General features: G+C 42.1%; 1 long non-coding RNA gene across 4 annotated transcripts; it reads left to right on the top strand.

Moving 5' to 3' along the window:
* Window positions 1-21,710: 21,710 nt before the first annotated feature.
* Window positions 21,711-52,925, top strand: LOC310767262. Of its 4 annotated transcripts, XR_014550811.1 has the most exons (4): window positions 21,711-21,850; window positions 36,148-36,266; window positions 50,675-50,782; window positions 52,521-52,925. It is a non-coding gene; the product is annotated as an uncharacterized lncRNA (long non-coding RNA). The 4 variants fall into 4 exon arrangements; XR_014550812.1 differs by lacking the exon at window positions 50,675-50,782 and having other exon boundaries at window positions 52,512-52,925; XR_014550813.1 differs by lacking the exons at window positions 50,675-50,782; window positions 52,521-52,925 and adding an exon at window positions 36,720-39,946.
* The last annotated feature ends 19,164 nt before the right edge of the window (window positions 52,926-72,089 follow it).

Raw genomic sequence — 72,089 nt, forward strand, 5'->3', positions numbered from 1 at the left:
AGGAGAGGAAGAGTTGGAAGTTGGACAAAGCATTGCCAGGCAACCAGCAGATAAGCCAGAATTGGAGGATGTGTCTTCTGCAGTCCCAGGACAAGGAGGTTAGAGAAGCTCAGAGAGCAATGGAAGGGAAGGAGAAGAAAGGTGGGGTTTTGGCGTCCTTCCTGTTGGGGGAGGGACGGTGAGTCAGGCTGAGATCATTATAACATGCTTTTCATGGAGAAGTCCCACATTCTTTCCCTGGTATTTCCAGTTAAAAGATGCAAGTTTTGAGAAAGCTTGCTGCCTGAGATTCTAAAGTGTAACTGCCAGTCAGAAAAAGAAAAAAGAAAACAATACTGGACTATATCAGGAATGGAGAGCCCATGGTCTTCCATATGTTGTTGACTACAATTCTCATTATCCCTGAACACTGGCTACGAAGACTAAGAGTGTTAGGACTTGGAGTTCAGCAACTTCTGGAGGCCATGAGAGTTCATCCCTTGGCTTGATGGACAAATAGTTTGACTTGGTGTGAAACAGCTACATAATTTCTCATAGCCTTAAAGAGAACTGTGAAGTGATTGATTATGGAGCAAATGGATAGGGAGCACTCCATGTATTGAGTGTCTTGGGTCATCATTCCACTTACTGATATAAAAGGAAATAACTGAGAGCAGATATCTGTATGTCATATTCTATCTGTCCGGGTATGAAGAGTAATGATACGGAAGATGATAATGTTCAAGTTATAGCCCTAAATTTAATCTCTAAGGTACCATTGAAGTAATGGAAAAACAAGGCCCAGTGTAACTGGTAGGGATGAAGGAATCTGATAATTTCAGTTTCTCTTTTTTGCCTCCTAAACTTACATTTCTACTTCAGTTTGTGATTTTTGCCCCCACAAGAAAATGTCGTCAGCAGCATTTTAGTGCACAGGGCACACACTTCTATATACAATTGTGCCTAACATGCACACTTTTGCAAAGCAATTTATATAATTTAATGCACTTTTGTAAGTTATTTTCATTAATACATGCATTTGCATGCCCAGGTAATGCGACGTGCTGTTGTCATAACGCAAGCAAACAAATAATGAAAAACCACAGACAAGAATTATTGGATTTGAATTAGGCCACAACTTTATTGATTACAGATGTGAGATTTGACTTGGCATTGGGTATCACCCATACTAACCCAGACCCTCCAAGTGTCCCTATTTTCCAGGGGCATCCCTGATTTAGAGAAGCTGTCCTGGTTTCTGATTTGATCCTGGAATGTCCCACTTTTCCTTAGGATGTCATTATTTTCTTTGGATAAATGTTGGAGGGTATGGAGTTATCTATCCCCAGAGCCGTCTGAAGGCAATCCTGTATAGGGAAGTTTTTTTTAATGTTTTATTGTGTTTTTATATGTCGGAAGCTGCCCAGAGCGCCTGTGGCAAGCCAGTCAGATGGGAGGGTATAAGTAGTAAAATTATCATTATGGAATGGGACGTCCCTATTTTGATCAGAGAAATGTTGGGGAGTATGCTATCCAGCCCACATGTTGGACATTTACCAGTGATCAAACCTGTTGAGGGAGATGGGGATGAGAAGCAGAGACAAATGAAAGGATGCAACCTTGAGTTGAGAGAGGGAAGGAGATCCAAAAGGTGACTGCGGTGCCAGGTGAGGGGGCAGGCCAGCTTATATGGCTGAGGAGAGGACCTGAGTGAAGCCTCCCTCAGGAGTCCCAGTCAACTCCACCCCAGAAGCTGCACCTATGATTGGCTAATTTTGTAGGAAGGCCAACTTGAATTCCCCTGGCTATCGGGAGAGGTTATAATGTATCCCATTGGTCAGAAAATGGTGGAGGGGCTGTGCTGAATGAGTGGGTATTTGTATTTACACTTTACCCAAGCTTATGCATTTTTGTAGCACATTACTTGACTGAATAATGGTATTGTGAAATTCAAATTCAAGTTCAAGTTCAAATTTTGAAGGATGGCTCTCTTTTCGTCTATTACTTCAGAAAGTGTGAATTTGGTAGGTTCACCTTCACATACAAACTGCATTAAATTGCCCCCCCCAACTATTGCTAGTGCCTCTATTCTTGGACGTGAGTGGTCTTGCCATGGGTATGGTGGGTGTTGCAATGCTGTGCTGGTTCATATCCACATATAAGACCAGGAAAAGGCCCGTCATTGTTTCTTGCTGCTTTTGTTTTACTGCTGTGATTCTTTTCCCTGCGACTTTCTCTTATAAGAGATCTATGAGTTCTGCAGCATTGTCATTTACCATATTTACATATTTAATACTGTGGTCAAAACGTCCTATGGCAACTGATTGGATTATGCAAATAAGGGGTAGAACTGTTCCAGAACTCTGCCGCTTCATAATTAGGGTGGGAGGTTGCAGGAGTGAATGTTTCTTTATATTAAAAACTCATAGTGGGCTTTCAACAAATCAGTTTTGCGGGGACACGTATCCCTTGTGAAAGTGGTGGATGGTGGGGAGGTGAGATGCAATGACTTGGAAGGAGGCAAATTTCAATATTGTTTGTTTCCTGTCTTTAAATATTTTTTTAAAAAATGAAAAATGAAAATGAAATGAAAAATAAAAGCTGTGCTGATGCTTGAAGGAATGGCTCAGATGGGAGTGGCACTGTATCATGATGTCGTGTTGCTCCCGGTATGATCTTGGGTAAAAATCATTTTTTAAAAAAGATTATTGTTCACATAATGTTTTCATTCATCCTTAGAAATTTGGCTGGGCTGCATCCAGCGCTGTTAAAAAAAAAACAACAAATCTCACACATAAGCAACTAGATACAGTGGTACCTCAGGTTAAGTACTTAATTCGTTCCGGAGGTCCGTTCTTAACCTGAAACTGTTCTTAACCTGAAGCACCACTTTAGCTAATGGGGCCTCCTGCTGCCGCCGCGCTGCCGGAGCACAATTTCTGTTCTCATCCTGAAGCAAAGTTCTTTACCTGAAGCACTGTTTCTGGGTTAGCAGAGTCTGTAACCTGAAGCCTATGTAACCTGAAGCGTATGTAACCTGAGGTACCACTGTATAGGAGAGATATATAGCTTGGACTTTTTTCCTGAAATGCTAACTCTATTTGCATCGTGAAGCCCTCTTCTTTCTCCCTCCCATATCCCCACATAATGCCTGAAGGCTGCACTGTTCAGGAGCCGACCTACCACTTCTATTATTGTGCAAACTAGGCCAAAGTTGCTTTCATAGCAGCTAATTAGGACTTGCAGCTACGCGAATATCACTCTACCTGGGAGTGAATGAAAAGGAAATCATTGCTGAGCAGTTTTTGCAAGCTTTGCAGATGCACTTTGAGAATCCCCATTGGTTGAGTAACTCTGTTTATTTGTATGTTGACGCTTGTGTGTCAACATACTATTTTTCTAGAAAAAGAGATGCCGGAACTCACACTGAACGCCTCTGTTGTTCTCTTTTAATGGCAGCAGCACACACCTGAGAGAGGCCAGAACTGAGTTCTGGTGAGTTCCAGCTGAAAAAAAAGCCAACAAACACACACATATTTCTAGAATCTATTTGTTTAGATTGCATTCTGTAAAAGAATCAATTTTAGAGATGCTTAGGTGGGGCGTAGGGATGCGGGTGGCATTGTGGGTTAAACCACAGAGCCTAGGACTTGCCGATCAGAAGGTCGGCGGTTCGAATCCCCATGACGGGGTGAGCTCCCATTGCTCAGTCCCAGCTCCTGCCAACCTAGCAGTTCGAAAGCACGTCAAAGTGCAAGTAGATAAATAGGTATCGCTCCAGCAGGAAGGTAAATGGTGTTTCCATGCGCTGCTCTGGTTCGCCAGAAGCAGCTTAGTCATGCTGGCCACATGACCCAGAAGCTGTACGCCGGCTCCCTTGGCCAATAAAGCGAGATGAGCACCACAACCCCAGAGTTGGTCACGACTGGACCTAATGGTCAGGGGTCCCTTTACCTTTTTAGATAGGGCATGGCCAAATAAATGTTGGGAACCACTAGTCTAAAACATCTGGAGAGCACCAGGGGGAAGGTTGTTGCAGTGGCACTGGCACCCCATAGCATAACTGCCAGGTGGCTGAAAGACCACTGAAACCCAATGCAATTCTCTGAAACTGACCCAGGAGACAGGATCGGAACCATTGTAAAACAGTGTCTCCAAAACCAGCATTGAAGAGTTGGTTAAGGAGGATGGTCAATGGTATCAAAAGCCACTGAGAGATCAAGTAAGAATAACAGTCATGCTTCCCCGTCCTTCTCTTGATAAAGGCAATCAATCTGTGCCACCAAGGCCAATTGAGTCCCATCAACAGGCCTGAACGCCAATTGGAATTGGACAGGATATTTGGTTTCATCCCAGAGTACTTGCTACTGCTGCAGCATGACCCTCTCAATCCTTTTTCCCAGAATGGTGTTATTTGTGACCAGGAGGCAATTGTCACAAATCAATGGATCTCAGGTGGGATTTTTAAAGAATTGTTGCTTCTTTAAAGCCAGTTAGAACCACTCCCTCCTGCAAGGATGCATAGACCACATCCTGAATGATGATGATAATAATAATAATAATAATAATAATAATAATAATAATAATAATAATAATAATATAATAATAATAATAATAATAATAATAATAATAATAATAATAATAATATGGAAGTGAAAGCTAGACCATAAAGAAGGCTGATCGCCAAAGAATAGATGCTTTTGAATTATGGTGCTGGAGGAGACTCTTGAGAGTCCCATGGACTGCAAGAAGATCAAACCTCTCCATTCTTAAGGAAATCAGCCCTTAGTGCTCACTGGAAGGACAGATCGTGAAGCTGAGACTCCAATACTTTGGCCACCTCATGAGAAGAGAAGACTCCCTGGAAAAGACCCTGATGTTGGGAAAGATGGAGGGCACAAGGAACAGGGGACGACAGAGGACGAGATGGTTGGATAGTATTCACGAAGCTACCAGCATGAGTTTGACCAAACTTCGGGAGGCAGTGGAGGACAGAAGTGCCTGGCGTGCTCTGGTCCATGTGGTCACGAAGAGTCGGACACGACTAAACGACTAAACAACAACAACAACAACAACAACAACAACAACAACAATAACAACAACAAGCCTAAAATATTTAAAAATAACTAAATCCCAACAACAGGTGCAAACAGCTGCTGATATAAAATGTAGCAGAAGGACACTCAAGGTACCTGCCATTAAAAACTTTTTTTCAAATTCATCCTTGGTAATATGGCACCAGACTAGACAAAGGATAGTTGTCAAGTCTCTCTGGATAGTCTGGGAAACTACCATTCTCATTAGTTTCAAAGATGGGAACACCTGCAGCAGGGACTCATATGGTCTTGATAATAAGCAGGCAGGCTCAGATGCAAGAAGCCAGACCTTCAGATACCCCTGCTCTAGGCATCATCAATGACACCAGCAAGAATGTGATGGGACCCAATGTGGAACAGGATGAATCTCAAATGTGTGTGTGTGTGTTAAAATAAATAAATAACTAAATAAATAAATAAGCATATTTTGAGCTCACTGCAAGTGGAGTCAAAGGGAGTTGGTCCATTATAGCCATAGGGGTGAGAAACCTGTTTTGTTTTTTTAAAGTAGTTTACATTCTCAGGAAGCTGATTTTTTTCAGACAGGAAGAATTTGTTCCCTTGCTCTGTACTGTTCCAGAATAAATACCTGTTTAATTGTCTTCTCATGCTATTCCTCCATCACAAAAAAGGTATTGAAACACAACAATTATGGTGGAACTTGGGAAACTTTTCTTAGTCCTCTTGCATCTTAGAAAGGAGGCTGGGGTGAGGGAGTGCATAATGAGATCCACTGTGGGGAAGTCAAGGAACAATTTGCAAGCTGGAGCTGTGTTACTGCCTATCCTTCAGAAATCATGAAGTCTATAGAATTAAATCAGTTGCATGACCCAGTTACAAAACTCACCCCGTGAAGACTCTGCAAAGTGTTTGTTTGTTTGTTTTTTCATTTCTTGCTAGGAGCGCCAACTCAAGTGCGTACACAAAGCTGGACTTAACTGAGACAATATCCCTACAGAAGATGAACTTCTCTAGCAGAGTCTGGTGATCGCAGCCTACCCAAGTCAGATGAGAAAAGCTGGATGTCAGAAAAGTCACAATGTATGGATGGACAAGGCCTGGGGCTCCCCAAACAAGGTTGTTAAGGACCTGGTAGGGCACAATACATGGGAAAGCTGTGTTTGGCTTGATGGGTCACTGGAGCACCGTGTCTAGTTATGGGCACTGCAATCTAAGAAGGATATTGTCAAGCTGGAACATGTGCAGAGGAGGGTAAACAAGATGAGTGTGGAAACCAAGCCTTACGAGGACAGTTGAGGGAGTTGGTATGTTTAGCCTGGAAGAGAAAAGACTGAGAGGAGATAATGATGTTGTTGTTTAGTCGTTTAGTTGTGTCCCACTCTTCGTGACCCCATGGAAGGGGCTTGAATAACTCAGAGAAGCTATGAGCTATGCCGTGCAGGGCCACCCAAGATGGACAGGTCATAGTGGAGAGTTTTGACCAAAAGTAATCCACCTGGAGCAGGAACCGGCAAGCCACTCCAGTATCCCTGCCAAGAAAACTCCATGGACAAAGAGGAGATATAATAGCCACCTTCAAGTATCTAAGGGGCTGTCACATGGAAGATGGAGCAAGCTTGTTTTCTCCTGGTCTGGAGGCTAGGACCCAAACCAATGGCTTTAAGTTAAAAGAAAGGCAATTCCCACTAAACATCAGGAATACTTTCCTGACAGTAAGATAGCTGTTCAATAGTGCAATGGACTCCCTTGGAGATTTTTTAGCTGATTTTGGATGGCCTTCTGTTGTGGATGCTTTAATTTAGATTCCAGTGATGCAAGAAGTTGGACTAGTTGGTTCTATTATTGCTACCCCTGATCTCCTCCCAAACTGGTGGGTCAAGCTGGCTGGGACTGATAGCAGTTGCAATCCGAAACTTCTGGAGGGCATCAGATTGGGGGAGGGCTGGTGTGTTTCTGTGTGTGTTACTATGAAGCCCCTGAAGTGCCTTATAGTAAGCTATGATAAGCTTTTTACTTACATGTTGGACATGGGACTACATGGATTAAAAGTCACAATTAATAGGCACAAAGTTTAAGGTATTGAGACTGCAATCCTACCTGGGAGAAAGACCCAATGAATTCACTGGAGCTTGATGGATAAAACTTTATTCGCATTAGCCAATGGCCATAACAACAGTAAAACATTACAGTATACGCAGAAAAGGAAATTTGATATAAGAGCACAATTTAAAGTCCTGAATCAGCCGTCAGTTAGTGGCCCTTATTCTGATTGCCCCTGCTATGAACCTAGCAACCTTGACTGTTATCCCCTCATTTTGATCTGATAGAAGAAAGGACATTGTGGCAGTGGTTGAGCACCCTGGGATAGTTAGTACGAGTGGGGTGATGATCTCGTTCATCAGGTCTTTGTAGAGAGTACAAGACAGGAGGACGTGTGCCGCTGTTTCGGTGCTACTATCTCCACAGGGACAAAGGCATTTCTCAGGCAGGATCTTTTGGAATCAACCCTCAAGTACCGCAGTTGGCAAAACATCCAGTCTTGCAAGTATAAAAGCACGTCTGTATTTTGGGATAATAAGTTTGTGCAGATATGGAGCCAGAGAATCAAAATGGAGAGGTGGAAAATGAACATACCAAGGGCAGAATTTCCTTATAGTGGCCAGGTTGTTCTGATGCTCGATATCTTTTAGATGTTGACCAGTTAGGCTGTTTGCTTTAGTAGGGCCCATAGTGAGTAGGTGTTGTGGGGATAGGCCACAAGAGTGAAGTTTTTGATAGACGGTTTTAAGCCAGGTACTTTTATGGAAGTCTTGAAGTACTAGGGATAGTAAACTGGGGGGATTTGAGGATTTGGAGTTTACTTCAGAGCAGACATGCTTAGTGTTGAACTTAAATCTATTTCTATTCCCTGCTGTAACAACAAAACAAAGAAAGATGAGGACACTTTAAGAAAACCTCTCCCAGAAAGAAGCAATCCCTCCTCTCTTCCTCCAACTCATAACCTATCCGATCCTATTATGGACACTTCCTTAATAGTCCTGACAAAGTTTCCATCCCTTCATGGGGAGATGGGCTGATTGCTCTCAATACCACATATTTTTCCAGACTTCAAGATAGGTTGGAAATACTTCAAAGGGAGCATGCCTTTCTGCATCTACCAAGCTCAAGATGATGTAATCTTGGTGAAAGCAAGCCTGCAGATTTTCAGTGAGAGATCGACTAAGAAATCAAGACAGCTGAAAGTAAGCTCTGGGAGCATGGTGGTAAATAGCTGGCACTATCCTAATCACTGGTGAGACAGTGGATTTGGCTACCCATTGAAGTGTTTATGTTGTGTCTCCACCTATGTTCAACCTGTAAATTTGTAAATAAATTCAAGAAACGCAATAAGTTGCTGGTGATCTATTGGGACCAGGGGAGACCAAACCTGGGTAAGCTCCATTTCTTTGTTGCTTTTTCACAACTCAAAGAAGTGGGGGAAATTTAATACCCTCTCTGCCTATAGCATGAGTCTGTGGCCTTCTAGATATTGTTAGACTCTCCCATCAGCCCCAACCAGCATGGAGAGTAGTCGGCTGTGATAGGAACTGCCACCATGAATTGCTGGCCAACCCAAGCTACAGTCAGTGGGTTGGGTGACAAAAGAGGGTTAGAATCAGGGCTTTTTTTCCAGCTGGAACTTATCAGAACTTAGTTCCAGCATCTCTCAGGTGGTCGCCATTGCCATTATAAGAGAACAAGGGAGGTGTTCATGGTGAGTTCTGGCACCTCTTTTTCTAGAAAAATAGCACTGGTTAGAAACCTTATAGGTTAATGAAAGCAGATCTTACTCATCGTTTTGTTATGTTGAAAATGATACCAGAACACATTCGGCATATATTCTGAGTCAAATGTGGTAGGAGGAATTGCAACCCTTTCACTGGCATTTGATACCATCAAAGAGCAGCATTTCTTTGTATGCATGTTGTCCTGTCAAATCCAGTGTTTATGAAACAACCAAGGAATCAGTGCTGTTTTCTCCCTGTCTCTCCCTCAACCTCACAAAAATAGTGGTAATTGAATATATATGAGCAGGGCTTTTTGCATTCTGCACTGAAATAACTGGAATTTGTTTGTATTTATACATTAGGCAAATGATACATACGTAATTATTTTGAATAATTCCTTCTGAGTCTGTTAGCCATGAAACCCTACTCCAGTTTTAAAATGATGTCCAGTGCTCCCTATCATCTTTGTCCCTTTCCAAACTGTTGTTGTTACCCCCTCCAAATTATGTTTGTTTGTTTGTTTGTTTGTTTCTACACCACCCATCTGCCTGGGTTGCTGCAGCCACTCTGGGGGGCTACCACCCAAAAAATAATAAAATAATGAAAACACAAAACACAATAGATTTAAATCTGTCTTTGCAAGCTGAGAAACTAGAAACATTCTGCATCAATGAAAGGTAGGGTTCTCTGACTCTTCAGTCCTAGTTAGAATGTGTGCAATGCAATTCTGGAACTGTACAATATATGCATTGGAATATGCTTTTTAAAAATAAAATAAAATTAGGCAGCAGTGTGTGGCTGTAAAAAGGTGCAGCACAATCCTATGCAAGTTTATAGTAAGTTTTGTTTTATTTAATGGGGCTTCTTTACCTGTTAGCAGGCAAAGAAGTGCAGTCATACATATTCATTTCCCTCACTGAAAGCAGGGGATAGGAGATCATAACCCAATACTGATGCAGAAAAATTAACAGTTTAAGTGGGAATATCTTTCCTTTCTGAACTCCCCTCTAGAAAAATCAGTCATAGGCAACACATTCCTACAGTTGGTCTTGTATTTTTTTAAAAATAATAATAATAATTGGCTGCTCTTTGTGTTCCCAATTAAGGGTTTATTAATTTTAAGGCAAAGGCAGATGCTGGTAAGCATTATTAAATCTAATTTTAAAAGATACAGTTCAGCTTTCTGTTGACACTAGAGCATGCACATTTGCTTTGAAGTTCAAATTGGCTGGAGTTTCTAGTTTCCTTTCCAAATTCTCTCAATCTTCACACATGAATATGGTGATGGCAGAAGGGCAATTATGTATTTATTTTTGAATGAGGAAGAAACACAGCCTCCTAAAAGTCTCTGCACTATATGTGGGTAAGGACGAAGGAGAAATTTGTACAGTTCATACTGTAATCTGAACACACAACATTCACACAGATCCTCATTTTACGATGCAGTTCTCCAACTAAAAACCACTTTTTAAAAGTGTGTGTATTGGGGAAATATACCTATATTAAATAAAAACAATTGTATAAAAAGATTGTAGTGGCCAAACTGGAGTGGTGGTTTGACACGTATTCTCTCAGGGAGAAGGAGAAGATTTCAATAATTGAGGAGGGGAGGGGAAAGTATTCTCAGGAAATTCTGAGAAATGTTTTTCAGTTAATACTAAATGAAACCACATTTTTAGTTCATACTGGAAAAATAAAGGCAGTAATGGGCTCAGAAGGGAGGACTGTAAGGAGAAGTGAAGTCTGTTGTTTTGTTTTTCATTGAAATGAAAATAATATTGAACAATAATACAACTGGATCCACTGATCACCAAAAATTATCCATAGGCAGTGAAATTTGGGTTTAAAGGAAAGTTCTAGTATTGTTCTTTTAAATTAACTAGTTAATAATTAACTATTAATTAGTTAACAGGTAATTAACTAGTTTTCATCAAATAGTAATCCAACAAAAGGAAAGCCAAGGGAAACAAAAGCAGTTCTAACCAGATCCGGTGACAGGCAAGAGAGGAGCACTCTCCAGCCATGTCATGGTTTAAATTCGTATGGCCACACCCCCAACCAGTGCTGATTGGACAGCGGGGCCACCCCTGGATGGCACCCCACCCAGTGCCAGTGATGTGGCTGGGACAGCACGAGGGGGGCTTCAATCTCCACCCCCCACCGGATCACTGCTGGGGCCCGGATGCCCAGCCACAACTCCTCCCACCAGAAAAGGTGGGCGGACTTGTGGTGGTACAACTGCCTGGGGGAGAATTGGGCTTCAATTCTAGACCCATTAAACTCCCAGTGCCTGTCTACTACTACTACTACTACTACTACTACTACTACTACTACTAATTTATTTATATCCTGCCCTCCCCAGCCAAAGCCAGGCTCAGAGTGGCTAACAACAGTAAAAATAGTACAGTTTACATAAAATCACAGTCAATTAATTGAATTACATTCTAAAATCAATTCAGAATCAAATTAATGGCAACCATTGGGCTAGAGTTTTATGAGAATTACAGAAGGAGGGAGGAGGTCAGACTGTGTCTTGGCCAAAGGCCTGGTGGAACAGCTCTGTCTTGCAGGCCCTGTGGAAAGAATAAAGTTCTGTGGGACTTGCAACCAACTACGTGTGCACAAAACTGCAGGCAAAAGTGGGGCAATTGGTTGTGATTTAAGTTCTGCTGTGGCAGCTGACAGGGAGATCTGTCAGGAGGATGGTACTCACGTTTAGAGAAAACACATGCTTCCTCCATGGATGCCTGCAGACCACTCAGCAGATGAAGATGTTGCACCCGAGAGGTTACAAATCCACTTTGAGCCTCTCTGATAAAAGAATTCCAGAGTTGAGACGCACTGCAACCTCTCTCCTCACCCCCCCCCCACTTCTGGCAGTGAAAGTATACCCAGCTAATCTTAAACCTTGTTGTGGTACACATGAAGGCAAGTTCATAAATATACCGGGTTTGTATACCTCACCATAATCTTGCATTGACTATGTAGACACATTAATTCAAGAGTTATAATCATTGCCACCATTTGCATGGGATGCACTGGCTTTTTATCTTAAGCAAAATTAAACTGACTCTTGCCAGCATTAAGAATTTGAGGAGTGGGAGGCGGGAGAGAAATTGAGCCTTGAGGATATTTAACATGAATCCTATACATCAAGCTAAAATGTTCAAGTAAACCTGCTAATCCCAGAGACATGACAACCGTGCATTATTGCTAAAGCTCTTATTCATGCCATAATGACTTGAGAACATTTATTTTTAAACAAGATACAGCCTGCGTGTCATGTTGTCCTATCTCCCCCCCCCCCCCGAAGGCTAGTAGTTATTTGGATTAGCTGTGCAAGCACATATCGCTATGTCTTTTGTGATGTGCTTAGCTGTAGACATCCTTTACCTTGGGTTCCTTCCAGGCAGTTCTTCTGGAGACAGCTGACTGCAACAAGGTGGCCCCCATCCCCCACTGTATTCCACAGATATATTCAAGGAGGACATTCTGCAGAGAGGAAACAAAATGCCTGAATTACTATTACATTTTAGTTTTGCATTGATTCTTGTACAAAGAAATTAATGATAGATTTAAATGAGATAGCTTTAAAACTACACAAATTCAAGTTAGCAATCCTTGAAGAAAGCAAAGCTTTCTTTTCAAAAATCACACACGCAAAATAATGCAAGAGACATAAGAGGAACCACTCAAGTATGAGAGAGTCAAGGGTCAAAGTTTTCTCTTTAGAAAGCCAGGAAAGAATCAGAATCTGTCCCAGAATAGCAAACAAGGTGGCAACCTTTGTCAGTTTTGGTTCCCAAACCCCATTAGTGATGTTGCGGGAGCTTGCCTGAACCTGGCTCAGAAGCAAAGCCCAAGCTTTTGAAGATCTCCATTAAACAGGAAGTGAGCATCCTACCTCCTGAAGTTTATTTTCTGACTCAGATCAAAATCCCACTTCCAATACCTGCCTCCAGCATTCCCTGCCTCTTCCACCCCAGCTACTCACAAACACTCCTTCCCTTCTCCTTACCTGGTTGACTGGCAGGGTACAGGTGCGGTGGGAGCAACAGAAGAAGGGAGAAAGAGAGAGATTTTTCTTCCCCACCCCTCCATCCTTCCATTGTTCCACATAAAGGAGACTGGATGCAGGAGAGGTTAGTGGAAAGTAGTTCCCGCGGCAGATCCTCCAAATGTTCCTATTTTCCAGGGACAGCACCAGATTTACAGAAGCCATCCTGGTTTCTGACTTGATCGCAGAATGTCCCACTACACAACTAATAGAACATTCAACAATTTAAAAGCTCCCCAATACAGGGCTGCCCTCAGATGTCTTCTGAAGGTTGTATAGTTGTGTGTCAAGACCCCGTAACCACCCCCTCATTGAAATGAAACACACAGGACACAAATATTATGTTAATGTTATTGGGCAAATCTTGGCCACAACTTTCTAGATAACAAAATGTGAGCGGTATTGGCTTAGGCATTGAATGCCTGTTGTGCAGGGAGTCCAGTAAGGGTAAACCACCAGAAGGGGGAGCCCCATTGATACAGACAAACTTGAGCTCCCCCAGGTGTTCCTGTCGGGGTCGTGTCGTAGCCCTAGCCCTGGCCCGGGCTTCGGACAATCCGCACGCCCAGATTCCTTTAACAGAATACCCTTAAGCTTGGAGGGGCAGGTTATGGCCACCTCTTCTCCCCCATCAAAAGGTCAAATAATGCCTAGAGGCGAGCCAAGAGGAAGCCTTCCAGCTCCCGCCTTGGCTTAAATTGTCCTGGCCACACCCTCACCAGCCAGCGGATTGGATGGCTGGTTGCTGTTGCGGCTGGGATCCCCCGGGCAATGCGGGACTTCGTCCCCACCCCCAGGGGAGAGTGGGTGGCCACACAGTCCACCGCAACTCCTCTCCACAGTGAGGTGGAGCGGATTTACTGTTTCTCCTTGACTCGGAGGGGTCGTGTAACTCCGTAACCCCCAACATTTTCTGTATATCTGGGACTGTCCCTGGAAAATAGGGACACTTAAAGGGTCTGCAGTTGGGGTGAGAACATAGCCCTGTGTGGTGTTTGCCCTCCTAGGTGGGTCATAAGGAAAGGGTTAAATGAGTGTGAAGTGATTGCCCAGTGGGAACCCAAGGGGAGGAGTCAGAGTTAGAGTTGGAGTTGTTTGGAAGTCAGTTGGGAGTTGGAGAAGGAAGAGGGAGGATAAGTCTGTGGGTTGGTCGAGTTTTGATGTGAGAGAGTGAGAGAAACTGATAGGAGGAGTCAGATAGACAGTTGGGATATTCAGTTAGCAGTTATTATTAATAATAATAATAACTTTTATTTATACCCCGCCCTCCCCAGCTGAGGCCGGGCTCAGAGCGGCTTACAAGCAATAATAAAAACAAGTTGAATGATTACAACTTAAAAACAAAATTAAAATACAACATTAAAATATTGAAACATTGAAATATTAATTATTAGGAAGGTATAGGCCGGTATAGAAACTAAGGATAAGAAACTGACAAGAAAAATTAACTGAAACCATAAACTTGTTCATGCTTATAAAATAAACTTAATTATTTGTTTTAATGTTAACAACTGTCTGGACTCAGTGTGTACCCGAGAGAAACGGGTTGGTGGCAGCGGGGAAGTGATCATAGTGGTGGCACAGGGATCAATAGACCGTCAAACGTCCGGGGACCCTGTGTGATCGCCACACCCTGTTTCACACACTCCTTATAGGGAAGGCATCCAAGGATGAATTGTTATACTGGATGGTGTGGAAGGACACAACCATCTCATGGAACTTAGGTGGGCATCCTATCTTGTGAAGAGTCCTTTTCGGCAGTAGTATTTGTTGGTGTAATGTCTTATATCTTGAGTCAGCACATTCCCCACATCTGGATGTTGAGAGATAAGAGAGCAGGTGCACTGGGTAATCTGGGAAATAGGGACACTTGGAGGTTCTATATATGTTCAGGGCCCTTTCTCATGAATGCCCAATCCAAGTCTGCAGGGGAAGATGGGTGGTCTGACCAGTGGGCATGATGAGGTCAGGAGGTGTGGCCAGCAGGTGACTTCCTCCTCATATATGTAGTGAATTAATGAGGGGTAGTCAAGAAGGCAGTTTCTGCATGTGCTGTAGAGGGAAGTGAGGGGCAGATGGAGCTCGTCAACTTGGGAAGGTAGCCCATCTAGGAGAAGGAAAACTCTGATCCTAAACCTCCATTGCCTTCTGGAACAACTTCAGGAGAAGAAGAGGCTAAGGAGCAAACCTGACACAAATCCAGAGTGGAGTCCCTAAGATGGTTGGATGGTGGCTTGTAAGCCTCCTTCCAACAAATTATGCAGCCAAGCTAGTGCTAGACGTATTGCTCTGCTTTCCTTTGGACCGCATCAGCCAGACAGAGAGTCAGGTCTTGTTATCTGGGCAGTCCAAGACCTCCAAACACGCTGACCAAGCTTGCACCCGGTGGAGGTCACTTAGGTGCTGCTTCACCCTTAGAGGCACCCTGTACTGTCTTTTGAGATAGATGGATGTGTCAACAGTGTTTGAATACACTTTTTAAATTCTCTATATAAATAGTTTTAACTTTCGTAGTCATCCATACAAAGTACCCTTCTTTTTGTTTTATCTACCAACAGTATTAGAAGAGAAGCAAGAAGTAGATATCCTTCACTAATTGAGAAGATGTGCCATCTAGTGTAAAGGGAGAGGGAGAAACTGGCCATTTATTTCCTCTCCCCTCCTTCTCTTTTAGTTGCAAAAGCAACTGATTAGTCTTATCTGCACATATATCCTTCTCATTTTTATCTAAGAAATGATGGTTATGAAGTTTACATGGGGAATATCTAAATTCCTTCTGCCAATTATTTTTGTCAAACTCCAGTAGGAACAAAAACTTGTTCCAATTCAGGCACAATTTGCAAATTGAATTTTTTTTTTTTTTTTTTGGTAAATTGGTGCTTTCATTCTGCTTCAACAGTGATGTATCTAAATTACCTTCTGGATAAATCGGAGGACTGAAAAATCCATTTTTACCTTCCCTGCAGAAATGCATGTTTGTACCATAAGCGAATAATTTATTTTTTTATCATTGTCTCATAAAACTGGGATTTAATTCCAGGCTCTGACAAGTTTATGAATCCTCATAAATATTAGGAAAGAATTGGAGATGCATGCGGTGTTTAAGGAGAATGATAGAGTTGCAAGGTTAATTTGCATTGCAGACTGAAACAGAATCTCCGGGTGACAACAGATTATTTGTGTGTTGTTTAAATCCAAATGGCTAATACCTATACTTTAGCATCCTGTTCTTCCCATCTTGCAGAATGAGTGGGTGATTCTTTATCTAGATTATTTATTTTTTAGCTTGATAGCTGGAAATAATTGCGAAGGTAAGGACTGAAGAGAAAGTTTGGAAGCTGCAATGTACAAAGGTGACATATACATGCCATTTACATTACATTTTGCCTCCCACACTTCTCAACACTGGTATGTGGCCCTTGTAGTTTTCCTGCATGATTGGGTATGTTTATCCCTTGCTACATTTGGGTAACAGTCAGGGCTGTCTTAAGCATATCTGGTGCCATGGTGCAAAGATCCCTCAGGCGCTCCCCTCCTGTTTCCCAGAGTTGTCGACCTTTTCCCAAGCCTCTGCAGGGATCGCTCTCCTTCTGTGGAGACTTGGGAAGGAAGCTGCATGCCCGCCAGCCATATGGTTGATGGGGCACAGCTGGCGGGTGTGTAGGAAAAGGGGAGGCTGGCGGCAAGGCCGCACAGCTTCCCCACTCGCTGGGGCACCCCTGAGAGGCCGGCGCCCTGGCGTAACGTGCCAGTAAGCCCAATAGGAAAGACGGCTCTGGTAACAGCAAGACTGCAAACCTTTAAAGCATGCCAATGCACTTCAAGGAATTCAGTGAGAAATCCAAATGTTCAAACCTGCAAATAATAAGCAATAAATATTTTCAAAATAAGTTAACAGCTATTTGGTAAATTCAGTGTGTGAGTGTGTTTGTGCGTAACCATTATTCCATGGGGGGGGGTGGGGAATGCATGTTTCCATGGGCTATCAAATCTACCCCTTGAAGAAAGAGGGTTGTATACAATGACAGTAAATTAATATTCAGTTGATAGAGGTCAGACATTTTCATTTAATAAGAATTTGTTACAGGAGTCTGTAACTATTCATTTGCATCCTAATAGGAGCCTAAAAGCCAGCTCCCATCACTGTTGAATTTAGCTTGTGCAGAACAGAAACATCAGAATATTTCCTGGACTGACTTGAATAATGGCATAAAGTTTCCGTTACTCTATTCTTTCATGTTTCCTAGTTTTCTTAATAATGAGAGGGTGTGAAGAAAGCACAAAAGTCTTCTGTTGCCTTTTGTAATAAACTTTATTATTAATAAATATTAGGGAAGGATGGTTCTGTCTGTCTATTTTGGCTCTCTGCTTTTCTCATTTTCTCAATTTTAAATTCAGTTCTCTACATTTCTGCGGCAATTTGCAAAATAAAATAGAATAAAAGTCATGAAATTTCACCAGAATTTTAGTGTTAATTTCTCTTATCAAATTCCCCCTTTTTTGCAATTTTACATAATATACATGTACTTCAACATCAATCTCCCCTAATATAGGGGAAATGTATGTTATTTTCACTAATAGATGCACTTATCTGCACAGTTTACGCTAGTGTTTTTGTACATGTTAGTTAACTAGAGAATTGTATTGCAAAATTCAGAGGTGCGTGAGTTTCAGATGATGGCTGTGTTTCGGTTTGCATATTGCTTCAGAGAAAAAAAATATACATGTTGAGCAGGGAGGAGAAGGAAGTTTGGAAACAACCTCTGTCCTTCCAAGTCAACAATGCACCATTAGCTCCCCAAGAACGCTTTTTAACAACCAGCTGCAAAACTCAAATTTCTGTCTCTGCATGGATTTTGCAGATAGAGGATAGCTAGGAGCTACTCCAAGGCAAATAGCGTGTGTGACACAAATCCAGTAACTTGAAGTAACAACCAGCTATCAAGCTGTACTAAAGCCTAGAGGGAGTGGCCCATTTTGTATTTCTAAAGAACATGTTTTGGTCTTTATAATACTATGGACAGATTCAAATACATACCCATGCTTACCCACTATGAATTGTGCAATGAATAATGAGTGCATGTCATATTGAGTGTGACATGTCCATATTCACAAAGGCCCAGTGCACACAATACTTTTCTCAAAAATAGGAGGGAGAAATGCTTCATTCAGCCCTCTGTCCATACTAGTTTAGCGGGACACGGATGGTGCTGTGGTCTAAACCACTGAGCCTCTTGGGCTTGCCGATCAGAAGGTTGGCATTCAAATCCACACAATGGGGCAAGCTCCTGTTGCTCTGTCCCAGCTTCTGTCAGCCTGGTAGTTTGAAAGCACACCAGTGCAAGTAGATAAATAGGTATTGTGGGGACAGAAAGGGAAACAGCATTTCTGTGTGCTCTGACTTCCATTAAAGTGTTCCGTTGCACCAGAAGTGGGTTAGTCAGTGTGGTGTAGTGGTTAAGAGCGGTAGTCTCGTAATCTGGGGAACCGGGTTCGTGTCTCGGCTCCTCCACATGCAGCTGCTGGGTGACCTTGGGCCAGTCACACTTCTTTGAAGTCTCTCAGCCCCACTCACCTCACAGAGTGTTTGTTATGGGGGAGGAAGGGAAAGGAGAATGTTAGCCGCTTTGAGACTCCTTAAGGGGAGTGAAAGGCGGGATATCAAATCCAAACTCTTCTTCTTCTTCTTCTTCTTCTTCTTCTTCTCCTTCTTAGTCATGCTGGCCACATGAACCAAAGAGCTATCTGCAGACAAACACCAGCTCCCTTCACCTGAAAGTAGAGATGAGCACCCCAACCCCATAGTCACCTTTGACTGGACTTAACCATCCAAGGGTCCTTTACCTTACTAGTTTAGCGATGAGTGAACATGCCCAAATTCACCTCAGATCAATATGGAAATAATCTGATATCCCCCCCCCCAATTCTTAAAAAAAACAGGCCTCAGACCAAGCCAAGCCAATCTGAGGGGGTCATAAAAATGCCTCGCATCTCAATCAGTTCTCATGGTTCCCCATTTCCTCAATCCCCCTTCACTTCATTTCTGTTTCACATTTCACTAGTCATGAGCTCAGTTCTCCACATTTCCACATCATTTTGCAATTTGTTTCAAAGTCCTTGTGAAAATTCACCACCGCTTTAGTGTGAACACACGTAACATGTCATGTTGCTTAATATGCACATTTTTGCAAAAGAAATCCTCCTAAAATATGTGTATTTGTGTGCCACCCCCAATATATCTATTTTTATGTACACTTTAGAACAAGGTTTCCCAAACTACAGTAGGATTCCCATAATCCGTGGCCACTGGCTCCGATAACTAGGGATGATGGGAGTTGTAGTCCTACAGCAGCTGGAGACACAATTTTGGGAAACCCTGCTTTAGAATACTAGATACAGTTTTGTATGCACATACCTGGTTGGAGAACTGTGTTGCAAAATTCAAAAAAAGTGTGAATTTTAAAGAATGGCTATATTGTTTCAGAAAAAGCAAATTAGGAATGGAATTGTGTTTCTCCCCCATTCCTATGTCAGGAGATGGCTAAAGGGAGGTTTTCCTTTTCTCTCCTTCCTTCTGTGTCACCCTGATTTATTTATTTTTTGAAGTAGCATCAGGATTCACTAAACTCAAGGGATCCTCAGAGATGTTCTCCTAAGGGCTCCTGCAATTGCAAAATCTCCTTTCAGTTCTCTGTCCATGCATTGCTGTTCCAGCTGACTGATAGGAGAGGAATGAGAAGGTGTGTTTCAGGAGTTGGAGAGGGGATGGGAAGGGGGTTTTGGGGGGGCACAAAGGTTGGCAAGGATGGTCAGAGAGGAGAATCAGGAATGGAAGGCCTGCATTACATGATGCGAGCATGCTGTGGCGTGGTTTGCCCATTCATTCAGCTACCAAAGGTATAATGTCCGTATCCCAGGTTAAAAGCAGAACTGGGTTTGTGTTTCTTCAGCAGAAATGAGCATCATGTAATGCAGCAGTTTCGATGAGTTCCATCTTCAGCATTCACTTTTTTAGACTGCTGCATTTTCCACAGACAAAAATAAGAAACTGTGCAGCCCCCAATAGTAGTTAAACACACTTCTAATGACAAATTCCTATGCAATCCATGTATTATCCTTCATCAGCACAATTTAATGACAACTCCGCAATGAAAACATTTCCCTTCTGCTTTATAATGATGTCATTACACTACAGAACCATGAGAGTAAATGCTTTTAATCTTGGGGTTTGAAGAGAGACTGTAAATCAGGAAAGAATAAAGTATGTAATTTTGAGAGATTAGCTATGATTAATATTCAGTCATGGAAGACACTAAATGTCGACACATTTAGAAGTACATTCTTCTAAAAGGAATTTTTGCTCACTGAACTTGTCAGCCATTAAGGTGCTCTGAAATGGACCACTGGCTGCACAGTGATATCGAGAAAAAGATGATGTGATTTTTGCCCATCCGTTGCATTCTAATTTATTGTGCTAAACGTGCTTATCTCGCTGAAAATAAACACACAAAGATGTTTTCTGCCCCCACCTTTAAAAAAGGTTTCAAATAAAATAAAATAAAATCCAGGGACAATTTAATAGGTTGTTTAATCTTACTGACATAATATTGAAGATTGCCATTTCTGTTAATAAGAGATCAGAGACGAGCACAGAAATTACACATAGATTTGGAAAGTTGTGATGGCACTTCCAAAGGCATCTATAGCTTTACAGTGATACTTTGGTTCTCAAACTTAATCCATTTTGGGAGTCCGTTCAACTCCTGAAACTGTTCAAAAACCAAGGCACGGCTTCCGATTGGCTGCAGGAGCTTCCTGCACTCAGTTGGAAGCCACATAAGCCACGTCGGACATTCGGCTTCCTAAAAACATTCACAAACCAGAACACTTACTTCCGCATTTGCAGAATTCGGAAGCTGATTTGTTCAACAGCTAAGCTGTTAAGGAACCAAGGTACCACAGTATTTATTTTGCCAGCCATGGTTTATTCTACCTATATTGCAAAGCCCTGCCCTTGCGTCCCCATCTTCTCCATGCCATGCCAAACCAAACCAATGGGTAGGCCAGCCCCACTGACCTCACATGGAGAGCATTGACCCAGTGAAGTAACAGCCTAGGCAGATATACCCAGACGACTTAGCTTCAGGATGCCACTGAGAAGAACTGGCAGCTGAACACCAAGTAAATTGTCAGGATGCTGTCACAGGCTCCTGGCTGGTTGCCCAGGAGTGTATAAAGACAAGGAAAAGTTTCCGACCATCCTTTTTTATTATAAACTTTACAGAGAGAGGCTATAGATCCCAGCCTCTTGGATAATGGTGTTGTGCCAAGTGAATCTCCAATTGTCTCCCACTTCCTCATTCACCATCATCATCACCTCCTCTATGGGTGCCACTAAGTGCCCTCTGTCTTTGAGCTCTTTGCTCTCCTACTTTTAAGGCTTGCCAGGTTCTGGGAGATGGAGGGTCTGGAAAGCTTAATAAGGAAAACATGTCAGTCAGGTGTTGGTCTGACTCTCCCATGATTTCTGAACTTTCCCCCTCATCTGCCTCTGAGCTGCTATCTCCCTCAAACCCCTGTTGTAAAACTATGCTGTCTTCCTCTTCCTCCTCCCTGGAAGAGTCAGGATGGGGAGACGGTCTCCACCATTCCTCCTCTGCCCAGTCTCTGAAAATTAATTTTCTTTAACAGTGGAAGCCAGTTTTCAGATTATACAAAGCTCTTCTTCAGGCTTTGATTATGAGAGCAAAAAATAAACATCCAATAGTCTAGATAGCAACAAAATGGGTAGTCAGGCTGATGGTTACCTGGTTGCAGACATTTACTGGCCATTGCTGTTGGCATGGAGATAGTCTAGGTTGAATGCAAACAGGCCATTCTGATGTCATGTGTGATGTCACAAAGAGGATATGCTTTAAGTCTTGGCAAAGCCAGAAACAGTTAACAGTCAGACTGCATCTCAGCCCTGTCAAGATGGATCTCCATAACAGGTGATGAATAGTTTTATTTGGGGATATATTAACTTTTACAATTGGGGGGAAAGTTTTAGATTGGTTTGCCAGTTGGCAACCCATCAAGTTGAGGCCAATAGATATACATTCATAACCCTGTACCCATCAAATAATCAACTTTATGTGTGACTTTGGGACTGATTCATACAACCACATTTCCTTTCTCAACTCTATAGCAGCTTTTTCTCTGTATTTGAAAAAAAGTAACAAAGGAGAAGATAAGGAACCAGGAATAAGATTTGGATGAGTATGGTGAGGATCTAAGCTTTAAAAGTGAGGGGGCTAGGAAGATAGCTTTGTGGTCCAGCATAGGAATGATGGGTGCTTCATATTATTGAATTCCTGTACCACAAAGAAGAAGACTTTGAGCTCTTTGCTCCTCTACTTTTAGGGCCCGCCAGGTTCTGGGAGATGGTGGGTCTGGAATGCTTTCTAATGATGATGTGTCAGCCAGCTGCTGCTCCGGCTCTGTCTGCTCCTCCTATCCCATGATTTCCCATGATTTCCCCTCCCTCAACCCCCTGTTGTAAATCTATATTGTCTTCCTCTTCCTCCTCCCTGGAAGGGTCAAGATGGGGATCTCCTCCACTGCTCAGTCCCTGACATAAGGGAATGCAAAGGAAGGCAGTGGAGGATTTAAACTCATTCTGCTGGCTTCCTAAAGGAGCAGAAAGTTGGGAAGCAGATGATGATGGAGCCAGCAGGAGCTAGAGGGAGGATAGAGAGCCAAGTGGCTTGAAAACTACAGATGTTGCAGCATTCCCCACCCTTACAGAACAGAACAGCCCTGAAGGAAGGTGCTGAATGATGCTTTCACAGTAAGCGGAGGTTTCCTATTTGTCATGGCTTTTTGTTGCCTGTGTTTCTTTGTGGCCATCTACTCTTCACCCAAAGAGAGCGAGTGCATTCACATGAAATTTGCAATTTTATATATGGATGCACATTTAGAAATAACTACCATAATTGAAACAGAAATTCAATATATCTCACCCCAGTAAGAAAGACTGTGACCAGGTGACATGTATGCCTGTTCTAGGTTGATCTAAAAATCAATGGGCAACTTCTTTCTTATCATTCTTTATTTTAAACTCAACTTGAATTTATCCGAAATTTGTATCTGCTGTAAGTTTACACCAGTTTATGCCAGATTGCTTTATGATGGCTTCTTGTGTATAGGATTGCTCCCTTAGTGAATCTGTGGTTGTTGTGAGACTTGATCTTGGGATTTCTGGGACTACATCTTATACTGTTTGCTGCTATGTTCTCTCCTGTTAAATTTGGGGTGGAAAGCACGCACGATTACATATTAAACTTATTTACGGAAATGGTAACATACATTTTATGTAATCAAGCAAGAAGCATTGATATTGGAAAGAAATAAAAAAGGGTGATAAAATTTAGCTTCACGAAATGTTGCTAGTACAGTTAGTAATAGGACAATTAAATTGTGTTGTAAAAATGTGTTTAGAGGTAAATGCTGAGCAATCCTTATCTACATGCAGATGGAATAAAAGGGAATACTTCATTGTCTTCTAAAGTCCTGGGAAAGTGAAATGTACCAATAAAACTATAGAATCCACCATAGGGATATCCAATATCCTTGAATATGTGAAATTTGAAATTTCAGTACACCTGTGTTTATTTCCTTTAACTGTTACTGCTTTTAAAAATTATAAGATTTAATCGGTTTTGGGAATTGCAGTGCAATCCTAACCGTATATAGTCCAACTGAATTCAATGGATCTTAGGTAAGTGGGATTAGGATTTCATCATTAGTGGTGGCTGCATCAGGAAATAAAATCTGGGAGTGCATAAAAGGGGCAGCATTTATTTCTAGGTGTTCCACATGTGAAGATCGCTGAAAGAAAAATAAAATATGTCAGATAGGAATCCAGCATGTGAGTTCCTTGTTTGCTGTGAGGGACTGGCAGGGCTCTGATGAGTGAGTAGCAGAGGTGGGGAGCAAGGCAGAGGCTGACTCAAGGGAAGGGATCAGTAATTTATTGGGTTTTGTGCCTCTTGCAAGGCAGGAGCCATGGCTGGAGGAAGAGGAAGAGTCAAAGCAGTTGGAGACTGGGGAGAAGGTGCAGGATGCTCTAGGAGCAGAGGAAGACAAGCCAACTGAGAGGGGTGGGGTGGTAGAATCCCCTCCATCCCATCCCAGGCTGTCTTTCAGGACCAGGAAGGGCTTGAAGGGGCAGAAACAGAGGCGACTTCTGCATAGGAGAAGTCACAGCTTGTTTGTGAATGCCCTATCAGGCAGGAGTACTTCAGTTTCAGTGGAGGCATGGTCACGCGGTTGTGCCAACAGTCCGGCTTGTAAGTGTGTGCTTTATCAATGACGAAATAAACTACTTACTCCCTTGGGGACTGAGGGTGCTCTGGAGAGATTGCAGCAACCCCAAATCTCTTCCAGCCATTGATTATGCAAGACACAGGGAGGAGATGCAGAATGTGGGGCATGAGCTAGGGCTAGAGGAAGAGGTGCAGGACACACTAGGAATGGAGGAAGAAAGGGTTCCCGAGAGGGGCAGACTGGTAGAATTCCATCTGCCCCCTTCTTCGTCAATAAACAATTAAACTACTGGCTGTTTATCCTCCTTGGGGTGGGTGCTCTCAGGGCACTTTGGAGGTGCTTGCCTGATGCTCTCCCATGGCACCACCCGTGGTAAAAAAAGGTGAGGTAAAGGATCCCTGGACGGTTAAATCCAGTCAAAAGCAACTATGGGATTGTGGCACTCATCTCGCTTTTAGGCCAAGGGAGTGTGGCGCTGTGGTCTAAACCACTGAGCATCTTGAGCTTGCCAATCAGAAGGTCAGCAGTTCAAATACCCACAAGGGGGTGAGCTCCCATTTCTCTGTCCCAGCTTCTGCCAACCCAGCAGTTCAAAAGCATGCCAGCGCAAGGAGACAAATAGATATCATTCCAGCAGGAAGGTAAACAGTGTTTCCGTGTGCTCTGGTTTCCATCACGGTGTTCTGTTGCATCAGAAGTGTTTTAGTCATGCTGGCCACATGACCCGGAAACCTGCCTGCAGACCACCCATGAGCCTTAATTAATTAAAGTTTAGTTGATAATGAGTGGTATCTTTTATTTGTTAAATGTGCCACGATGCAAATTGGTACTTAATTTCATTTAATTGATTTAATCTGTTTTTTATTTTTTAAAAAAAACACATGATTAATCAATTAAAATACTTTGAATGGTAGATGGTTCTGACAATCTTAATTGTATTTTTAATGAGTTTGGTTTAATCAAAGGCAAATTTGTGAACCTCCATTTCCATAGTAACCAAAATCCATTCTACTTCCCTAATCAACCACTGTTTAGATACTGGAAGACCAGCTGAGCAAGATGAATAATTTTAGTCCAGACTAAGAGGGTGAGAATTCGGAGCACTGGGATCTCTATCTACAGATCTTATAACATCGCCTTTCCCCTACCCTGTAGTGGAATTCCTTTATTAACATTGTTAATGACCAGTTTTTAAATGTCTTTGAGATATTTTGCACTTTACCAATGCACACATATTTAACCTACTTCAGAACCAACAGCTGCTTGTCACTTTCTGAAAAGCAGAAATGAGAACCTGCATTCTACTTGAAATGGAAAAGGCAAGCACAGAAAAGAATGAGAGATTTATAGATCAGTTGTAAGGATTATTATTATTATTATTATTATTATTATTATTATTATTATTATTATTATTAATACCCCGCCCCATCTGGCTGGGTCTCCCCAACCACTCTGGGTGGTTTCCAACAAAATATTAAAATACAATAAAACATCAGACATTAAAAACTTCCCTAAACAGGGCTGTCTTCAAGTGTCTTCTAAAAGTCAGATAGTTGTTTATTTCCTTGACATCTGATGGGAGGGCATTCCACAGGGTGGGCACCACAACCGAGAAGGCCCTCTGCCTGGTTCCCTGTAACTTCGCTTCTCACAGTGAGTGAACCACCAAAGGCCCTCGGAGCTGAATGATGGAGGTGGAGACAGAAATGGAGAACTTGTGGCCCACCCATGGCCATCTCAAGACAGTTTCTTGCCAGAAATGGACTATCAAATGGTACCATCACCACCTCAAAGTCAAAGTGCATGGTCCTCAGGGCTGATTAAATTATGTTGGCACATTTGGCAGAAAAATTGCCCAAGCAATTCTCTCGCTCCCAGGTAGTGAAAATAAAATAATTTAAAAATAGCCACTTGCTACCTTTTCATGGCAGCTCAAATAAGCTGCCAGAAGGAGTCACATTACTCCTTAATAGTGTGACCAGATATATGCCCTCCTGATGTTTTGCACTACAATGTGTGTGTTTAAAGCAAATGTGGATATTTTCACATTGGCAGGGAGAATGTGAATCCCCCTCCCCCGAAATTTGTTCTGACAGGATTTATAAAGTAGCCCATAAATGAGATACTTGGGCTACGCCGTCTAACGTTTTGTGCTTCTGCATGCATCCGGGTTCACTTAAGCAGATTGATATCTCCCTCATTTGTTTCTGGGCAGCCCTGTTTGGGCTCTAATTTTGTCGGCACTCAATCATTTTTCCACTGATATCTGTGGTCAGGTTACTATTGGAGGCAGTGCTAATTAGAAAGGAAACTTTTCTTCTCCCCAGGACTGATTATCAGCCACAGATAGGGGCATGCTTGTGTTGGCAAATAGATCAGATGCAAAATTAGGTACCAGAATAAATTTGGAGCCTTTTCTCAACCCAGACACAGGATGTTCACCAGACACTAAAGAGAGAGGAAAGATAAAGGAGGGAAATCTGTTTGAGAATGCCAGAGTCAAGAGGTGCATTTTTATTTTTTATTTTTCTACATTGATTTTAAATATTGCATCCATTCACCACAAAAAGAAAAAAAGGAAACACATCCAATACAAAGAAAATTTGACATATAGAATAAAGTTCTTCCATGCATTAAGACTTCCATCTTCCTCAGCATGGGTCCTTCATTTCCTTGGTAAAGGCATAACGTATGACATTTAACTTATCATAAATTATCTATAATCTTTATAGCATATGGTATTGCAGAAGTTAATCAAAGCATGTCAAAGATTTCATATGGGAACAATGTTCTTTTAAATATAATCTGTCTATATCCCATTCTTTCTTGAACTTTTGGTCTCTCTGGTTCCTAATTTTTCCTGTCATCTTTGCCAATTCTACATAATCAAATAATTTCTCCTGCCATTCCAATTTAGTTGGTATTTTATCTCCTTTCCACCATTTGGCTATCAGCATTCTCGCGGCAGTGGTTGCATACATAAAAACCCTCCTCCATTCCTTCAGAATGTCTGCAGCCATAATACCTAAAAGGAAGGCTTCTGGTTTTTTTTTTGGTTTTTTTTTTTTTGGATGAAAGTTAATTTAAACTTCTTCTTTTAGCTCATTATAAATCATTCCCCAAAAGTTCTTTATCTTTTTACATTCCCACCACATGTGGCACATTGTCCCCTCAGATTCTTTACATCTCCAGCAAAGGTTTGAATTAGTTTTTCTAAAGATACTTATATCCAGTTTAGGGTCAGCTGAAATGCCCCTTGACGGCTTTCCTGTCAGTATGGGGTTTTAGTCTTCCAGAAGTTGTTGGCCCTCTGGTCAGTGCCTGGGACCAAGTTTGTCTTCCATATTTCTTCTGCTCCCACAGAGTTGCTGAACCTCTTATCTCCCTATGAGGGAAGGCGAAGCAAGCTCATTATATCTGGTGGTCCGCCTAGCTGGAGTAGGCTGGTCTTCTTTATGCTGGTAGGAGTTATGGGTACAACCTTCCATGATATTTTGGGCCTCTGGCCAGTGATCACATAGTTGTCATTAATCTTCCAAGATCAAAGGATCTGGGTTAAGACATTTTACTCATACTTAAGGACTACGATCCTTTCTAGTATTCAATGGCATGTATTCTCTGCATATAAAACAAATGGGTGAAATGAAACATGAAGAAGAAATTGTCGCATTGATAATGACAATAATAATTCAGCCAAAAGATTGCATCTGATATCCTTCCACTAAGATTTCCCAAGAAAAATCTGATTCATTTGTGCAAATTGAGTAGAAACATAGAAGTCAGAAGATGTGAAAACACTCATTATTTTCCATAAATATTTATGGGATGTAATATTTATGCAACAAAGACATGGGGCAGTTTCATCACTCTATGGGAAATAATCTGAAATTGATTTTATCCTCTTAATGTAATGCGCCAGTTTTCACGTTTAGTTGTTCTTGGGTGGAACTAACAATTTGAAGGCAGCTTGAGAACTTGTAATAAAAAAGGCAAGGCTTACTTAAGATAAATATGGATATTAATTCTGCCACATCCAGAGTCTCAATAAATGCATTTACTTTTTACATGATCTAATTTTATAAAACATTTGGAGAGACTACAGAAGGAGAGATGGCTCTAAGCAACAAATATGATTTTTTTTATATAACTGCTATCATGTAGCTATGCCTCTCTCTATAACTTCTTTTGGAATGGGTTTCATATTACTTTTTGCCAGCCGTTTGACTGAGCAGGATTGATGGTGTAATCAAAAGGAAGACTGCCACAGATGGAAGCCAGAAGCAGTTCTTTTAATCTGCTTTGTTTCTCAAATGTAGACCTGGCTGGTAAGTATCGAGGATGCGCTAAGGGGAAGCTCTGTTTCTTTTAGAATTATGTTTGTACAAGACCGACAATTTTATTTTAATATTCACAGTGCCTTGGGAATTGGCAAATGAGAGCGATGCAGGCAAGTTGCAAGAACCCGATGGAGGAAGTCAGCTTATTTTTGGAATGTAAAAACAAAACAAAAAAGAGCCTAGGATGACCAACTTTTCATATCAAAATTTCGGAGACTTGGATGGGGCTGTGAACTTGCCAAGAAGTGCCTGTCACAGTAGAGCCATTGGTAAGCTCTGCTGAGGCTGTCTGATGTAATGGCTGCCCCCAAACCAGAGTTGAGGGGAGAGGAGGCCTCACAGAGGAGCCAATGGAATGATATATTGATGATATAAGGCACATCATGGGTGGCTTGACTATTTTACTTGAGTTGTTTGCTCTGTATATATGGCATTTTCATACTCTCCAGTGGATGGCATAGATTCTATTGATCTGTAGTTGCTGAATGTCATGTATGGTGGGGGACTTGCATGGAAGTAACAGCCTGGATAGGATGGGATGGGAAAGGAGAAGCTTGTGTGTGAAAGAAAGAGAGGAGTCTGGGATATTTAAGGCGGTTGGATGGTGTCTTGTAACACCTCCTTGCAACCCCTGCAGACAAGCTGGAAGCAAATATATCACTCTGCTTTCTTTTGGACCACATCAGTGAGGTCATCATCTGGGCAACCTAGGACTTCCATATTCGCTGCCGAGGCTTACGCCCCACAGAGGTCACTTTGGTGCTGCTAATGTAGCAAAAACCATGCAAGAGTTGTGAGTTACAGTCTCTGCAGCAACAGCAGGCACTTGTCATGGGCCAGGAGTTGGCTTCACCTGCTGAGCAGCAGCCTGAAGGAGCAGAAGGCAAAGTGACTCCACCTACTGCTGATTAGCCTTCTTACTCCTGATGTGAACCAGATGACTTCAGCTTTCTTCAGCAGGGTTTCCAGCCTCAGTCAGTTGCTGGAAACAACATTTGTAGTTCCTGGCCAGACCTTGCTGCTTCTTGTGACCTTGGACCCTCGACTTTCTTGACCCCTGGATCATCTGACTACGTGTACTGAGATACTCCTGACCTCAGGACTGGACTCAACCTTTCATATGGACTCTGCCTCCAAGCACGTTCCCCCCTGAGACTTGGCTGGTTGGCCATTGCTGGGAGCACAGGACTACAACAGTGCTGTGATTCACCAATGGTTTGACTTCTTTCCCAGAGGCACAGTCAATTGTCTCTTGAGACAGATGGATGTCAACAACAGCTATAAGTAGCAATTCTTGCCAATATATTATGGGTGGAGAAAAGGGTTTAATCCCTATCCATTGTCCTATATCCAGGAATTTGTGTGTGTGTGTGTGTGTGTGTGTGTGTGTGTGTGTTGCCTGCATTGATCTCTGGATTTAGAATCCCTGGCGAAACATTTTGTCCATTTTCATCACTGCCACATTTAAGAACTCAATGTGCTTGATAATAACTGCTGTCAAATAAGAACTCTAAGGTCAGGTATATTTTCCCCTTTTTAAAGAAGCCAGGTGAACTGACAAATTGACAACATTTCCCACGAGTCACACAGACAGCAATTTAACGCCAATATAAGTTCTGTATAACTCAGTGAAATTGAATTCCACAATCAACATTTTGTGACATTTTAATTTTAAAATTTGCATGGAACACTGTTTTCTAGCACTCTACCCATTCCTTAAAACCGTCAAAAGTTACCCTGATGATAGACACATTTATACTTATTTCCTCCAAATATCCTTAATATCACTTTGTGGTAATGAGCTTTCGTATAAAGAGTGTACTTGATTTACATAATGCATGCTCTTCTGCTGTATTCTTTTTCATTTGCTCCAAAATAAAAATAAGTGACGCCTGAAATTGCAATTTTTGCTCTTTCATCCACTACAGTTTAAACTGTATATTCTGGCCTTTTGGGGGAATAGAAATAAATATATTTCTATAAAAGTTTGTACGTGCAGGCACATGTGTTTTTCCATTTCCAGATAGATCACAATTACCTTATATTGCCTGCAAAGTCTTTTGGTCCCCCAAATTGACCAAAATCAACCAGACATTCATGCTTGTCTTTTTACTGTTGCCATCCATCAACAGCCAAATATTATCTAGGCTTGTTCTCATTTGAATAGAATCTAAGTTACTCTCTGCTATGAGTATATTTCTAAACTGTTTAGGGACTATGTGATTGTTCTCCTCGTTTCAGACATAGCACAATGTCTATGTATTTGACACTCCAATTTCCCTTATATAGATACAAAGTGATTTACTTGTCAAATTTACATCAAAACCTATGTACCTCAGCGAGATCCAAAATGATTTTGCTATTTCCTCTGCATACATTTGCTTCCTGTGAAGGCTTGCTGTCTTTTTCTCTCTCGTTTGAGAGTCTGGATTTGAATACAAAGACTTGGCCATTTCGACAGCTCTCGGAAAGGTTTCCTTGCAAAGAGAGATGGATTGCAGACTCAGACTGTAAAAAGGGGGGTTAAGTGGACTTATTGGGGTTGCAAGAAATGAGATTAGTACAATTGTTTAATTCTGTAACTGAATTTCGTTTCACCTTGGTTGTTCCAGGCCAGCAGCTGGGATCAATGTAAGTATTGATGCCCGTAGTTGTCTTTTCTTTAAACTATTTTCCTCACTTTCTACAGGGGTATCCCATAGTCTAGATTGCTTGGCTTCTTTTTTATTTCATAGCAACTGCTCCTGTTTTGTTGGGTCTGTATATCAGTAATTCTCAAAGTTCCTCTTGATACCAAACTTAACCCCTCTAAAACATTATAGCTGCCCCTAGTTTTCAGTTTCCCAATACATTTCCCTGGTAGCATCTAGTGAAACAAAGAAACAATGTAGTGTCACCATAATTGCAATCCACCCACTCCAATTCATTAGCTGTGGGGTGTGAAGAAATTGACTGAAATGCTGTCACATCAGAACTATATCTTATGAGCTATTAACAGGGAAATATGTGGGTCTAATGTAAGCATGCATCCTCTGTAGCTGCAGACCCTTAATCTCCGCACACTCCAGCAAGGTCTCTGGAACATTCCTGCACACTCACACAAACAAATTAAAAGTCTCTCTTCAACCCCTTTCCCCTGCCCCACAGCTGTGCAATAATCAGATCTAAAATAAGGACTTTTTTGGGGGGGGTGTCTTGACTTAAACCTATTGACAAACCATTTATGGTGCAGAATTCAGCGGCCGGGTTGCTCACCGGAGCAAGACGGTTTGAGCATATTATACCAATCCTGGTCTGACTGCACTGGCTACCAATTAGTTTCCGGACCCAATTCAAAGTGCTAGTTTTGACCTATAAAGCCTTAAAGGGCTCAGGACTGCAATACCCCAAGGACCGTCTCTTTCCATATGAACTTACCTGGACCCTGAGATCATCTTCTGAGGCCCCCCTTTGTGTTCCCCCTCCTCGAGAGGTCCAGAGGGTGGTAACATGAGAAAGGGCCTTCTCTGCAGTGGCTCCCCGTCTGTAAAATGCTCTCCCCAGGGACGTTCATCTGGTGCCTTCATTATACACCTTTAGGCGCCAGGCAAAAACGTTCCTCTTTAACCAGGCCTTTGGTTGATCTGATTTGTAGCCTATGCCCTCTTAAAATGTATTGGGGGGGGGCTATTGGGTTGTTGTTTTTATCTTTATTGGGTATTTTGTGGTTTTATATCTTGATTTTATTCTGTGAACCCACCTGAGACCCCCGGGTATAGGGCGGTATATTAATCCAATAAGAATAATAATTTCTAGAACCCCCAAAAGTTTGAGCTAAAGGATTCATCTCCCAGGTTCAGGTTTGTCTGCCCAAAGTTCTGGACATCTCTTCTGTGATTAACGTCTCCATGTCCTGTTACACAGAATTCCTAAGCGGTTTTCATTTGGCCCAGTATTCATGAATCAGGCCCTCTTAAAGCTTTGCTATGTTCTGACCTTGCTGCAAGCCTGCTTTATTTCTCAGCAAAACTCTCTTCAATTACGAAGTCAGTCCTAAAAACGATCTGTTTGTTACAGCCATTCCTGGAGCTTCTGAAATCTTTTCAACAAGTCATTGGGCCCAGTAATGGAATACTTTTCATGTTAACAGAGGGTGCTCCTTATTTGTATGGCATTTGAGACTCATCAAATGGAATGCTTCTAGACCATTGTATCCATTTGCTGCTGCAATCCAGCAACCATTTGAGCTCTTGTGTGTACTAAAAAGTTTGTTTTTTTATCGCAGGTGCAGTTTTTCAGCTTTAAAATGGGAAATGGGAGTCTAAAATTCCAGATTGAGTGATAATATTCTTTATGCCATTATTCATAAAAGATTCCCCCTCTTACATAAAATTTCAGTGGCATTTAATTTGGCCATGCATTTCAAATAGCATATAAACTAATAGTGTAGAACAAAAAGAATGTAATGAGCTGGTGTTCATTGCTGGGATGCATTTACGATTGTATGGAACTTACAATTGCCACTATCTTTTTTTTAAAAAAAAAGAAAAAAAGATAAAAAAAGATAAAAGATAAAGATTTGTTTATTTGGAAGGATTTTTGACATCCCACCCCCTTAAAATATAGTGCAATCCTGGACATTTGTTTAGTCGTTTATACGTGTCTGACTCTTCGTGACCCCATGGACCAGAGCGTGCCAGGTCCTCCTGTCTTCCACTGCCTCCAGCAGTTTGGTCAAACTCATGTTGGTAGCTTCAAGAACACTGTCCAACCATCTTGTCCTCCGTCGTCCCCTTCTCCTTGTGCCCTCAATCTTTCCCAGCATCAGGGTCTTTTCCAGGGAGTCTTCTCTTCTCATGAGGTGGCCAAAATATTGGAGCCTCAGCTTCAGGATCTGTCCTTCCAGTGAGCACTCAGGGCTGATCCTGGACATTAAGCAAGCTGAATTCAATGTGAATTCCAGATAAGGCAGTACCATATATGGCAATGGTTTTCAACCAGTGTGCTGTGGCAATTCTTGCTAATATATTACAGGTGGAGAGAAGAGTTTAATCCCTATCCATTTTCCTAAATCCAGGGTGCCTTGAATGGTAGCCGGGTGCTGCAGGCAACACTGGCCTCTGTCCCTCTTTCCTTCCCTCCCTCCTCTGATGCCCTCTCCCATCTCTGCCTCCCAGTGGCTTGCACAGCTGTTTGTTTCAGCAGTCCTGGCTACAAGCTCTGCAGGCAAATGGTGCCTCTGGGGATGGTCACAGGGTACTGGTTGCCAGAAGCTGAGGAGGCCTCAAAGTAAGCAAGCAAGCGGGTGGGGGAGCCCAACCAGCCAGTTCGCCAGCCCCTTGATTTTGGGAATGGACGAACATGTTCCAGGCCCCTGTAGGGCAGTGTGAGGAGGCACCTCTCTTTGTGGCAGAGGGGCAGCTCAGAAACCAGGGGCGACAGCAGCAGCTGCCCAGAGGACTCCGAAGAAGAAGAAGAAGAAGAAGAAGAAGAAGAAGAAGAAGAAGAAGAAGAAGAAGAAGAAGAATTTGGATTTGATATCCCACTTTATCACTACCTGAAGAAGTCTCAAAGTGGCTAACATTCTCCTTTCGCTTCCTCCCCCACAACAAACACTCTGTGAGGTGAGTGGGGCCGAGAGACTTCAGAGAAGTGTGACTAGCCCAAGGGCACCCAGCAGCTGCATGTGGAGGAGCGGGGAATCGAACCCGGAGAAAGGAGAGGAACCCAAGGACAAGTGAGAGGAGAAGAGGCTGAGGGAGCACTCCACAAGGGAGGGTGTTTGAAAAGGGGTGAGAGGTTGCCAGCTCTGCAAGCAAGGGGTGACATAACTGGGCTCCTGAACCCTACAGGGGTGCCCCAAAAAGAATGTAGTTGGTCAAGGGAGCCACGGACCCCCCAAAAGGTTGAAAACCTCTGGGACATGGAATGCCTCTGCATGAGAGCTATGTTTGCTTCTCTTCCACAAGATTCATGACTGAGGGCTTATACACACACCTGCCAATTGCTTGGTTCTTTCCAGACACAAGTCCATGCTTTAAAGCGGGAATTGAACTCGTTCATCCCACTGGCTGCACTGTTTCCTTTCAGAGTGTGACATCACACTTAAGACTTAATGACTACGTTCTTCAAAATAAGCTAAAAAAAGGTAAAAGACCCCTGGGCAGTTAAACCCAGTCAAACGTGACTATGGGGTCCAGAACTCATCTCACTTCAGACCGAGGGAGCCGGCGTTTGTCCACAGACAGCTTTCCAGGTCATGTGGCTAGCATGACTAAACTGCTTCTGGTGCACGGAGGACTGTGATAAGTGCCAGAGCACACGGAAATGCCGTTTTACTTTCCCACCACAGCGGTACCTATTTATCTACTTGCACTGGAGTGCTTTCAAACTGCTCGGTTGGCAGGAGCTGGGACAGAGCAACGGGAGCTCACCCCATCACAGGGATTCGAACCGCCAACCTTCTGATCGACAAGCCCAAGAGGCCCAGTGGTTTAGATCACAGTGCCACCCGCTCCCTAAAAAAAAAAGCAAAAAAAAGCTAACATTTATTTAGCGCATATTAATCTGTTTAATCTAAATTAAATGCATTGTTAAGTGTGTTTGGGACACGTCATTTAGAGTGTTAACCTTTGAACAAAAGAGCTAACTAGTTTCACATGAAATGCAAATGCCTACAGCTAATTATCAAGTGTAATTGCATATGCTGGCGAAGCTGTGCTGATCTTTTCCCTGAGATATCATTTCCAGCAAACACACAGATAGACATCTATTTGCTGGTAATGAATTTCTGGATGTCGCACTTCCATGGCTAATGAACCAAGATAAAGATAAAAGGAGAAAATGAGGACAGGAGGGCAGAAACCTTGCAGAGCAGGCTTGATCCACAACTGAAAACAACCACTTTTGGAGGGTGATTTTTTTAATTATTATTTTTTGCAAATGTTAATGTTGAGCACCTAAATAAGATGATCTCTTGGCCAGACTATGCCAAGCACACAAATTACACGTGGGTGTTTATTTTTTTGGGGGGGTATTAGGTTGTTGTTTTTATTTTGATTATGTATTTTGTGCTTTTATATTTTGATTTTATTCTGTGAACCTCCCTGAGGCCTGCAGGTATAGGGCAGTATATGAATTCAATAAATGAATAAATAAAAGTTTTAAATACCACTGCTTTCTGTGGTGTGTGCATTCGTGTGTTCAGTGTTTTGAAAGAAAAACCACAACAACTGGAGGTTTAATTTCTACAAACCAAGGAAATTGGAAAGTCAGGTTGATAGGGTTCCCATATTTCAAAAAGTCCGGACACAAAAGTTGTTGAACTTTTTTTTTTCTTTTGCATAGTTATTGAGCTTCTTCTGCAAATTCTCAAAAAAAAAAATAATGAAGTTTTTGACCTATTTTTATTGAAATTCGCCAAAATCTACACCTCCGACATGGGTTGCCGTATGTCCAGATTTCCCCATACATTTCAGCGATTTCCACCCAGTGGAATGACCAACTCCTGGCTATGTCTGGGAAATTCCAGATGTATAGCAACCCTAAAAGCTGATGTCTTAGCAGACATGCCCAATGATCAGCAGGGATGTTGTGCAGTGCCACAAAATGTGCTTGCTTGCCACTTGCCCTTCATGCACCCACACTTTGCCTTGGTCTTTCAGGCTCAAATCCAGATGGAGAGGAGGGAGTGCCAAGAATGCCTCAGATTGTTAAACAGAGGATACTTCAACCGTCTGGTGCTTGCTCCTGGAGGAGAAATCCCATTTGGCATAAACTAAAGGTAAAGGTAAAGGGAGCCCCTGACCATTAGGTCCAGTCGTGACCAACTCTGGGGTTGTGGTGCTCATCTCGCTTTATTGGCTGAGGGAGCCGGCATACAGCTTCCAGGTCATGTGGCCAGCATGACTAAGCCGCTTCTGGCGAACCAGAGCAGTGCACGGAAAGCCGTTTACCTTCCCGCCGGAGTGGTACCTATTTATCTACTTGCACTTTGACATGCTCTCAAACTGCTAGGTTGGCAGGAGCAGGGACTGAGCAACGGGAGCTCACCCCATTGCAGGGATTCAAACTGCCGACCTTCTGATCAGCAAATCCTAGGCTCTGTGGTTTAATCCACAGTGCTACCCGCATCCCTATAAACTGCAGAGACGTGTTCAAATGAAGCAGAGGTTATTCACATACCCTGCAAGTGTCCCTATTTTCCAGGCACAACCCTGGAATTATTTGATCCCAGAAAATCCCTATTTGCTCTGCCGGTGTCGCTGCTGCTGAGCTCAGGGAGGAGGATGAACTGTTGGTGGTGCCAGCAGTGATTATTGACACAATAGCTCCTGAACATCTTCAGATGCAGAAGTGAGTAGAAGTGCTCAGTATTAGTTCTTAGTTAAAAAGGTAAAGGTAAAGGACCCCTGGACGGTTAAGTCCAGTCAAAGGTGACTATGGGGTTGTGGCGCTCATCTCACTTTCAGGCTGAGGGAGCTGGTGTTTGTCCACAGACAGCTTTCCGGGTCATGTGGCCAGCATGACTAAGCCACCTCTGGCTCAATGGAACACCATGACGGAAAACAGAGTGCACAGAAACACCATTTACCTTCCCGCTGCTGTGGTACCTATTTATCTACTTGCACTGGCATGCTTTTGAACTGCGAGGTTGGAAGAAGCTGGGACAGAGCAACGGAAGCTCACTCCACAGGGATTCAAACTGCCAACCTTCCGGTCAGCAAGCCCAAGAGGCTCAGTGGTTTAGACCACAGCATGACCCGTGTCCCATTATGTTCTATGCGTAGCAGTAAGTATAATGCTTCTAGATTGGCTAGACCTAGTATAAAAAAAATCAGGATCCTGACCTTCTGCACTTGACTGGGATCTCAGTTGTGGCTATTCCATATCCCTTTGCAAAACTAAAGCAACCCTTCCAACAGAGAGTTAAACAGCACTTTTATTCAAGTATTCTGCAACGATATATTGTGAAATAGTGCTACCGATACAGCTGCCTGTGATAATTTCTTCTTTGTAGACAGAGGAAGCAATCCTGCTTTCCTGTAAAACTGCCAAGGAGGGAGATCTATTTGATACAGGGAAAAGCGTTAAAAGGAGATTCTCTAAATTAAAGAAATGGCATATCTGAAGCTGAAAGTGTGAGATGTGGAGAAATGTGTGCAATCTTTTATAATGGCATCCATAGTCCTGGCATTCTCTAAGTTCAGCTCTTACATTCATTGTTCTAAGGTCAGTTTTATTGCTGTTGCTAAAAGGTAGGAAACACCCCTGGAGCAGCAATTGTTAATGGTCAGTGACTCTTACTTTTCTTGATCATACGTCAAGGTCTTTTTGTTCCGGTCCAATACATTTTCCAGCCAAGTGAGGAAGAAATATAATGGCATAGTCCTCTGCCAGAGCATGTCTTCCACACTTTACTTCAATATGTGCTCCTTCAATAATCCTTGGGAAGATCGCAAGTGCTGCAGAGCCCACCACTTAATGTCCATGATTCAGGGCAATTGCTCAAGCTTTTAACCATATGCTGTCTCTCTGTCTCAAAATTGATAAGCATGGTGTGGGGAGCAGTAGTGAGCTTTAACCCTCCTTTCCCAGAAACATGAACACGACTTGCTCCATTATCAGCCTTGTAGAGCTAAGGAGATCTTAGTTGTCAAGAGATTTCATATGCTGCATTTGCTTAGAACTGCGGTGTGACTTCTTGTTATCCTCCGAGCGTGTGTGTATAACATTATTTTGCTGAGTGATATAGCAGACATTCTGACTGCAATTCCCCTATCCGTCCAAGCTGTCACAAGGAGGAGAAATAAAGACTCGCTTCCACATATATTTCCTTTGAAAGATAACATGAAGAGTAGAAGTGTCCCCTGTGAATTGCATTACTCTCGCCACAACCCCCCCCCCCCCGGCTATTCTACTTGTTGCCAGTCACACACAACTGTGTTTTGTGTGATACAGGGAACCATCAGTGCTGCTGTTTCTGTCAACCTGTTGATGCTATTGTGAGTGTGGTATTGCCTAGAAGGCTCAGAGTGAGCCGTTGAAAACCAACAAAGAAACTTCAGACATCCAGCGGGTGTTCACTTAATTAATCAAATTGACAATTTTGGACAATATTGATTAGAAATTGCTGCTCAAACTTTTCAGGAACCATATGCCGTTCTTATTTTGATGCCATTTCAATTGTTCTGATTTTGTGTTTGCATTCATACTTTATGATTGGAATATTTCTTCTTCTGCATACTACATAGAGAACTCAATTTTTTGTTATTGCTGTTAATATGTAAATAAATTCACAACTGTATGAGATTTGTACTTGAGAGACAGCACACAAGACTCAGGAAGAAATGAGCAAACTTTGTGAAGAAGAAGAAGAAGAAGAAGAAGAAGAAGAAGAAGAAGAAGAAGAAGAAGCTGCTAATAAACTTTAATCTAATATTCTAATAAACTTTTCTATGTCTTTGTGGACTTGAGACAAACACTTTGAGCCATGATAGAAGAATTTATATTTGACCATACAAATGAAATGTTCAGTTTCACAACAGGGGAAAGAAAGGAGCCAGTAGATTTGTGCCATCATACCCACATAGAATAGGACACTTAACTGGAAAGCTTGATATTATGATTGTTCATTCACTAGGTAATGTAATTGAATTGATTGCCTGTTGTGCTTCATAAATATACTGTAACTCAGCTTTAAGCCAAAGCAGCCCATCTCCTCTCTCTACAAAAGCTGGTGCGTCAGCCTCAAGGATGAGATAGGATTAAGGCTAAGAACAAAATAGAGCATATTGCATTTATTTAATTGGACAACTGCCAAATTTATCGTGTGAAATCTTGTTTGACCTCCCCACCTCTGGTCAAGAAGGACACTTGCATCGGTCTTTTGTGTATGCAGATCTACACAGGCCCAATTCACCAGTATGTGCATATATTTCAATGACCTGTGTAAACTTGCCTCCATTGAGAGAAAGGAAAAAAAACCTGTCAGAATGTAAGAAAGCTCAGCACCTAATATCTGAAGTTTCCCAGGTGACATTTTTCTGAGACAATGTCAGAAATTATTCTTTTTTTCTTCATGCACCGTTAAAAAAATAAGGCCCCATTGCATAATTTTCTCCAAATATGGTTTTTTTGTTTGTTTTGTTTTTATTTAGCAGCTGCCATCCTGAACATGTACCCCCCAATTCCTCAGAATGAAGCTAGGTTTAGGTAAAAGGTAAAGTTAAAAGACTCCTGGATGGTTAAGTACAGCTGAATTCGACCATGGGGTACGGCGCTCATCTCACTTCAGGCCAAGGGACCCAGCGTTTGCCTGCAGACAGCTTTCCAGGTCATGTGGCCAGCATGGCTAAACCACTTCTGGTGCAACAGGACACCATGATGGAAGCCAGAGCACAAGGAAACACCATTTACCTTCCTGCCACAGTGCTACATATTTATCTATTTGTGCTGGTGTGCTTTCAAACTGCTAGGTTGGCAGGAGCTGGAACAGAGCAACCGAAGGACCAGGTGCGCAGCCTGGGAGTCATTTTGTACTCACAGCTCTCCATGGAGGCGCAGGTTAATTCTGTGTCCAGGGCAGCTGTCTACCAGCTCCACCTGGTACGCAGGCTAAGACCCTACCTGCCCACGGACTGTCTCGCCAGAGTGGTGCATGCTCTAGTTGTCTCCCGCTTGGACTACTGCAACACGCTCTACGTAGGGCTACCTTTGAAGGTGACCCGGAAACTGCAATTAATCCAGAATGCGGCAGCTAGACTGGTGACTGGGAGTGGCCGCCAGGACCACATAACATCAGTTCTGAGAGATCTGCATTGGCTCCCAGTACATTTCCGAGCACAATTCAAAGTGTTGGTGCTGACCTTTAAAGCCCTAAACGGCCTCGGTCCTGTATACCTGAAGGAGCGTCTCCACCCCCATTGTTCTGCCCGGACACTGAGATCCAGCGCCGAGGGCCTTCTGGCGGTTCCCTCATTGCGAGAAGTGAGGTTACAGGGAACCAGACAGAGGGCCTGCTTGGTAGTGGCGCCCACCCTGTGGAACACCCTCCCTTCAGATGTGAAGGAAATAAGCAGCTATCTTCTCTTTAAAAGACATCTGAAGGCAGCCCTGTTCAGGGAAGTTGTTAATATTTAACGCTGTACTGTTTTTAACACTTGATTGGGAGCCACCCAGAGTGGCTGGGGAAACTCAGCTAGATGGGCGGGGTATAAGGAATAAATTATTATTATTATTATTATTATTATTATTATTATTATTATTAACCAGGAGCTCACTCCGTCGCGGGGATTCTAACCGCCGACCTTCTGATCAGCAAGCCCAAGAGGCTCAGTGGTTTAGACCACAGCGCCACCCCTTTCAGTTCTGTTTTGTACTGATGTGTTTCGCGGCAGACCTTTCCTAGATCTAGGACATTTTGGACAATGCAAAATGGTGGCAAGGCAGGGAAACACAGTTGTTGCAGTTACCACTTGCAAAGGCAGGAACATAAACCAGAACACCTTGCAGTGCGGAGAGAATCTGTTGTACTGCCTCTGCTAACTGTGAATCCCACTTCCAAGAAACTGTCAGGAAATTTCTCTTCCTCCTGGAGAATTCTAGCTGCCCTCACACCAATGCCTTGAACTACAAATAGGATGGATATTTTTAAAAGGTCGTGTGTATGTAGCTCTAAAATACAACTCTCATACTTGCACATCACTTTGATGCTTGCATAAACTCACCCTTAGAAAGAAAATATGTGCAGCTATGGGAAAAATAGAGGCATTCACCTATTCAAGTTTGATACTTAAAATATGCTTAATTTAGGTCCATGGTTCTGAAACACCCCCCCCCCCAAAAAAAAAAAATGGTTGAGGACCTTAGCAGACCACTTAAATTATTTTTCTGTCTGCTGTAATAATTGTACTGTGCTGTGCTAGATGCTGTAATATTGGCGTTTGAAATTTTTATTTCTTCTTTTATTTTTCATATATTGCATTTTATTTTATTGTAATACAGTAAAATACAATATAAAAAGAAACAATAAGAATGCAATTAAAAATCGATATCACTAATGCTTCTCCTGTCTTCAACCCCAAACATGTAGATGTACCAGTGGACCACCTGAATGAAACTGATGGATGACTTGTGGTCCATGGACCACAGTTGTATTGTTTTAACTGATTTTTACTTTTTATATTGTATGCATAGCTGTCAATCTTCCCTTTTTTTGCGGGAAATTCCCTTATTCCAGCGCCATTTCCCGCTGCTTCCCGCTGCTATCACGGATTGTTAGATATCCTGTAGACTGTCCCCGGGACAGGTGAGGCTGCTGATCCCTTATTTTCGAGGCTGCTGATCCCTTGTTTTCAAATCTGAAAGTTGACAGCTATGGTTGTATGCTTGTGAACCGCTTGTAGAGTATTGCATTTAAGTGATAAATGAATTGGTTTTAAATAAATAAATAAGTAAGTAAACCCTGGCTTGTATTGCTTATGCGAACAATCAGAAACTTTGAAAGCGTTCAAGCTGAACACTCAAAATAATTACCGTATTTTTTGCTCTATAAGATTCACTTTTTCCCTCCTAAAAAGTAAGGGGAAATGTGTGTGCATCTTATGGAGCGAATGCAGGCTGCACAGCTATCCCAGAAGCCAGAACAGCAAGAGGGATTGCTGCTTTCACTGCACAGTGATCCCTCTTGCTGTTCTGGCTTCTGAGATTCAGAATATTTTTTTCCTTGTTTTCCTCCTCCAAAAACTAGGTGCGTCTTGTGGTCTGGTGCGTCTTATAGAGCGAAAAATATGGTACTTTGTCCCAAAAATTTAATTTAAATAGAAATGTAAGAATGGTATTAATCAATCTGTTGTTTCATAACATTGGATTTTTTAAAAAGAAACAAACAAACCCTGTTTCAGTGGGATTAGGAAGGTGAAAATACAGGTTTTTTTGAAGAATCTTTCAAACAAGACTAAAGCAGCCATAGCAACCCATAAAAAGGGGAAACTGTCTATGGAAAGAAGCACAGTTTTGCTTTGAAATGTATCTATTGGTTCTGCTTAAGAGTCCAAACTTCAAAGGGAACTGTCCTGCTTGAATTCCCAAGACCAATTGCTGTTTATCAGAACGATGAGAGCTGCCTATGTAATTCTACAAAGGATGCAATTTCCATAGCAGTCTGTGAAAATGAGCTCGTGGCGAAACTTATTTGGCGTACCTTTCGAGCCCAGGGTCCATGGGGTCGTGAATTGGAATGTGTTTATTGAATCTGAGAGAAAAGCGCCACACTTGAACAGCCTGACCTGAGTATAAGGTGAAAGTTTGCAAATGAGAAAGCAAAATGCCAAACACCCATATTTGGGATAGCATGATTCTGCGAAAGATTGTGACCTTGACTTTTCCCATACTACTGCAAGCTTCTGTTATCTTATGGAATCTCCAATATCTTGGAGTGCATTAGAGGCACGACAATGGAGCATCTTTTCTGAGATGAATTCTATTGTTCTTTGGACATATTGGAACCATTGGATTTTTTATTATCTTTTTAAAGGAGATTTGGAGGTTGCTCATTTGGACAGTATTTTCACATTACCGTATTGGCCTGAATATAAGCTGCACCTGAATATAAACCGTACCTTTAACATTGGAGGGTGGGGGGGGGAGAAAAAAAATACAAAAAATACATGAATATAAGTGCTCCATTCCTTACAGCTCCTGGCTGCATACTGGGGTGGGGCAGCAATCTTTCCCCTTCCTCGCTCTCTCCCTTCCCAGCCTTGGCAGAGAGGATGGGGGACTACACATGTGGCCGGCGCTGCTTTGCCGCACTCCTGGCACTGTTTGCCATGCATTCCTGGTTCATACCGTAAGGTCACAAATATAAGCCGCAGTTTAACTTTTCATGGTTGAAATTTGAGGGGAAAAGTGAGGCTTATATTCAGGCCAATACGGTACAGCCATACCTCGGGATAAATACGCTTCAGATTGAGTGCTTTCAGCTTGTGCTCTGCTGCGACCCGGACGTAACAGAGCATGTTACTTCTGGGTTTTGCCGCTCATGCATGCGCAGATGGTCAAAATGATGTCACGCACATGTGCGGAAGCGACGAAACGCGACCCGCGCACGCGCAGGTGTGCTGTCGCATCTTCCGTTCTGTTCGGGATGTGAACGGGGCTCCAGAACAGATCCCATTCGCATCCCGAGGTATCATTGTATTACAATCAAGCTGGAATATCAATCAGAATCATACAGATAGCTCAGCTGGTACAGCATGAGACCCCTTAATCTCAGGGTCATGGGTTAGAGCCCCACGTTTGGTGAAATACTCTTACCTTGCAAGGGGTTGGACTAGATGGCACTTGTGGCCCCTTCCAGCTCTGCCATTCTGTGATTCCATTGTTACCCTTTGGCACATACAGAAACTATACTGTGGAATTGCTTCTGTCTCAGGTGCCTGTTTGTCACAGATCACATGGGAACCTAGCTCTAACAACCATTCATTTAAATAAGCCATTCCCCTTTGCTTGCCATTGCCTGTGGCCCTCATCCCAGATCATTGGCCAAGCCATAGCTGTCAACGTTTCCCTTTTTTAAAGGGAAATTCCCTTATTCTGAATAGGATTCCTCACAAGAAAAGTTGACAGCTATGGGCCAAGCTGTGGGGGGCTGATGAAAGCTGGGGGGGGGCAACATCTCAAGAACCACTGGTTCCCCATCCGAGTTCTAGAAAGAGTCCGGAGAGGCAGAAGGACTGAACTAAGGAGGAACAGACCATTCAGGGACCTGAGAAAGCATACATAGACAGATGCATACATAATTGTATTTGTAGCCCACCTTTCCACAGTTCAAACCATGCTCAAGACAGCATGTAATTGGAATGGGGGGGGGGGATAACTACAATATAACAAAAGTAGTCGTAAATAATAAATGAAACATTTAAAAGTACACAACCAAATGGAGCAATTTCTGCATAAATCACAAGAATAAAGATACCAAAGAGAGAGAGAGAGAGAGAGAGAGAGAGAGAGAGAGAGAGAGAGAGAGAGAAAACCAGCAACACATAGCTCAGTTGGTTAGAGTATGGTGCTGATAATGCCAAGGTTACAGGTTTGATCCCAATATGGGGAAACTGCATATTCCTGCATTGCAGGGGGTTGGACTAGATGATAGTGTCATGAACACACCAGCTCCCAGTGTAATCTCACAGCCAGCTGCAGAATGCAGGCAGGAACAGGGAGGCTGGGCTTTCACGCTGGCACAGGAGAGCCCACAGCTGCCAGTGTCGACTCCCCCTGACCTTGGATGGCCGGCTGATAAGGGAGGAATGGAGAGCAGGCTTGTTAAATGTTCAGAAAAAGTCAGAAGCCCAAGGCAGTATAAGTTCCTCAACTAAGTTTATTCAACATTTGTCAGTGACAGCAGCTCACTCATAGGAACACAAGAACCAAACTGACTGGACAACACGATAATAATCCCAAGCAAGAACTGACCATTGACAGTTGACAGTTGAAAGAGCGTGTGCTTACTTGCCATTAGAACGTTCGTCTACCAACGCTTCTACGATTGGTTAGAATGTGCCTTGTAACATAAAATGTGTTAAACCCAATATATAACAAGGCTGGAACACAGCCTAAGCTCCCCAGAAGCCCAAACAGGCGTGGAATGCTGCAGAGACAGCTTTTCGGAACAGAAAGGGGCAGCAGCTGACCAAATAAGTCCAAAACGTAGGGGTATAGGAAGGCTGCTAGGCAGGAAGCAAAATAAGAAACATAAAGTTCGAAGGTTCCATCTCTTCTGTTGACACAGGAAAAACTCCCCATAAGGGTCAACTGAGTGATGGGGGCCGGAGGCTTGCTAGAGGGGTCCGGAAATAATTGCTTGGTTTTTTTTCTTTGTTTTTTTTGCAATAAATTCTCCTTTTTAATTATGTACGCTTACTGTGTTAACAAGCCAGGAACATGGACTCCTAACACTCAGGGTCCCTTCCAACTCAACAATTCTAGGATTCTAGGATTCTAAACACCCATCCCCATACCCTCCCAAAAACCCCCCAGCCCCAAAGCAGTATTTCAAGGGAAAGGAGAAATGGAAGATGAAATCATCTGAAACAATAAAAGACCAGAGGGAAATGAAATAATATTGCACAAACTTAGGTTTTATACAGTGCCACAGTTTTCAAACAGGAACTTATTGCCCCTCTCATCACATGAATTGTCAGCTGTGACTATAATGAACTAAACTTTTTTTTAACAGATGCAACCTCTTCTGCAATAGGTTACTGGCTTCAAGGTTTTCAAGCAACAGAAGTATTCTTACAATGCAAATCAGCTATAAGAAGGAATGGTGTTGTCTCTTAGGAGTGAGGTACGGGTTGGGAATATTCAAGTTGAGCAAGTCTGTCTTCAGCTCAGGTTTAGCCAGTGCTTTTTTTCTGGGGGGGACGCATACCCCTAAACATTTTGTGAGTCTTTGTACTTTTGTCCATTCACTGTATTTATTTTTCCCGATTTGAACTATAAAATGGTGATTTTCTTGAGTCAAAATGGGAGCACCCCTAAGCATTTTTTTAAAGGAAAAAAGCACTGGGATTAGCAATGTTTATTGTCACTGATTTGCCAAGCATATGAACTGTGGAAAGAACTCCTCTGATTTAGCAGATTGCATTTTATGAGGCTTATTTCAGGCTTACAGAGCAGGTTTACCTGTCAGAAAGTATGCCTTCAGTACTAATGTCCTTTAGGATCCCTACAGTGAAGATGAAATACCAGAAAGCGGGAGGTCAAAGTCGGAGTGAGGTCAGCTTTTAAAATTCAGGACACTGGATACTCAAATAATATAATGGCAGGGCTCAAAATCATATATGTATTAGGTCAAATCAGCATGTTGCATGCCCCTAAAATATATTTTAAAAATGTGTATGGTTTTGTTCCAAAGCAATACTCACTTGCCCATTAAGGTCAGCAAAAAAGCATGAGAAAAAGAAAAAAGAAAATCAAGAGTTTACCAAAACAACAAGAAAAATCCCTTCTATCTCTGAAATAATCAGCCCATAAACCTCGATATAATGCAATATTGTGCAGAACCAGCTTTTGTTAAGGATAAACACACCATTTTAAACTAATGGGCATAGACTGTTGCAATTTCCCTTAATGATGTGGCACTTTTGGAGGGCGGGGTGAAGAGAGAGAAAAGCCCACTATATATGTAAATTTCTTTATGTCTCGTAAAATGGAAACGTCTCATGTAAACCTCCGCAAAAACCATTGCACAGCACAAATACAGAGGGGTTTGGGGGGAGGGAATTTATGCCAAAACGGTTTGTCTTGATGACATCCATCCATTAGTGGCAGCCCATAAAAGAATCTTATAAACATACTTGGAACTGCTTGGTGATGATTTTTCTTGACAAGCGAACATTATGTGCTGTGAGTAGAAATTGAGTAATATCGGCTGAAAACGCAGGAAGTGACTCCAGTCTTTTTTATGCAAGGTAAATCTCAAGAAAAATGACCCACTTTGGCAATGCCCAGCAGTTAAGATATCCCCCGAGGAGCCACAAGTAAAGATCTATGCATTCCGCTTATGTTTTCTGCTTTATCGAGATAGATGCTGATCGTCTTCATTTCTATATTAGACGGGTTGCCGTTCGTGCAGCTACTGTTAAAATTGCGCCAGCAATTTGGTTGCAAACATATTTTCAAGGAATTTAAACTAATCAGGAGCAGGGGTAGCATTGGCTGAGGGTGACAGCTTGCCATGCTATGGTTTAGATGGCAAATTCCTGACCTGCATCCCTTGTCAGAAAGGAAAGGGGCAATCTCACAGGGTCCTCAACCTGCTCCATTTGCAGCCTGTCATGGTTCCCTCCTTGTCAAAACACACAAATACAGAGAACAACAGCAGCAGGGACTTCTGGTGGTTCAGTTGAAGCAAGGGTGAATAATCTTTTTGGCTCCATGCGTCAGATCTTTAGCAAAATTGGCCCTACAGGCCCATTATTATTATTATTATTATTATTATTATTATTATTATTATGCATTTTAATCGTTATTATTTTACATATTAAGTCCCTTCACCACAAAGAGAACAAAAGAAAAAACAGATTGCATCAAATACAAAGAAAATGTAACTTGTGATTCGAGGACCCGATCCCCGCTTGGGGAATGAAAACACGTGGACACAGTATATTAGGTTAATGGGCAAGAAAAGGCCACAACTTTATTGATTACAGCATGTGAGAAGGTATTGGCTTAGGCACTGGACCACAGCAAGTTTGACTCCACCCACTCGGAGAGGGGTGAGTCTGATGAGGGGTTAACCACCAGTAGGGGGAGCCTGTTGGTGCAAATTCAACTATAAGCTCTCCCCTGATGTCACCGAGGGTCGTGCCATGCCCCCCCTCCCCCGCCACACAGAGCATCAGACAGGATCCACGACCGCCGGATTCCTTTAACGGAATACCTATAAGTATGCGACGGTGACGAGCAGGAACACTTGACTCATGGAAAATCTGAAGCACAATGGCGGGAGAGCTGGTGCGGCCGCATTTCAGCAGCTAAACCACGCCTCCGCAGTGGCATCCGATTGAGTGCCCAACTGGGAGGCGTGGCGCGCCAGCGATGATGAGAGGGCAGGGGGCAGAATGCCCCCTGCCTGACGCGGAAATCGTCTCCCGCTCACAATCCCTCCCCTCTGGAAGGAGGAGAGGCTTTATAAAATGTTTTCCCCCCAATATGTTAAAACTTCTGTCATCCTCAGTATGGGTCCTACGTTTCCTTGTGGACTGCATATTTATATATCCTTTAACTTCTCATAAATTCATCAGAATCTTTGTAGCATGTAACATTGCAGAAGTTAATTAAAGCATGTCAGAGATTACACCAGAAGCGGTTTAGTCGTGCTGACCATGTGACCCGGAAAGCTGTCTGTGGACAAACGCCGGCTCCCTCGGCCTGAAAGTGAGATGAGCGCCACAACCCCATAGTCGCCTTTGACTGGACTTAGCCATCCAGGGGTCCTTTACCTTTACATTGATTAACAGTGGCTCTGTGGATTTTCAGACAGGTGATATCCCTAGCCAGGCACCTTCTGCATGCCAAGCAGGTACTTGACTTCTGAACCATGATCCTTCTACACTTTGGATTCTCCACCCCTGTCCCTGTGCCACCATGGTTGTCTGAGGCAGTGGCACCTTTGTGAGGTTATGAATTCTTCCACAGTTCTTGGAACCTTGATCATGCCAGGTTCCAGAATCTGGGGAAGCCTCTGTCTGAAGAAGTATAATTCAATAATAAGATGGAGCATACATTTGAGCATGAGTGGTTCTAGTGAAGCTGGGTTATTTGCAAAGACAGTGGGAGAAATAATGATAATGATAATGATAATGATGATGATAATAATAATAATAATAATAATAATAATAATAATAATAATAATAATAGCTTATTATTTGTACCCCACCTATCTGGCTGGGTTTCCCCAGCCACTCTGGGTGGCTCTCAATAGAATATTAAAAACATGATAAGACATCAAACATTAAAAACTTCCCTAAACAGGGCTGCCTTCAGATGTTTTCTAAAAGTCAGGTAGTTGTTCATTTCGTTGACATCTGATGGGAGGGCGTTCCACAGGGTGGGTGCCACTACCGAAAAGGCCCTCTGCCTGCTTCCCTGTAACCTCGCTTCTCGCAATGAGGGAACCGCCAGAAGGCCCTCGGAGCTGGACCTCATGTCTGGGCTGAACGATGGAGGTGAAGACGCTCCTTCAGGTAAACTGGGCAGAGGCCATTTCAGGCTTTAAAGGTCAGCACCAACACTTTGAATTGTCCTCGGAAACGTACTGGGAGCCAATGAAGGATATACAATAGGGCAGACATGTCCAACAGGGAGATCACGATCTACTGGTAGATCACTGGACATCTGTTGTAAATCGTGGTAGATCGCATGATGCTCAGTTTCCCCCCCTCCCCCCAAAAAACTTTGCCACCCCTAATAAAAGCTCAACAACTTTGCCTGTCAATAACAATGGGTAGGTCACAGCCAGTATTTTTATAGTGTGAGTAGATCACAGTCTCTTGGGTGTTGGACGTGCCTGCAGTAGGGGGAAGAAACATTTGACCTCTCTGTCAAACCGTTGGGACTCTACCCAGGTTGTGCCCTCCAGACCACACCCTGTTTTCATTTCACTTGTCTGAAATGTGTCCTCAAACTATGATAACACCTCTTACTTACCTGGATAGGAGATAGGGTTTGTCTGGCCACACCCACCATGGTTCTCCATTTAGAAACATGGTCCCTTAGTTGAAAAAGGTCCCCCACCTCTGAGATACTGCTCCCATAACAAGTCAATTCAAAACAAGTCTGTAATTAATTTCACACTTGATTTGTCTTTTTCCTAATTATAGTAACTGTCATGGTTGGAAGTTTCTTGGAAGCGAAGTACGTTTTTCAATACCATTAAAATCCCCTACAAAAGAGGGGGTTTTTTCTTTTGTTTTTGTTTTTTAGCAGGAAGGATTTAAGATCAAAGAAAGAGAGAAAGAAAAATGTAACGTATGGAATTGCAGGTCTAAAAATGCAGTTAGACAGCTATTACATGCTCTGGAATTTTGTTTCAGCAGGGATGTGTGTCAAATTAAAAACAGTTGGCTATTATAGTTTAGAAGGATATTATTTCATGCCAATCTCTGGCTGTTGGCAGGGCTGACTTGATTAGATACACCACCTCTCCATCTTACAGAAATTTGCAGAGAGATGACTTTTAACATTTGCTGCCCTTACCATTCCGGGGTCTACAGACTGGTGATTTTTGTTGTTTGGTATGTTATTTATAATTTACAGGGCTGCAACATTAATTTGATTTAATCCATAAATTAATCAGCATACATTAAAAAAAAAAAAGTGTGGAACTACTTAAATGTATCCATGGCAGCTCTGAACTTTTGTTTGATGAACAGCCATCTCCCGTACTGCAGGACAAAATGTTTTTGAAAAATGAGTATTTTGAAATGTCAAATGACTTGGGCTAATATAATCTCTTGTCCCCAGTAGTGCAGCTAGGGCTGGGCTGCTTGGCCCACGTCTAAGGGCCTGGAGCCCTGAGGAACCTCCCCCCCCCCCCAATGTATTGTTTTATTTTAACATTTCACAGGGGAGACATTGCTGTGCTGCTGGAGGGAACTGTCACTTTTTCTAACCTTTATTCAGATCATCTTATAAGATGTGTGGGATGTTCTGAAGGCAGCGAACCCAACAACTTCCACAAGGTGTTTCAAATAAAAGGGTACCATTCTCGTAGCCTGGGAAGAAGCATGGGTGAGTCTTTCTTTCTTTCTTTCTTTCTTTCTTTCTTTCTTTCTTTCTTTCTTTCTTTCTTTCTTTTTTGGGGGGATGTTATAGGAAATTCCTTGGGCTCACTTGGATTGTCAAACAAAGACACCAGCCAGGAATATAGGAGCAAAACAGCAGCCTGTAGGCCTGATCTTTATTCAAAAGATTGTTGCAACAGAACTTCCACCCATCACATAGGAGAAGCAGGAAGAAACCCCAAACAAGGGGATGCTCCCTCTTTTATAAGTTTACCTTTTCCCCCTAAACACCTTTGGTGAAGCATCATGCATACATCATAGATACATCATACATATGTCACAAACAGGGAAGGGTTTTCTTGGCAGGTTAGCCCTATCCCTCACTTGCCTTCCACCTCACACCCATCAAGTGATTTGTTGTTTAGTCGTGTCCGACTCTTCGTGACCCCATGGACCACAGCATGCCAGGCACTCCTGTCTTCCACTGCCTTCCACAGCTTGGTCAAACTCATGTTCGTAGCTTCGAGACCACTGTCCAACCATCTCATCCTCTGTCGTCCCCTTCTCCTTGTGCCCTCAATCTTTCCCAACATCAAGGCCTTTTCCAGGGAGTCTTCTCTTCTCAATATGCCTGTTGTCTTTGTCCATGGAGTTTTCTTGGTAGGGATACTGGAGTGGCTTGCCGGTTCCTACTCCAGGTGGATCACGTTTGGTCAAAGCTCTCCACTATTACATGCCCGTCTTGGGTGGCCCTGCATGGCATAGCTCATAGCTTTTCTGAGTTATTCAAGCCCCTTTGCCATGACAAGGCAGTGATCCATGAAGGAGCATCAAGCGATACAAAGGAAATATCTACAAGTTCCTGGGTTTCCTGGTCAGCTAATCACACCAAGAACCTAATCCATTCCTGGATGGTTTGCTTTGTCTATGGGATGACTTCCTGTCTGACACCCAACTTACCAGGATGCCAGTGATTATCTCTTGTGCAAGAGGCTGCTGAGTACATGACCCCAGGTTTCAGGGATTATGGCTGTCTTTACCCATTTCCCAAGTCCCCCCTTCAGGAGCCATTTGTTCCCTGAGTAAAATGAAGTTGGAATGGTGTTGATGCGATGTAGGGCTGATTTTATATGAATGTTTGAAGGTTTTGCTGCATAAGGGAAGGTGAATACTATGCAACCTTGAACAAAACTATGGTGGGTTTTTATGGGGATATTTACAAAATTGAATGGTGTTGGTTTGGGGGATGGTCTGGGGGTGCTGTGTCCCATTTAACTGGAAACAACCCACCCTCCCCAAAAAGACTTTATAAAAAATCCAGTAACGGGGGGGGGGGGGAGAGAGAAAAGGGAAGAAAACTTGACAGCCACACCTTATAGAATTCATTCACTAACTTGCACCCTGGAAAGAAATGTCGTGGGGTGTGTGAGAGCAATTAGGGCATGAAGGAAGGAAAGAATATTGTTGCAATGTGTTTTTTTTTGGGGGGGGGACAGGTGCCCAGGACGCTCTCAAACCTAGCAGCATTACTACTTGGCTTCAAAAAGACTGTTACAAAACAGGGATGAAAGGTATAAAAATGTTTGCAGCCTGCAGTTTAGGGGAGATGTGCATATAGGTGAAACATTTTGGGAAACCTTCTGGTAAATGATATATAATGAATTTAAAAAAATGTTTAAAATAACTTTTGTAAAAAAAAACAAAAAAACAAAACAAAACAGAAGCCTTTCTATTAGGAATTATAGGTACCAACATTCCAAAGGAACAGAAAAGACTCTTTATGTATGTGACAACAGCAGCACGGATACTACTATCCCAGAGATGGAAAGAAGAAAGAATCCCTACCAGAGTAGAATGGCAAGCCAAGCTGTTAGACTATGCCGAAATGGCAAAACTGACTGGGAAACTCAGATACTAAGAAGACAAGAAATTCAGGAAAGAAAGGGGGAAGTTTATAATTTATTTAGGAGACCACTGTAAACAGATGAAAACATTAGCAGAATTTTAATCCCACTTGTAATGTAACAAATACTATGGACAATATGGATAGCTACAAAACATAGACTATGAAATACTGTGCAGTTGGAAATGTTGACAATAGGACCCATGGAGGGGATGGAAGGAAGTCTTGAGATTCAGAGAAAACTCATTTTATGGATATGTATTTGGTATTGTAACTAATTTACGTTGGTAAAATCAAATAAAAAATGATTTTTTAAAAAAAAAAATATTTGAAAATGAGTCCAGTATCTTTTTCTTTCTTTCTTTCTTTCTTTCTTTCTTTCTTTCTTTCTTTCTTTCTTTCTTTCTGAAATCATTTTTATTTGATTTAGATGCAGTTAAAAAAGGAAGATAAATTTTGGAAGCTAAGGGAAGGATGGGAAGTCTGGGGGGTTCAGGGAACCCCATAAAGGTACTGATATGGACCATGGTTTGATGTAAACATGGGGGGGGGATTGTTTTTTCTTTTTGAAACTTTGAAAATAAAAATGGAAAGAAAATGAGTCCAGTAAATCTTAATGACTAACACATTGTGGCAAAAGCAGTCATATACTATGGCCCACTTTAACAAGAAACACTGTCCTCAGATGTGTAAAGATTTTTTTTTTTTTTTTAAGGTAAACAATGAGGCCCAAAGACCAGGAAATCCAAAACTTCCATCATGGGACGTTTCCATCCAAAGCTGAAATGGTGATCAGGCCCAGATCAAGGAGGAGTGCAAATGAGGGCATGTGCCCCAGGTGGCAGGTTGGAGGGCAAGCAGCATGCTATGCGTTTAGTATAATGAGAGATGAACCCTTGTTCTTAGCTGAGTCCCAAACAAGCAGAATCAAATTACTGGAGTCTCTTTTTGAAGGTTTCCTCCCACCCTTGGGAAATTGTGTCTTCTCAAGTCAGAAGATGAGTGCCCCGAGACTAACATTCTCTCCCACCCGTTTCTGAATGTTCTTAATTTTTATGTCAAGTTGTGTCCATTTGATTAGTGAACACGGACAGGAAAAGGGCACTGTTGACATATGATGGTAGATATTGCATGGAGTCCCCGATGGTGTGACTGATGAACACCTACAGAAATTTTGCTTGAGCGAATACTGGAGCAGGATATTGGTCACTGTTGAACTAAGAAGAGTGCCCATAAGTGTTACCATTGCTGTGCATGGTGTTTTGAAGTAAGTAGGGATACTTGAGTTGCTCGATCTTTGTGAATATTCATACCATCTGATCTGATCCACAACTGCTGTGGATGTTGGGACTTGGTTGTTCATTGGCTTTTGTGAGCCCAGGCACAGACCCCTCGTCCCCGGCAGCCAGGCCCAGATAAATAAGACACAACACAGCGTAGTTATGGGGTTAAAATAGACCACAACTTTATTAATTTCAGATGTAGGGAACCTTGGCTTAGGCACTGGGCATGTATCCCTCTCAGCCCCCGATTGGGGTGTGTGGCTAAGCAGTGGCAAACAGGAATTATGGGGGACACTGCAAAACATGTGCTTACATAGCTGGCACCCCACTCCTCCAGTTCTGGGAGTTTGACCATACACTGAGTGTTCTTGGTCAGTGACTTCCAACATAAACCCCTCTAACGGCCCCCTGCTAATGTTGCAGTGCGAGGGGTGTGTTGCGCGTCGAGGTCCCCAAGACACCCCCCCCCCCAAAGAAAAACACAATTGACACTTAATTTTTGTTTAAGGTTTTTGGCATAATTTTGGCAACAACTTTATTCAACTTACAGCAGTGTGAGTGGTTGCTTAGGCATTGGTAGCACTAACTGACCCCTCACGGGGACAGCTCTGACATTCGCACCCCCCGGGAAGTCAGCAAGGGTAAGTCACCTGGGGAGAGAGACGGGACTGGGAACCATGCCTCACCTCTCCCCAGAATGCTCCCAGGGGCTTGCGTGGCTCTAGCTCCTTGCCAGGGGGTTTCGGACAAAAGCATGGGGAGCCCCTGGGTTCCTTTAACAGAAAACCCTTGAAGCAGCAGCGTTTTGGAGGGGCAGGCACAGCCAAATCCATACCCCTCCACCAACCAATTCCAAGACCAATGCCTAACTGTAAACCTTACAAGTTGTGACGATTTGCAACGCAATAGGCAAAAACCAAATGGCACACACTAATCAGCCAAATGGACAAAATTCCTACCGTGTCCCTGCCCCAAAGCAGACGACCCCATGACAGGCATAGCAAGGTCAAGCAAACAGCCTAAAATTAGGGAAGGGAGGGCGGGTGATCCATAGCACGCAGCGAAAAGAGGAAGTCTGTTGCTGTGTGCATTGTATTTAACAAATAGGGCTGTCAATGAACAAATGGCAACATTTAGATTTCCCCAGTAACAGCCCGCCCCTGCTTAAAGGTTGGCCAAACCATTTGTCTAGCAACAGTGAGGTGTCTCGTCAGCCCCGCCCGCAACCTGTGCTCTCCATGAGGGAGAACACACTTTACCACGCTACCCCTCAATTTTGTTGATGGACTAAAGGATTCTGCCCAAGGCCTAAAACCGCCAAAGTTGTGACGATTGCTATGGGGAAGACAAACCTGCAAAGCAGGCTCTGGAAAACAGCAACCATCGTGCGACCGTAGCAACGCCCACAAACCTGAAAAGGAAAAGGTTAGCCTGCAACAACTTTACAATTAGAGGGAGGGTTGGGTGGGTGACACTCCAAGTCAACAGAATGGCCTGCTGGTGGGAGCTTCCTTACCTGGCCTTTGCTCCACCCCCCAGGCTGCTGTCGATTGGCTGGTTTGGACCAGGGCCAGGCAGGAGCCCTGCAGCCTTGGCAGCCAACCTAGGGGATGGAGCAATGGCCAGGCAGCTATGGCATGACTCTAGAGGCCAGGAAGAAGTCATTGTGCTTTCTGGATGTTCTGACACACTTCTCGGCTCAAAAAGGCTTTCCCAACAGGTTTGAAAATAAATATTTTGAGAGAAAAACTTTGAATAATATATATAAAAAATGCAGATTGGTAAACAAACTGGAATAGATCTAAAGGTCAAGATATGTGAAAGTGCCATAGAGTATGCTGATTCATCTATCCCTCACTAACATGGCTACTATCTGGTTAGTCTCTGCAACTTTCTCAGAGCAGTAGCTGAGTTCCTTTACTCAGTATGTACACAGATGCCCTGGAATTTGAACCCATTCTTGCAAATCCAACACTTTTTGAACTGTATAACAGTCAATAAAACGATGAAGGTAGGAAGGCTATACACAAGTGGCTTTTACTACAGTGAGTCAAAAGATGCTCAGGAAGTGTGTGGATTCTGTTGCTGATAGAGATGTGCACTGACATGGCTTTACTCAGGCTAGAATGTGTGCCCCCACTTTTTAATCAGTGAAGTATTCCAATGAAGTATTTTCTTCCTGGCAGACAGTTGAGAAATAACATAAGAAATATAATAAACATTCTGGAATATCTGACTGCCAGGAATGAAAAACAAGCTATCCTAATGTTTGTGGATGCAGAGAAGGCCTTTGATAACATTGTTTGGGATTTTATGCTTACGAACTTAGAATGTATGGATGTGGGGGAAGAATTCCTTAATGGGATAAAAGCTATATATACAGAGCAAAAAGCAAAAATGATTGTCAACAATGTTGTCACGGAAGAGATACAAATAACAAAAGGAACTAGACAGGGATGTCCACTTTCACCATTGTTATTTATAACGGTCCTGGAGGTCCTGCTGAGGGCGATTAGACAAAATGATTTAATAAAAGGGGTGACAGTTGGTCAGAATGAATATAAAGTGAAAGCCTTTGCAGATGATCTGGTAATAACAATTGAAGAACCAACAGAAGGTGTAATAGAAGTATTGAAGGAGATGGAACAATTTGGAATTGTAGCAGGGTTTAGATTAAATAAAAAGAAAACCAAAATAATAGCGAAAAATATGGACCAAAGTATGATAGAAATAATGCAACAAAAAACAGAGATAGATGTGGTGAAAAAGGTAAAATATTTGGGAATCTGGCTAACTCCCAAAAATATTGATTTATTTCAAAACAACTATATTCCGGTGTGGAACAAAATAAGGAAAGACCTGGAAGTATGGGGCAGACTGAAACTATCCTTTTGGGGTAGAATTTCTTCTATAAAGATGAGCGTCCTTCCTAAGATGCTATTCTTGTTTCAGACTATCCCTATAATAAAGGGGGTATCAATCTTTACAGAGTGGCAAAGAGTGATATCAAGGTATATCTGGCAGGGCAAGAAGCCGAGAATTAAATTTAAGTTATTAACAGATGTGAAGGAAAGAGGAGGCTTCGCCCTGCCAGATTTGAAACTGTACTATGAAGCAGCCTGTCTCTGTTGGTTGAAAGAATGGATAAAATTAGAAAGTAAGGAATTATTAGACCTTGAAGGTTTTGATAATAGATTTGGATGGCACGCGTACTTATGGTGTGAGAAGAAGAAAATACATAAAGGGTTTGGGAGCCTCATATTCCGAGGTCCACTAATAGAAGTATGGGATAGGTATAAAAACCTATTAGAACCAAGAGTTCCGCATTGGTTATCTCTGTTAGAGATTATGTCGGTGAAGAAGGTAAACATGAGAAGTAATTGGATTACATATGGAGACTTAATAATTAAAGAAGGAGGTAAATGGAAGATAAAACCATATGAACAAGTTAAGGAATATGTTTATGACTGGTTGCATTACTTTCAAGTTAATGAAATGTTTAAAAAAGATATTAAAGAAAGTGGTTACACGGAAAAAGATTCAAAGTTTCAAACAGATATAATAAATAATGATTGTAAAATTTTGTCAAAAATGTGTAAGATATTGTTAGATTGGTACACGAAAGATGAAGAAGTTAAAACGGTAATGATACAATGGGCCAGAGATTTTGGATATAATATACAATTCGATGATTGGGAAAAACTTTGGAAGGAAAATTTAAGATTTACTGCTTGTACCGCGTTAAAAGAAAACGTTATGAAAATGTTTTACAGATGGTATATCACACCGGTAAAATTAGCAAAAATGTATAAAACCTGTAATAAATGTTGGAAATGTAAAGAAAAAGAAGGAACGTTTTATCATATGTGGTGGGAATGTAAGAAAGTGAAGGGCTTCTGGAAGATGATATATAATGAGATGAAAAAAAATGTTGAAGTATACATTTGTTAAAAAACCAGAAGCCCTACTTTTAGGCATTACAGGAAAGGAAATAAGAAGGAAGGATTACAAACTTTTTCAATACGCAGTTACAGCAGCAAGAATTCTACTGGCTCAGAAGTGGAAACAAGAGGAAATACCGACGAAAGAGGAATGGAGGATGAAATTAACAGACTATGCAGAACTGGACAAGTTAACAGGGAAAGTTAGATATCTTCGAGACCAAAAGTTCATTGAGGACTGGGGAAAATTTGTGGAATATCTGAAAAACACATGTGAAGTACAAACAACGCTAGTGGGGTTTAAAGAAGCACTGTAAAAACTGAGGTATATTGTTAAATGAAAAATGGATGATTGGAGGGGGGACTAATGGCAATAGAGAACAGAAGAAATGCGTAAGCAAGAGTTAAATATGGATGATTGTCAGAGAAGTTGAAGGAAGTCCAAAAGTATGGAATTTGTGAAAATTTGGATTAAAATTGTATATTTATGTTAAAAAATGAATAAAAAATATTAAAAGAAAAAGAAATAATCAATGAAGTATTCATTCTCTGCCATCTGAAGAGCTACTGTCAATTCGAATAGCATTTCCCCAATAAAACTGTATGCAGAGGCTTTGAAAAAACCATGAAGAGTATCTCAATGATATTTAAACATTCTTTGATATATATATATATTTCTTTCCATCATAATAAACATGACAGAGGAGATCTTTTTTCCCCCTAATTGGATTTTTTCCTAAGAGCTATTGATATGTTTGTGATGTTCTGGTTATTATCCTCAAATTACAAACAAACACATTATTAGCACCCAATTATAGTATAAAGAAGAAAGGATTTTGAATGTTCAGTAATGGTTCTTAAGCAAATAAAATGACAAGTATATAGAGTAGAACAGGGTTGTGGATTAATGAGATTTTCTTTTCATTGTTCGTATCGGAAAATTTGCCTTAGGCTTCAGGGCTAATTCTCTGTTTATTACAAAATTTGAGGATGCATAGGCAGGTACAAAATACACAGCCCCCAGTGGAAAAACCCCTCTCATATTTCAAGTACGGTAATTGGTTTGCAATGAACAGTGTGGGAAGCTTGTCTAAGTTAACTGCCTGGGTGAGGCAATCCTAGGACAAGGGGCATGAGAAGCCATAATTCCTTTGCCTGGGACAAATTGTAGAGAGGCTTGTCCTGACTCCATACTATCCCCAGGGCTCCAAAACTCCAGGTGATGCAAGTTAGCTTCAAGGGTGCTCCATATCCAGGCCAAAGGCCACCGAACCCTGAGGGGCTGGTCTCCAGAACATTCACTACCTTTAATGGTGCCCAAAGGTGCTCACCTGTTCTTTTCCTTCCCAGTTACACACCAGTTGTGATCAATAAACCTATTTAACCACAACGGCCCATAAGCCTTTATGACCCAACAGCATCAAGTACTGAGAAGGCAGAAAAAGCCAGGCCAACATGGCCAGTCTGTGGACAGGTGAAAAATTCCTAATTAGATCTGAAGCAAGTGGAACCACCGAGGCACAGTGGGCCAAACTAAGAAGACAAAATGCCAGAAGGGCCTTCTTCATTCTGTGTTCATCTTTTTCTCCAGGTTGGTTCACTTCCAATGCTTTGGTGTACAGATCTTTTTTTATATATATATAAATATTTATTAGATTTTCCAATTTTATATAAACACAAAAAGAAAAAAAAAGTTTAAAAAAGTTTAAAAAACACATAAAATTTACAGTTCCATATTTTCATTACCATATTTCCCAGACTTCCCCACACCTCCCCTTCTTGCATTCCAATTCAAGTTGTTTGTTCAACAAGTTCCTATGCTTTGGTGTACAGATCCATGATCAGGGATGAGTGCAGTTGGAACTCCAAAGATATGGAGGTTTGAGTGCCCTAATCTTTACATTTTTTCAGAGAGGATACTGTTGGTGACTTGTGGAAGTGAGTGGATAGTTCACCACACCTCAACCAGTGTGATGTATCAGCAGAGTTTGTGGAGCCCCAGCCAAGTCTTCAAAGATCTCCTGTTCCCAGCAGACAGCTTCTTCCAGAATCCCTGGTTAAGGGAAAAACTCCACTCCTACACAATTCAAAGTAACAAAGTGTTTATTGTCTTCAGACACGAGACAAAGCTAAACACTAAATCTACAATCTTCTGGTCTTTGAAGTAAAGATATATACGTACGGAGAGATTCACCGACACTATTGCCATGCTAGCTAACACTACATTTCTGAACCTATGAGAGGGTGAATGACTCATGAAAATCATATACTCAACCTCACTGATGTTGCTATGGTAACCCAGTGCACCTGCTCTCTTATCTCTCAACATCCAGATGTGGGGAATGCGCCGACTCAATACATAAGACATTACACCAACAGATACTACTGCCGAAAAGGACTTTTCACAGGATAGGATGCCCACCTAAGCTCCACGAGATGATTGCGTCCTTCCACGAAAACATGCATGGCACCATCCAGTGTGGCAATTCATCCTTGGACACCTTCCCTTTAAGGAGTGTGTGAAACAGGGCTGTGTTCTCACCCCAACTGCAGACCCTCCAAGTGTCCCTATTTTCCTGGGACATCCCTGATTTGGAGAAGCCATTCCAGTTTCAGATTTGATCCCGGTATGTCCCACTTCTCCTTAGGGTGTTCCTATTTTCACTGGAGAAATGTTAGAGGGTATGTAGTTATCCAAGCCCTGAGCCATCTGAAGGCAATCCTGTATAGGGAAGTTTTTTTAAAAAAAAGATTGATGTTTTATTATGTTTTTATATATGTTGGAAGATGCCCAGAGTAGCTGAGGCAACCCAGTCAGATGGGTGGGGTATAAATAGTAAAATTATCATTATGGAATGGGACACCCCTATGTTCATCAGATAAAGTTGAAGGGTGTACAGCAGTCTTTGGCATATTCTTCCCCCTGTTGCTGTCCTATGCCTTCAGCTCAACTAAAGATGGTACGTACATTTTCAAGAGGATGCCCATGATGTGGATATTGTAATGTTATAAACAGGAGGAAGTAAAAAAGGTACAATCACAAATGAGTATGAGAAAACAGTGCTGTGTGCTGCTGTTATGATGCTCAGTGTGCAATAACACAAGCAGGGGAGAGAAAGAGAAAACAATTGAAGACAACTCAATCACTTGGGCTAGACTTGAGTATGTGAGTAAAATTTGCTGAAGTCATTTATCCTTCTGGAGGCCAAGGATAAAATTAACAATCCAAGTTCTATGCCGCTCTTAAACAGGAATCTGAATGCCTTTTTCTTTTCTTTTTTAGCCCATGACTCTCTTAAGCTAATTTGATTGAAGTGACTAATAAGCTCCATAGTTGTGCAACTCAGATGTCTCTCATTCTGGGGGTTAACCTTTCACAGAGGCAATTTTAATAACCATTAAAATGATGAGGGGGATAATAGAGAGATAATTGCAGAAAACGGAGAACTTTAAGGATGCTAATCGCAGCTTTCCTAAAAAACGTCTGGGGGAGTAAGCACATCTGAAAGCCTAAGTCATTTGTAACCAATTGAGGGGGAAATTAGAGCTGTGAAAAGATGGCAGGTTGAACTCAAGCACTGCACTGTCCCATCTTTGAACCCCCGGCAATGAGTCTTGCAAGAAAGCATTCCTTTGATGACAGGGAAAAGTTTGAAACCATAGAAGAACTTCCAAGAACATTTGAAGCTGGAAATGTGATGAATGCATTGCGGTGGGTATCACTAGCAATATCCCAACTTTCTTCCCCTTGAAATTCCTGAGATGGCAAATTAGGTGGCTGTTGTGTTAGAAGCCTTTAATGGCTAGCATGTTAGAAGTAAAGTCCAAAAGCTGAGAAGTGACACTCTCACGTTATGTGGCATTGCAGCACATAGGAAGCTCTCTTTTTTTCTACTTTGGCTTAATTTTGCCCCTGGTTTACTAAACTGGGAATCAGGCAGTACTGTAAACAGGGGCGGAGCAAGGGGTGTGTGGTAGGGGTCGGCTGCCCCAGGTGTCACCACTGAGGGGGGTGAAGAAATGTCGGGCAGCACTCACCGCGGGGTCTGCAGCACACTCGAGCCACAAGTCTCTCCTGGGAGTGACATGGTGGCTTGGGCATGTGAAGGCTCCATGCTGCCCCAAATGGTCCACCCGCCACCTCCCCCTCAGTTGTAGAGTGACTGAGTGGGAGGAAGCAGTAAGAGGCCCTGTGGGTGACTGGCCCCGCCCCCGTGGGTAGCTGGCCCTGCCTCCACGTGCTGCCCCAGGCACCTGATCAGCTTCCTCCTCCACTGACTGTAAAGGCACTGGAGAAGCAGCCAAGAATGTAGTTCTCTTGTTTAGGAGTGTCACAGGGACCCACTATTTCTGCCACCTATGGTCCTGCAGTGTAGACGATTGGGCTGAAGTGGGTAAGTTGGGATCTGCTACTGGGTCACAAGTTAACCTAAAGTGCTTTGACACACCCACCGTAGAAATATCTGGAACAAATGCACATTTGGGCTAAAGGTTACTTCCTGAAGTTTGAGACATTGAAGGCCATTGGCCTTAACTCACCCTATCCTTTGCAAAATATTTTTTTTAACTACTTTTGAAAAAAATGTTGTGTTCTTGGAAATCATATCTCATCAACTTTGAGAATGAATTATACCCCACCCGTCTGGCTAGATTTCCCTAGCCACTCTGGGCGGCTCCCAACAGAATATTAAAAACATGATAAAACGTCAAACATTAAAAACTTCCCTAAACAGGGTTGGGCCAAACTTATTCAGGGACAGCCCCATGAGGCCATGCTTTCCACGAAGTCCCGTAAGGTTGTGTCGGCATGGATGTTAAAATCCCCTAGGACAACCAAACTAGGTGTCTCCAGGAGAACATTCACCATGACCTGAAGCAACTTGAGCAGCGAATCCTTGGTGTATCAGGGAGGTTGGTACACCAAAAGGACTGTACTGCCCCTCTTGCCCAACTTCCAGAACGTGCACTCAGAAAACTGGGTCTTCCCAATGGTATAAGCTAATGACTTCCTAAAAATCACTGCAGCCCCCCCTCCCTACCCATATGACCTGAGTTGCTGTGCATAAGAGAAACCTGGTGGACAAGCAGCGGCAAGAACAGGCCCATCTGCTTCATCCAACCAAGTCTCTGTTACACATATATAAGAGAAATTGTGTAACTTGTGGCACTGGGTTTTTTTCTTGGTCACACAACTGCCCCATTTGTTGTTCCTGTGTAATTAAAGATAAAACCAGAACGTGAGTGGCTACTGGCTGAGGTTATCTGGCTAAGGATCTTAACTCTTAGGTCCAAAGGGGTGGACTCTAAAATTAACCCAGTCAGGACTCAGCAGGATTAAGTGGTCACAGCATGCTAACTGTCTGAGTGCTGGATTTTAAACCAGGAGGAGAAATACATTTGAATATACTGGAAAAAGTGATTGCGGGCTGGATAGAACTCTGAGCAGGAACACACACAGAGAACAACATTTGGTTGCAAGTCTCGCTTGTTGATTTCTAAGTATTTTTTTTTTTTTGTCGCAGTCTTGTTTTGTCTGTATCTCACGTCACAAACAGCACATTGCAGACTAGTAAATGGAGATGTTCCAACATTTAAAAACAGCTGTGTTCTATACAGCCTATGCACAAATGCTTTGGTACATAACCACAAATTTCCAGTTTCATCTAAAGCATACAGAGCTTCTCGTAAGCTTTCAGTAGTTCAGCTCATTTTAAATTTTGGAGAACAGCAATTCTGCCACTGGACTGATGTTCCCACCCAACACACAGAGTGTGTGGATGTGAGTGAATTGGCTGTTGAAGGACGGCATCTTTTTCTAGAAGACAGTAAAATCTAAACATTTTCAGATGAGGAGGCAGCAGTGGATTCTGATATTTTCCTTTTCCTTTTCCTTTCTTAAATAAATAAATAAAAATTAAATTGTTGTTACATCAAGGGATGGCGGAGCCAAACCAAGCAACACCCTATTTGCATTTCTCTTTTCCCAGTCATGCTTTAATGGGAACTATACCACATTACAAAGGGACGCGGGTGGCGCTGTGGGTAAAACCTCAGCGCCTAGGACTTGCCGATCGCATGGTCGGCGGTTCGAATCCCCGCAGTGGGGTGCGCTCCCGTCGTTCGGTCCCAGCGCCTGCCAACCTAGCAGTTCGAAAGCACCCTCGGGTGCAAGTAGATAAATAGGGATCGCTTACCAGTGGGAAGGTAAACGGCGTTTCCGTGTGCTGCGCTGGCTCGCCAGATGCAGCTTGTCACGCTAGCCACGTGACCCGGAAGTGTCTGCGGACAGCGCTGGCTCCCGGCCTCTAGAGTGAGATGAGCGCGCAACCCTAGAGTCTGTCAAGACTGGCCCGTACGGGCAGGGGTACCTTTACCTTTACCTTTATACCACATTACAAAGCTGAAGAGGATTAATCTCTTCTACAGTTTCATGGGGTTCCAAATGACCCTGTGGAATTTGTTCTGCTTTTTTGGCCCACCACAAGAATGAAGTTGCCCTCTAGTAATTCTGATGTAAGCCCAAACCCTGTTTATCTCTTGCTCACATTGCAGTGTGCCCTCTAAGTGGGGCCATGCTTCTAGCCCTGCTCCTGACTTATCATCTTATCATCTCCTTCCTCAAGCCTGCTTGCTCAGTAAATTAACTGGGAAGGGACATAATCCTGAAATTACAAGTCACCATCAAGTGCTTACCAAAGCAGCTTTCACTTTTCTTTATCATCCCACCCTCTCAGTTGCACCAGCTTGCTGCCTTTCAACAGCCCTGTGAATGAATGGATAGGAAAACTTTCAATGCCAAAGAGCATGTGACTATACCATTCCATTCAGAATATTTGCAGGAAAACCAAAATGTTTGTTTACAAAGCTATTGTACTACCAACCATACTTGTGAAACATGGACCACTTATAAATGCCATCACCAACTCCTCAAAAGATTCCATCAATGGTGTCTCCAAATTTTTTTCACATCACTTGGGAAGACAGGCGAACTAATATCAGTGTACTGGAAGAAGCAAAGATCACCATCATCAAAGCATCAAAGTTTAAAGACTCTCTTGATGCAAATCTAAAAAAAAAATGTAGTATAAACACCAACGACTGGGAAACACTGGCCTGTGAGCGCTCCAATTGGAGAACAGCCTTTACCAAAGGTGTCATGGGCTTTGAAGACTGTCGAACTCAGGATGAAAGGGAGAAACATGCTAAGAGGAAGGCACATTTGGCAAATCGTCACCATGATCAACTCCTGTCTGAAAACCTATGTCCCCACTGTGGAAGGACGTGTGGATCCAGAATTGGCCTCCGCACTCACTTACGGACCATGTACATGGAAGACAATCTTACTAGGCTATGAGTGATCACCAAAGAAGAATATTCCCAATCTCATCTACATCATTAAGACTCACTAAGGATAACAATCAGGGTATCACTGGAGTCATTTGCCAGCCGCAAATTGAACAAAGCTTGAAGCATTTGCAATTGAAATCCTCTTATTTTATTTACATAAGAATGCACGTAGAACTAAGGTGAGCAATGCAGGAAAAAGCAAGTTTCATATTCAACAAAGGATTTTTGTTTTCATAAGGCATGAAATAAACACTCATTCTCTTTTACTTAGCATGCAGTTATGATGGAAATATTTTGTTTATATGGATGCTTGCAACAAAGGAATTTTGAAAAGCTAATTATAGTTAATCACTGAACCAATGTGAAAACAGTTGACGACGCCTTGGGTTTGTAACCAGGGAGCAGAAATTGCTGCATTGATTCAGATTGTGGTTTCCTAGGTTTTCTCTTGTACACTAAGTTTCAGTTAGCTCAGTGAGCAATCTGATTGAAGTACGAAGTCAGGGTATGACCAAAAAAAGAGAGCAGAAGATATAGAATCCACTCTCAAAAGCTTACTTCCTACTCAAGTTTTATCCTTGACTTTTACTGCTAATTCAGGCTGTGTGCACACCATACATTTAAACCAAATGACTTCTCCCAAGGAATCCTGGGAACTGTAAAGTGCTGGGAATTGTAGCTCTATAGATTCAAGGATTCTTTGGGGAAAATCTTATGCTTTAAATGTGTGGCATATGCACATCCTCAACTCACTCTTGAGAAATTTGTGGTAGAGAGAGAGCCCTGCTTGCTTCACTACTGAAAATGTTGAATAAACCCATCCATTTTCTCCAGAGTCTTGCAAAACCAACCAAGTCCTGTGGCCACATGTCTGATTGCTTTACTGAATATACCTCAAGATGCCGGTATGTGCTGATCTATCGTATCTTTTTGTCTGTTTGTTTTGTTAAATTTATATACTACATTCTTTCATATGTGGTGGACATGTAAAAAGGTAAAAGTGTATTAGGAAATGATTTATAATGAATTGGGAAAAAATGTTTAAAACTACTTCCCCCCCAAAATGGAGTCTGCTTTGTTGGGAATAATCCAGACAGAAGTTCCTAGGAGTCAGAAAAGGTTATTTATGTATGCAACAACTGCGGCCCATATTTTGTTAGCCCCAAAATGGAAAGTGAGCAAGGCCACAACTAAAGAGGATTGGCATCTTAAGGTGACAGAATATGCACAACTTGCAGATTTAACATATAGAATAAGAGAGCAAGAAGAATATACATTTAAAGAGTGGAAAGCATTTATTGAATATATGGAAAATCATTGTATACTACTGAAAATGCTGGCAGCATTAAGATAAATTCAACAGAGTAAATAATTTTTGATGGATGTAAAAGTGGAAAACTGATTTGAATAGTTATAGTAAAATATACAGGGATGTATGATATGTAAGGGACACGGGTGGCACTGTGGGTTAAACCACAGAGCCTAGGACTTGCCGATCAGAAGGTCGGTGGTTCAAATCCCCGCGATGGGGTGAGCTCCCGTTGCTCGGTCCCTGCTCCTGCCAAGTTAGCATTTTGAAAGCACGTCATAGTGCAAGTAGATAAATAGGTACCGCTCCGGTGGGAAGGTAAACGGCATTTCTATGCGCTGCTCTGGTTCGCCAGAAGCGGCTTAGTCATGCTGGCCACATGACCTGGAAGCTGTATGCTGGCTCCCTCGGCCAATAAAGCGAGATGAGCACTGCAACCCCAGAGCAGAGTCCGTCACAACTGAACCTAATGGTCAGGGGTCCCTTTACCTTTATGATATGTAAAATTAACCATGGAAAGAGAAGAAGGAGAGACACTGGATATTATAGTGTTTTTAAAATGTTTATTTGGAAAATGAAAATTTGAAGAAGAAGAAGAAGAAGAGGAAGAGGAAGAGGAAGAAGAAGAAGAAGAAGAAGAAGAAGAAGAAGAAGAAGAAGAAGAAGAAGAAGGAGGAGAAGAAGAAGGAGGAGAAGAAGAAGAAGAAGAAGAAGAAGAAGAAGAAGAAGAAGAAGAAGAAGAAGAAGAAGAAGAAGAAATTCTATACTACCCTTCATCTGCGGCTCACTGGGCGTTTTACAATATGAAAACACAAAAATGCATAACATAATAACAAACAAAACAATATCCCCCAGTTTAAAGGCCAAAGGTCTGGGAGAAGACCTGGTAGCTACAGATATATCATGAAGGCACCAGTTGAGCCTCCCTGGAGAGAGCATTTCACAAGCAAGGAGCCACTGCAGAAAAGTCCCGTTGCCATGTTGCCACCCTCTGGACATTTTGTGGAGGGGGCACACAAAGAATAACTTTAGATGATGATCACAGGGTCCAGGTTGGTATGTATGGGGCGAGGGAGTCCTTGAGCTATTGCAGTCCTGAGCCATTTGAGGCTTTATAGGTCAAAACCAGCACTTTGAATTGAGTCTGGAAAATAATTGGCAGCCAATACAGAGTGCGCAGCCCAACTCCTTAAATCTCTTCCCTCTTTTACTTAAGCACCATACACATGAGCACACATGCACAGATCACATTGGATTCTGTCGCTTCTAAGAACCAGGGCTTTTTTCAGCCAGAACTCACTGGAATTCAGTTTCGGCACCATTGCCATTATAAGAGAACAACAGAGGCGTTCATGGTGAGTTCCAGCACCTCTTTTCCTAGAAAAATAGCACTTCTAAGAACCTATCCAACTGGCTATCTTGCTTGTTGTCTCTAAGAAGCCCAACTATATTTTCTTTACAACAAGGTTTAAAGAGTCCCCGGAGCTTATTAGGCCACTATAATAATAGATTCTATTTTTTTTTTTATAAAATATTTATTGAAATTTTACAAAAAACAAAGATTTACAGAATTAAAAGAAAGCTTATGAAAAGAAAAAAATAAGAAAAAAAAACATACAAAAATACATAGAGAAGAAAGAGGAAAAAATAAAAATAAAAATACAAAATGCAAAAAGCAATTAGGTAAAAAAAAAGAATTAAAAACAAATCCATTTTTTTATATCTTTAAACTCATTTGCTTGTTTCCTTGACCTCCTCACGCCTCCCCTTTTTGTATTCCCATTTACATAATCAAATCAGCAAATCCTTACCCTCTTTCATTTATCTTAACTCTATATCTTAACATATTATAACTATATATTTTCATCCATTATCAATCCATTTTTGCATATTCTTATTAACTTTGTAGCTACCACTTATTTTCAATCCAGCATCATTTTAACATTCATTAATTTTACAATGTTTCTGCAAATAGTCTTTAAATTTCTTCCAATCTTCTTCCACCAACTCTTCTCCCAGGTCTCAGATTCTGCCAGTCATTTCCGCCAATTCCATATAGTGCATCACCTTCATCTGCCACTCTTCCAGGGTGGGTAAATCTTGTGTCTTCCAATACTTTGCAATAAGTATTCTTGCTGCTGTTGTTGCATACATAAAGAAAGTTCTATCCTTCTTTGGCACCAATTGGCCGACTATGCCCAGGAGAAAGGCCTCTGGTTTCTTCAGGAAGGTATATTTAAATACCTTTTTCATTTCATTATAGATCATCTCCCAGAAAGCCTTAATCTTTGGGCACGTCCACCAAAGGTGAAAGAATGTACCTTCATTTTCTTTACATTTCCAACATTTATTATCGGGCAGATGATATATTTTTGCAAGCTTGACTGGTGTCATGTACCACCTGTATATCATTTTCATAATATTCTCTCTTTAGGCATTACATGCTGTAAATTTCATACCAGTGGTCCACAACTGTTCCCAGTCAGCAAACATAATGTTATGTCCAACATCTTGTGCCCATTAAATCATAGCAGATTTAGCTGTTTCATCCTGCGTATTCCATTTTAACAGCAAGTTATACATTCTTGAAAGTATCTTAGTTTTGGGATCTAACAGTTCTGTTTCCAATTTTGATTTTTCCACCTGGAATCCAATTTTTTTGTCCAAATTATAGGCCTCTCTTATTTGATAATAATGAAGCCAGTCTCGCACTTTATCTTTTAATTTCTCAAAACTCTGCAATTTCAATTTGTCTCCTTCTTGTTCCAAAATTTCCCAATATTTCGGCCATTTGGCCTCCATATTGAGCTTTTTCTGAGCCTTTGCTTCCATTGGTGACAACCACCTTGGGGTTTATAATAATAGATTCTAAATCCACTGTCAGTCTAGTGTTTATATTATCTCAGGGCATACATATATATGACTGTCTATCCAATTATAAGCAACACGGTAGGCTAATAATATAATTACAATACTTTTATATCACTATTTAATTATGTCTTACCGTAATTACAATCAGATAACATACAATACAGTAGTACATCGGGTTACATACGCTTCAGGTTACAGACTCCGCTAATCCAAAAATAGTGTTTCAGTTTAAGAACTTTGCTTCAGGATGAGAACAGAAATCTTGCTCTGGTGGCACGGTGGCAGCAGGAGGCCCCATTAGCTAAAGTAGTGCTTCAGGTTAAGAAAAGTTTCAGGTTAAGAACAGACCTCTAGAACGAATTAAGTACTTAACTCGAGGTACCACTGTATATACATGGTGACACCAGCTAATGTGGATTAAGAAAATGTCCCAAAATGAGGGATTTTAGGCTAGTATAACGTCATGAAGAATTGCTAAAGCTTGAGGCAACATGCCTTGCAAGGTAAATGTCTTATGCAGTATTTGCAGAGAGTAAGCTGAAGAATGTTGGTGCTCCAAACACAGCAACAGGACAGTCCTTCCAGGATAACTGACTGTTTCAATCAATGTTCTTCCTCAGCTGATTGTATGTTATCTGATTGTAAATTAAGACATAATGCAATAGTGATAAAAAAGTATTGCAATTATATTATTAGCCTACCATGTTGCTTTTGGATTGTCAGATTGTTCTGTTTGCAACACAGGGGGTCTTTTTTGTTTATCCAGTTATAAGCACAGTCAAAAGGTGCACAGTGGTACCTCAGGTTACATACGCTTCAGGTTACATATGCTTCAGGTTACAGACTCCGCTAACCCAGAAATAGTGCTTCAGGTTAAGAACTTTGCTTCAGGATGAAAACACAAATTGTGCTCCGGCAGCGCGGTGGCAGTGGGAGGCCCCATTAGCTAAAGTGGTGCTTCAGGTTAAGAACAGTTTCAGGTTAAGTATGGACCTCCGGAACGAATTAAGTACTTAACCCGAGGTACCACTGTACTGGATTTGTGATCATGTCAGTTTGTCAAAAGACACAGAAAGCTCCAGAATAGGAATACATAAAGTCAGGGCAATTGTCAATTTTGTTCAGTAGTCCATACTTACAAGATGTGTAAACCAGAATTTGGTTTGCTTAACTATGCCCCGACCCGCTGGTTATTACCTAATTAACAAGGGGCAAATCTCTCTGGTTTTCCCAGCTGCTATGTTCCTTGTAGAATCCCCTTGTGAGCAAAGTAATGCATTTCAAAGTGTTTGGTTGCTATCTAAAATAAGTACTGAAACAACAATGAAACAAGACGACCTTAGGCTGGCTTCGAATTCCCAGAGCTTGATATAGAAAAGTGGGACAGAGATGTCACTTTTAAATATCTTATCTCGTTGCTTTAGAGCACATATTTAACTAAGCTCAAGGACTTAATTGATGCTTATTAAAGCAGCAGAAGTCGTAAAACTTTATTAAGTTTTCAGTGGCTGGAGGGTGCTCAAGCAGCAAAACACACAGTTATTTAAACTCTTGTGTTTGCACAACATTTTGTGTGTGATCAATGACTGGGATGATTAAAAAACAACTCCTACGTGTCAAGAGGAAGAATTATTTAAAATAGATTTCTATGTGGAATTTGGTGTTGTGTTGCCCATGCTGTCCCTTGCCCTTAGCAGCAATTATGCCCAAGTTGATCATGCACTCTATGCCCTGTAAGACGTGATCCACAGCTTTGTGACGCATCCTGGTCAGGAAGCAGAATACAAACCTCAATTTCTCTCTGATATGCTAATCCTTGCAGTGAGATTTTACATGGGAGGCATGTTGAAAAGCGAACTTATGAAGCAGTTGTGGGGAAGGCTGCACCACACACTTTTCTAAACATGTGTGTCAGCCCACATTTTCTCAGATCATCTCCCATCACAACCCACTTTGATGGTTACTGGGATGAGTTCAAAGTCTCAAAAGGAAAAGAAAAGTGGGTAATTGAATTCACCAAAAGAGTGTAATAATAATAATAATAATAATAATAATAATAATAATAATAATATTAATAATAATTCATTTCTACCCCACCCATCTGGGGTTTCCCCAGCCACTCTGGGCGGCTTCCAACAAAAGATTAAAAATACATTAAAACATCAGTCAATAAAAACTGCCCTAAACAGGGCTGTCTTCAAATGTGTTCTAAACATCAGATAGTTGTTTATTTCTTTGACATCTGACGGGAGGGTGTTAGAATTCCTGCTCCATGATTGCAGTCATGGGATTTTTGTCTATCACATGACGGTGTATGTATGTTTTGACTCCACAAAGTGGGAAGTGACGGAGACAGGATGTTTGTGTTACTGTGTTCTGTGAAGTGGGACTATTGTCCTTTGTTCTTTTTTCTCTTTGCTGTCTGATGCTAGAGAGAGAGAGGGAGCCGTGTTGCAGTGCTCCATGTGTGTTTATATGTAAATAAAGTAGATTAGCCAAAATGCTGAGTTGCTGAGGTCTGTTACGCAAGCTGTGAAGACTCTACGGATGCCTAAGTGTGCCAATGTCTGTTGGCATCAGTCGCTGTGATGTTCGGGCAGAAGAAAGCTTTTGAAGCTCCCAAACGATCGACCAGGAGAGAGAGAACATGCCAGTTGGGA

Source organism: Podarcis filfolensis (assembly GCF_964270895.1).
Source record: "Podarcis filfolensis genome assembly, chromosome: 7".
Taxonomy (NCBI): Eukaryota; Metazoa; Chordata; class Lepidosauria; order Squamata; family Lacertidae; genus Podarcis; species Podarcis filfolensis.